Genomic DNA, 72,089 nt, shown 5'->3' on the forward strand with positions numbered 1-72,089 from the left:
AGCACTTTGGATGTGGAGTTATTAAGTAAGATCCAAGAACGAAAAAGCAGACTGTCTGGCTCTAGAGAACCTTAAAAGGAGCAGCACAGGGAGTTTTGGTTAATGAAATACCTTTTGTGCTGATGTAATGTGTTATAAATGAAGATAAGTTCACTGTCTTTTTTTTTTTTTCCTGATCTGTTGGTAGATGTTCTTACTCCAAAATATACTTCCCAGTAGAGAGTCCCACAAAACATGGTGGTTATGTTGATCTGTGGCATCATCAAAGTATTTGCTCTTTGGTGGCCTGGTGATTGATTGTCTTGGAAGAAGCAGGAAAACTCCATGAAGTGGTGCTCCTAGAATTATTAATATGAAATTCATTCTGCCAGGGAATAAAAGCATTCAACATATGTGGTGCTAGGCAGCTTACCTTCAATCCCTATCAGATGACATGACAAATTTCCCTGGATTTAGAAAAAATAATATGAGTTTTGTAAAGAAACTTCCTCTGGATTCCCATAGGAAATGTGGAAAACCATTCTTGGACTGAGATCTCTTGACTGTAGGTGTGTTTCCTTTTTAGGGCAGTGGTGAAGCCATCTGAGTTTAGCGGACGTGGTTTACATGCCCTCTGCCTTTGTGAATAAGCTGTTTGGACTGGATTTCCTCATGCCTTAGCAGTAAGAGAATATTATTTTGAGAGTGGGAACCTAAGGCCTAAATCCAGTGTCAGCATTTTTCATTATTCCTAGATTTCTGCTCATAGGTACTACCGTAAGTAGTAAGTGTGGCGAGGGTGGGTGCTGCAGTGTTGGAATCTCTCCTTTATTTCTTGTGGTGCTGAAGCTAAAGGAACCCAACAAAACAGCTAAATGACATACCCATATGCCACAGGGGCTTGGACTGTGCAGTTGGTCTTCAGTAATAAGAATCAAGAAATCCCCACTTTTTAATTTCCATTTATCATGGAATTTTCTGTCTTGGAATATAAAAATCTCAGATGTCATTTTCTTATATTATAACAGAAATGCCAGAAAAATCATCTCTATGGAAATTCCTTTTTGTTTTTCTCCATGAGGGAAAAACCCACAAAGCATTTCCATTTCTTCCCTCCTGTAAAGATGGTTGAAATTGACTCCCAGGATGACATGTAACAGTGTGGCCCTTTGCCCCTTAATATTCTTTGGAAAGATAGTAAATGTTTAATATTGATTGTAATTTTCATTGGTGTATCTTTGCCTCTGAATAATTTGCTGGAATCATAGAATGGTGCCGTACTGATAATTCAGTTGATAGGAACCCAAATTTAGTATCTTCCATGCACAGTCTGGAGACAAAAAGCCATATAATAACATTTTTGTGACTATTTTTTTTTTAGTGCTGACCATTTATCCTTAACTGTTCTAAACTGCTATGATATTGCATTCACGCCTCAAATGACGATAGGAGTTTTACCATTATTAATTATTATTGCTACTACTATTAACCAGAGATGAGGAAACAGATCTTGTGAGATTGCGTGACTTGCCTGATTCTCACAGCAAATAAATGCTGAAACCAGAATTTCCGAAGCCCTTGATGTGCTTAACCAATATGACACACTGCTCACCAATACAGAAACAGTTGGTAATTTCTCTGTTCAGTGTAAAACACTAAGGAAATGAACATACATCATTTTTCCATTGGTTGGTTTCTTCTTCATTCTACTTGAGGCTTGTTTCTTTTTGTGAGTGACTTGAACAAGAAAAGAGAGTCATTAGCACACATCTCCTTATGGGGATGTGACAAATTAATAACTTTTATATTTACTGGGTCTATTTGCTTTAAAATTTTCAATCTGCCCAAGATAAGCTTGGTCTCATTCTGTTAAAATTAGCTCCAAGCGAGTCCAATAGGGTTTCAATAGTACAATCAGCACATTTTATCAGCGGATAAAGCGGATGTAAGGGAGCATTAAGTGATGGCAGGAGAGCAAGGGACTTAAATCAGGAAAACTAGGTTCCAATCATGACAACCCCTGACAAGTTGTGTGTCAGGGTGTTTCTTAGCCTTCCTACATCTTGATGTCTTCATCTAGAGAGGCACTAAGAGTGATCACTCGGTAGGATTATGAGGAGTGCTAGAGGAGATGCCATGTGGCAAGGTGGCCAGTAGCATGCAACCCAGGCCTACTGCGTGATATTGGAATTGTGCATTGGCACTCCCATCAAGCCATGGGAGATGACTGGTAAACTTTTCTTCCTCAAAGGCCAGTTTGAGTCATTTCATCAAATTTGCTTATTTTAGTACTGAGCTATAGATGAGACGTGAAATAAGAGATAAAAGATGGCCTTGGTGGTTAGTTTTATGAAACCCGCCTTCCAGAAAATAGTTCTCGGTTAGGCACAATGCTTAACAACAAAGCCCAGAATGACAAGTTTTGGCAGCTTGGCAATCTGCTCTCGTGATTTGTGATTGAGCACAGTTTTCTCAGAATAACAAACTGCTTTACCAGGCACCAGCAGCATCTTCTCAAAAATCTGTGGTCAGAGGGAGCTAATTTTGCATGATTTAAGGAGGTGAGGAGGACGGGGATGTGTCTGTGGAATTCTGTTTGCATAGCTTTCCATTTCACCAGATGCCCCGTGAAGGCTTGCTGATGGTGCTAAATAAGTTGTCTCTTTGCATGTGAGAAATCAGGTGGAGAGAGAGGAGCCCCCCGCCCCCCACTTTCAAAGTGCATCATGTGTTGGGATTGGTCAGGCCTGGTCCGTTTCCTTTCATCCCTACAGGTTTTTGTTTTTAACTTGTTTCCTTGAAAATTAAACGGGAAAGTTACACCTTAGGAAATTGAGTTTAGTTCATTCCTGAATAAAAAATTAAAAAAACAAATCTTGTTTTTCATTGATTCAGCAAGAGCTGAGTTCCCCTCACTCAGGGCTTCAGTCTCTTATTTAATCATTGTGAGACCAGTTCATTGTCAGCACGCTCTCATGACCCTTTATTTACAACCCATTTGATCACTGGGGAGTCCACAGACTGAAACCTCAAACTTTTTTAATTAAATAAGATGCACGTGAAAGCACTCGGCATGGTCTTGGGATAGAGCACAGCAAATGAAACGTTAGTCTTCTTCCTTATTTTCATCTTTCCTTCCTTGATGTTAATATGCAACTGATTTCTAAGGTAATTTTTTAAAACAATACTTTGAGCAAACATGAACGCAACAACAAAAGATAGTTTATTTCACTCTACGAGCTATTTTTGTAAACCCACAAGATGCATTGGGTCATTTATGGCTTCCTGGTGAGTTCTTCTTAATTGGATCTCAATGAGGTACCATTTTGTTCAATCAACACCTTAGAGAGAAAATTATTTGTATCAATTTGTGGCCTATTTTTGCTGTTTGTTTTCATCATCATAAGCTATTTACGATTTGAAAATGTATCATTGATTGATGGAGAACATTCATAAAAAGCTAAAATTTAATTATACTACACAGCAAAACATACTTACTTTTATTTCTCTTCTCCTGGAAAGAACATTAAGAAACATTTTTTTCATTCATATCCAGATTTGCAGATATTTTAGAATGATACTGTAAAAAATACTGCCTGAAAATTAAGGTATGTTCAAGTTTGTTCCTCCCTCCTCTCACCTCCCATCTCCCGTTTCCCTTCCCTTCCCTTCCCTTCCTTTCTTTCCCTTTTCTTTTCCTCCTTCTTTCTTTCCTTTCCTCTACCTGGCTTCCTATGTGTTTGGAACCTGGTATAAAAAAGTAAAAATATTTTCATCGATGACCCTCAATATATGGGTAAAGATAAGGCAAGTTTCTGGATAGCAACAACTGAACAATGAATGTATTAAAGGCCATAGTGAAGGGATAGAGGGACTAATTGTTAAAAGATTTAGTGAGTGTCTATTATGTGCCAGACTCATTATCTTGGACATTAAAAACATTAAAAAATAGAATTAATTCTTACAAAAACCCCATAAAATAAACATATTTCCCTACATTTTATGGATAAAAAACCCCTCCTGTACAAAGGTGTTAAAATGCATCCAGCATCACATTATTAGTCAGTGACAGACCGGGGATACAAATTTAGTGTATTTATCCCAAACCTATACACTTTCCACATGGTGATGCCTCTTGTATTAGTTTCTTATGCATCTATAACAAATTACCACTCACTTAATGTCTTAAAACAAAGATTTATTATCTTACAATTTTGGAGGTCAAAAGTCCACAATGGGTCTCACTGGGCTAAAATCAAAGTGTCAGCAAAGATTTGTTCCTTTCTGGAGGCTCAAGGGGAGAATCTGTTTCCTTACCTTTCCAGCCTCCAGAGGCTGCCTACAGTGAGTCCTTGGCTACTGGTCTCCTTCCAGCTTCGAAGCCAGCAATGTCCAGTCCAGTTTTTCTCATATGGCATTGCTCTGACATTGACTTTTCTTCTCCCTCCTTTGCGTGTGTAAAGGCTCTTGTGATTGCATTGGGCCCACCAGATTGTCCAGGATACTGTCCTTTCCTTAAAGTCAGCAGATTAGCAACCATAATTTCATCTGCAAACTTCATTCCCCCTTGCCATGTCATATAATATATTCATAGGTTCTGGGGACTGGAAAAAGGATACTTTTTGAGGGGATCATTATTCTGCCTACCACATCTCTTCAAACGTGAGAAAATATAAGAGTTTAGAGGAAAGAGATGTTTGGGGCTAGGAGTTAGGAGATGGTTCATGCAGAAAATGACATTGAGCTGAATCTTGAAAAACAGATAGAGGTATGAGGATCCCAAAGAGATCATATAGGTAAAGGGAGCCATGTAAACAAATCACCATGCAGGTGGGTACTGCTCTAGGTGGATACCTAGAGCTTAGTAGGGGCAACGTTTTCCCAAAGGAGGAGAGGGACCAGAGCCCTAGAAGGGCCAGATATGGACAGCTTCTGAATGATGTTGAATGCCAGGCTTATTACACAGCGCATATGGACCCTCTGGAGTATTTTTAGTGCAGACCATCATGATCTGATTAATATGGCAGCAAGGTGGAAAAGTCACAGGATTTTGCAATTTGATACAGAAGATTGAGTGAAAGGAGTAAATGACCAGATATTTTTAAGCATTCACTGCTGAATAATAATAAGTACCAACTCTTACTGAGCCCCTTCTATGTAGCAGGTGTGGTATCAGGCAGACTTTATGAATATTCATTTCATTCTCCCAGTGAGCTTATGAGGTATGCAATTTTACTGCAATTCTTACGATAAGGAAACAGACCTAGAGATGAACTGTTTTGCTCATGACCCCACCAACAGAACAGGGTAGATTTGAACCCAGGAAGTATAAGCTGGACTCATGACCACGATGCCACAATTCCACCCACTGTTTTATACTGTTGTCCTGCCATAAGCCTGAGAAATGGATGCAGTTACTATGGGAATTGTGAATAAACCAAAGGCTATATTTTGTATGCTGCAGCTCAGTTGTCTAAATCTGGATAAGCTCATGGGAATGTCCTGCATGTGAAAATGTGTGTCGCAGAGGGAAAACATAAGTGCTGAAACCACGGGCCAGATGACATAAAAATGTGAACAGTGGATATCTTTGAGCAGTAGGGTTTGGGCAATTTTTATTTTATTTTTTCTTTTGTTGACCTGAGTTTTCTAAATACTCTAAATAAATTTCTAAGCCCTTAGTGAATATATATTTATTTTAAATTAGAAAACAATTACAAGAAATAAATGGATAGGAAAGATTAAGAAGAGAATCTATAGAATAAAGTCATGTCTATATAATGAGAAATATTCACAAACCGTAAGATGTGTGATAATTGTAATACTTCAATTTAGGGTCCCCCTTCCCACATGTCAATTAGAATTTTAGGACCACAAAGGCAGTGGCTGAGATAAGCTATAATTCAATATGGAGATAAATGCTTAAGAGTCGAACAAATCCAAAAAATGTTTACTCTTGTCCAGGGGATGGGCTAATTTCCAATTTGAGAATCTGAAAAGCACTCATAAATTAGAGCTCTTTCAGACAGAATCAATCAGAAGGGATATGGGGGGCCACAAACATATCCTTCAGTCAGTGGGGGCCCTGGCCAACAGGGATTACTGCATTCTCAGAGTTTTAGAAAGGAGATTCCCATACCACTCACTTAAATCCTATTTTAACTTTGGCTATCCCCAGCATTGTCTTTATACTATTGTGCAGTAGGTAGGCCCAATTTAGAGAATTCCCACTCTAAGTAATTGGAAAGTAGGTAGTTAAAGCATAATCATTAGTATAGGGTCATCATATCTTTAAATCAAATTCTTTATGCTTTTGGTTGCGGTGTGTTTTCAAGACACATAGGTCCTTTCTCCTTTGTGTTTCTTCCATTGGATACTAACATTGCTTCTCTCCAGTGAAATTCTCCTTCATTTATCCTTTTCATGTTTGATTCTCTTTATTTCTGAACACTCTTCAAATACACAAGGACATTTAATCTTCCAATGCAAAATGCCAGCCACTCTAGATTTGTGTCACCTGGAAAGCTTAAGGTTGTAGTAACTATTCCATCATGCAGATCACTGGCAGAAACATGGAATACCAATATTCTCAAGTCAAAGTCAAGAAGAAATCCACTAGTGATGCTCCCCCCTCTGCTCCTCAGGTTGACACCAATCTATTGATTATCCTTCTGAGTACAGCCTCTCTAATAACACAGTGGATTACTCTTGCTATCTATCAAGCATTGTGGTCTCCCAAGAAGCCACAGATGATGCATTAAAATAGTTTATTGGCATAGAACATCTTTTAGTATCAGAAGAACAAGGCATTTTACACAATAAGTGGGTGGTAAATCACACGTTTTTGAAAATGGAATTATTTTTCAATGCTCTTAGGTAATGTTTAGAGAAGATCTATAATAAAACCTATTGTCAAATTTAAAAATCTCCAAGAAAAGTTAATCATTATCCCCTAATATATTTCTTTGCGATTGGCTATTATACAGCAGATTTTTCTCAGAGATCACCTGTACTCATTTCCCTCCCACAAGCTTTATAAAATTTGTAAGGCCTAATAGCTCTTGGAGCTATATGTGACTTCTCCAAGAATTAATGACTCAACCTCAGTGCTCCTTTGCTGGTGTCCTGAGCTCCCCTCTTAGAACTCACAGCCTCCAATGCCTTGAAGAAAAATGACTCATCTATGCAAACCATCCATTACCAGAGCTGGGGCTTTTCAGTTTGCTTAACTTTCTCATGTTGAGACTTTGTTAAAATAGAGCATGGCTTGAGAAGGTGCTGGTAGCATTAGTTCTAATTCTGTGCTACTGGAAAATGGAAACTGACTGGACATGTTTCAGTGAAGTAGGGTGGAAGCATGATGAATTAGTGGTGTCTCATTTAATACTAATTTAAGGCAGACACCTCTGTGAACATCATTAAATCTGTAGATAGATTATAATAGACTAATGGAATTATATGCAACATTTTATGAGTATGTGTGCCCCACTCAACAATTTTGGTGTTGGGTTCATGAACCCAAGTAACTTGAAGAACTACTACTACAGCGAGTCTTAGCCCCTCACTCCCAAACTCTTTATCTAATAATCCTTTCACAAATAAAATATCTTTTAAAAGTTTAAACTTCATTAGTAATCAAAGAAATGTAAATATATCTGTGAAATACTACATTTTAGTTATCACATTGGTGATTGGTGAAAATTGCAATGAAACTTCTCAGTGTTGACAAAGACATGAAAACACAGACACTCTCAAACTCTGCTGGTGAGAGTTAATACTCAGCAACAATTTGGCAAAAGTCTTGATATATACATACGATTGGATCAGCAATTCTGTTTTGAGGAATTTATCCTAAGGGAAAGAATTGGACAAGTATACAAAGATATTATCTTGGGATATTTATTACAGTCTTGTTTATAATAGTGAGAAGTTTATAACTGTTCAGTAACTGGGGTGCTCTCATAAAATGGATTTCCACAAAATAGGATAGATGTGCATTTATCAGCATGGAAAGACACTTACATTAGGTTAAGCCAAAGGCTGAAGCTTGAATAGGAAACTATATTTCTAATCAAATGTAGTGTTGAATAGAAACTACATTTGTTAGGCACAAATGGGAAAGGAGCCTGAATATGCACTGAAAAGACAGTACCCAAAATAATACTTGGTTTACTTATATCTAATTAGATTGGGGATTTTTTTGTCTATTTTTAAAATGTATATTTTGTCAACCAAGATATATGACATGAATTATAGGCATGTAAGTAACAAAATAATAAAAGTTTATAAAATCCTCAGTGGAAAAAAAATGTTTTGGGAATAGACAAGGACTTTTCTACAATGACCTGAAGGGAAAATTTTTTCCTCTCATAATAGACACTAATCATTTACTTATTTAGCTATTGCTTTGTACAGAGAAGAACATTTCTTTCTAAAGAGACTAATTCATGAGTACATTTTGTGTTTGAGTGTAGAAATGTCATCTGCTATGTGCTCTGTGTAGGATCATCAAATGCTTCGCTATATGTGAGAAGGATGGCATGAGCTTTTTATAGTGTATCCTCTTTTCTTCCTCATAATCCCCAGCACAGGGTCGAGAACATTTCTTAATGAGTTAGTGTATGATTGGCCTCTGCAAATAGTAAGGGTTGAAATTTACTTATTTCATTAAAACTTTTATGTTGCATACTGGACTCCAGCATTATTTTAAAGACTTTGCAAATAGGAACTTTATCGTCTAAGCCACCCTCGATTGAAGAGTTCTTATTATTCCCATTTTATAGATGAAGGAACAGATGACTTACACAGAGTTCAGGTAACTTGTGTGAGATCAAGCACTTGTGAGTGTGCATGAACATTTACTTCCAAGCTGGTAATGACAGTGATATGTATGATTTAAGAAACCAAAATTCTCTGCGTGTCTTACAGTAGGGACTGGTATATACACAATGACAAATCTTCATACTTGGAATATCATGCCACCACCAAAATAATGTTGACACATTTGGGGCGCCTAGGTCCCTCAATCGATTAATCATCTAACTCTTGATTTCAGCTCAGATCTTGATCTCAGAGTTGTGAGATCAAGCCCCATGTCAAGCCCCATGTCAAGCTTGGATTTTCTCTCTCTGTCTCCCTCTGGTCCTCCCCCCGCCCCTTTTTCAGAAAAATTTGTTGATACATTTCTAATAGGGTGGGAAGTGTTTCCAATGGAATAAACATCAAAGAAGTCAGATGTATCATTGAAACATGGTCACAGTTGTGTGCAAAAATGGTTAAATATATAAACTGGGGGGGGGGGGAACCCAGTAAGTAAATATAATTAGATGTTACTGGCAACTACTTCAAGTAGGAGTGAGATTGTCAATGATTTTAGTTTATTTTTAATTGCTTCCTGATTTTCCAAAATGAGTTCAGTGAACAATAATATTTTAAAATAAAAGTTGTGATTTTTTTCTTCAAATTACTACCTAACAAGAAAAATAACACACATAAGGAGAAATGGCACTAAAATGTAAAATCTGGAAACATGATGTCTGATTCAATGGCAGTACAATATGTAGGACCTGGGAAATCTCAGGGACACTGACTGTCAGTGAATTTATGGATGGTCAGTGAGTCCCGCCAAAGTTCCAGCCTCTAGGCAACATGTATTGTTTCTTTCCTCCAGTGCTGGAATCCTATAAGTGCAAAACTTAAAAAGTGCAAAGCAAGAACAAAAAAGGCTGAAATAAACAACAGATGACCAACTAAGTAGAGGGCTTTGAGGTTTGCTGGGAAGATCTCTATGAAAAAAATAGAATGTATGATTCTACTATTAAATATTAATTTGTTTTTTTTTATCAATCCAAAGTTCTGATGCATGCAACAAAACCACAATAATGTTTTAGTGGAAAGGGTAGCACACTTGACATATTCCCAGTGAGGTATTGAATCTACTTTTCTCTAGCCAGAAGCACAATCAGCTGGAAATGGCAAAACTGAGAATGGATATTTTTGTCTGAAAGAAAAATCTCTCATTCTGAGACAAGAATGGAAGTTGACCTGGGGCCTGAGATGCAGGAGACTTGCTCTACTCTAGGACTGAGGGAAGGAGGTTGGGAGAAATATTTTAGGCCTCTAGCCTAGTAGGAAGACCCAGCTGCACATGTGAATGTGTAGGTATAAGCATATGGTTAAAATATAGTGACACTGGAGTACGGGGACCAGGGGAAGAAGAGGACTTTGGCATGGAGTATAACTGCTGGAAAGGGAGATGACTTTTCTGCCCCTGGGTGAAGGGAACACTACTGCAAGACCTCACAGTCCCCCTTGGACTATAAGAATGTCTCTTTTCCAGAAAGGGATGGACCAGCTTGCTGGTTTAACAGGTTTCATTGGCAATGCATAAACATACCCATAATTCATGAGCCTGAGGAGGCCAGTCAGCCACGTTCAATGGCAACACTCTCAGGCACCTATATTTTTGTCTGGCACTTGTCTCTCTTCAATCCTGTTGAAAGCAATTTGTCTTGTCATTCCTTTACTACCAGGCAAACTGGATTCATCTTCATACATTAACCGTTTATATGTATCCCTTTGAAGTTGAAAGATGATTGGATGGCTAGGCAGTTTTGTTATTGGTGGTGAACATTCTCTTCTTAAAACACTACTACCCACAACGGAGACCTTGGATTGAATAGGTATCCTCAAAGTCTTGGAGTTACCATGGAAGGAAGACTCTAGAGAAGCAAGAACAAGGACATTTCTAGGGTTAGCTTGTCATTAGAACTGTTAAAAGAAGGTGGCTTCATGTGTCTTGAAGGTTCTTGAAGGGGCGCCAGCTGCCATGATGGGGGAGTTGTGGGACACCCCTCTACTGCATTCCTCCAGACCTTTCATTTATGCTTGTTGATGCTTTGGGATGATTCTGCTATTGTTTCAAAAATCTCTTTTCTCTTTTCTCTTTTCTTTGGAGAACTCACCCAAAGTTTTAGCCCCTGCTAGGCTTTCCAACCTTGACTTTGGTCCTAAGATTCAATCTTCAATTCTAGTGCCCTGATGAATATTTACTCTTAGATATTCTGCTGACTTCAAATTAATAACGCGCATTACGTAGTCTGACAATACCATTGTATCTTTATCAAGCATTCTTGGCCCCATTCCTGTAGTTCATTTCCAGACACCTGGACATGAAAACTCCGAATTGCTTTTGTCTCCTTCTCTTATTCCTCTAACTAGCCAGTTCCTAAACCTCCTATGCTCTTCCTTTGATCTACTTCTTTGCTGAATTAATGTAACATTTCCTAGATAAAACAAAGGCTAGGGTATTTATATGAGTCCTTGTTTTATTAATTTTCATTTAGAAATAGCAGAATTAAAGAAAAAGAAATAGCAGAATTTAGATATTATGTGCCACTCACATATGCCACGTAATAACATGTCTAATAGCATAATAGTATAGTAGCATTAGATACAGCAGAGGGTTATCATTAAGTGACTCTTGTTTACTCAACTTATTAGTCTAACTGATGTTTTCTATTCCTTCTTGCAAACATATTAAATGACAGAGGGCCTGCTGAATGTTCAGACTTTATCTGTATGTTTACTAAGGGCCAGTTGTTTTCTGGGAATGATCCCTAAGCCATTGTGTTATAATTATGTGGACCAACACAGTGTAAGCCCCCATCAAAAAAATAACTTGGTTTTTGAAAAACTGAGTTGAATGGTATTGAGAGACTTGACAGTAATGAGTTGTTAAAATTGCTTCTTTTTTAACTTAAATGCATAAAATAAATATAGGTATGTATTCCTTTTTTTAATGACTTACTGTTTTAGGTAATTTTTTCGATTAATTGGACAACTACTCAACCTGACCATACAAATCTGAGGGCTTTAGTATGTGACTTCAGGTAGTATAGCACAGCGATTCCTAGCATGGACTCTGGCACCTGTCTGTGTTTAAATCCCATTTCTATTTCTTCCTGGGTGTGAATGATTTTCCTCATCTGTAAAATGAGGATAATACTAATTTCTATCTCATATGAAAATCAAAAACTTAATTCACAAAATGTACTTTAAATAGTGCCTGATATATAGTGTGTTCTTGATAAATACCATTTATAAGTCAAAGTGGGGAATGAGGAAAGTTACGATGGAGAAATGACCTAGAAAGAAATCTAAGCAATGTCTTTGATGTCACTTGATTCACAAGGTAAGGAGCCATTTCAGACCCTTTTCTGAGGAAAGGTGATCAAGAAGATAATTCTAGCCACTGTGGTTAATCATACTGACAATATAAATAATAATAATAGCATTTTCATAGCACGTTAGCAACCCTGGGATGTTTGTGTGACTTTTCTCTTTGCTCTCTTGGAATAAACATAGCAACTAGAATCAGGTTCCCAGTTCTAATCCTGGTTTAGCCACAAACTACTTACGTGACCTCCAGCCATTCACATTCCCCTTCTGGACTAAAGGTTCCTCTTCGGGCTGTCTGGGGTAATAAAATCTTCCGGTCTACTTTATGAAGTGTAAGGCAAGGGTACAGTAAGGTAGGGAGGAGAGACTAGGGAGAGGCTCAGGGCCTGGACTAAGAAAGAATGAAGTCACCATGTGGCGGCTGTAAGAGAGACTGTTCCATCTGGGGGCTTTTTGGGTGGCTGAAATTTAAGATGTATTCATTGTTTTTTTGTAGGCCATATACCTGTTCATGACTAGTTCTGTGTTCTGTGATTCACATTTATTATATGAAAGGGAACAATTTGAAGCTTAAATGACAGGATATGGGGCAGAAAAATATGGGGGGGGGTGTTCAGCATGGAATCTGGACTTATTGGGCATGTCTCTTGGAAAAGTCGATGCAGAGAATAGTTCTTCTGCCATCTTGGGCTGGAATTGCCTTGGATTTAAAGGTGTTGAGAAGCTTGGCTGCCATTGCTCAAATAAGGTATATGTCAGTGATGTCAACACAACGTGTTGAGGAAATGTCACATCTGTCTGCAATTGGCTACCTCTCAATAGGAGAAACACCGCTGGAAGCCTGGAGACCAGATGTTGCTTTCAATCAAATAGAGGTCAAGCAGCTTTAGACGAAGAATGTCTGCACCTCCCCATCCCTGGCCCTAAGAGAAACATGCAAGGCGATTTTAGTGGAATCATAATTGTTTTTAGCTCATGTTCACGTATTTCCTAGTGTATGGCATTGTAGCCACTAGGACAGAGCAACCAAAATTGTACCCCTTGGAGGCTATGAAGAAGCCATCAGGGCAGTGAGATTCCTCTTCCCAGGGTCACGTGACCTTGGTTCCAGCCTGCATTTTGCCATCACAGATGTTGAGGAAGACTGAAAATATCACTTGCTCTCTTTAGACTTCAGTTGTTTTTTTTTTTAATTGAGCAGTGACAGCATAATCCTGGATGGTTTGTGTTATATTTTACAGTTTAACATTCTGCAATTATGCAGATACGAGGGAAGCCTGGCCTTGGCTAAGCCTTGGGACAGCCACCTGGATCTTTCCAAGGTGAAAGCCTCTTCTGGTATTTCCTACGAGTCCATGTGGGGAAAACGGGTTAAAACAGCTGGTCGGAAACATGTCCTGAGCCAGAGTGAGAAATAACTGAGTGTGAACTTAATTTTAAAGGACTTTCTAATTAAACCTCTTAGAGTCAATAAAATACCTCATCCCTTAACTAACCCTGTGAGTTGGAAGGATAGCAGAATTAATGCGCATCTCAGATGGGTTTGCTTTTTTCACATTAATAAAGATTTTCTGTTAGGGTAACAGTAAAACAGAAAAAGGAAAAACACCCAGGTTTCTTTCCAGTCCAGTTTCATGCCAATAACTACATGGATGTTGAGCATCCATTAAAGGAGAAGTTCCTTGCCAGGTGCTGCTAAGGATGAATAGTTGTGAAGGGAGAAATGGTTTGCCTCCACTCATGACTTCTGCTTCCCTGTCCAAGTATATCTCCTGGCTTCTCTCTAGCTCCCCATCAGTGAATGTGGGCATCCCACTGATAAATAAACCTGGAAAGAATAACTGGTGTGATTCTGCTTTCTTCCAAGAAGCCCACCTCCCTCCATGGAGCAACTTCTCTGGGTTGCATTGTCCTGTGTGGATCTTCCAATGCTGGCTGATAGGCAATAGAGGTGTAGCTTTCAGTTAGTAACTTAAAAAGCCTTCAATATTTTTTGCATTGGCCAATAGCATTAAGACATCAAAACAAAATAATGAAATTTGGGAGAGCAAATTATACTTGTGGCAAGGCTTTTGATGGGCCAAGATGTATGACTTTTGGCCATGGACTTAGTGTGTGGGTAGGATCTTTTTGAAATTGGTGATTTGAGATTTACATGAGCCCAGATGAGTTTTATGGTTATGTAATTGGCATTTAGCTACTGGGACCCAGATGAGATTCTAAAACATACATATGGTATTTTGATAGTGTTTTTGGTAAATGATAGTGTTCAGAGGTTTCGTCCTAAAGATACTTTTTTTTTTTTTTTTTTAAATAGATGGAGAGGGGCAGAGGAAAGAGAGTATCTTCAGTAAATTCCATATCCGGTGTAGAGCCTGATGCAGGGCTTGATTTCATGACCCTGAGATCATGACCTGAGTCCAAACCAGGAATCAGAAACTTAGCTGACTGAGCCACCCGGGCACCCTACAAGAGATTCTTTATGGGAACTTGAACGGGTCCTCATGAGTGCCAGAGAACTCATTTCTTGGCCCCTTGTATGATCCGGTTAGTGGGGACAAAGCTGCAATAAATACCCAATTATAGAGAAAAGAGACTCTTTACCAGCTTTTTAGGCATCAACAGGCAGAACAATATTGGCTGCATTTAAAGTACAATGCAGCGGAGTTGCATGAATGCTCTGAAGCACTGAGTCTATTTGAAGTCTAGCTTCAAATTGTTAATGCCAAACACGAGAAGCAGTGTAGATTGGCTATTCCAAGTCCTATTCCACATTCAAGAGCAAGGAGAATGTGGAGAGACTAACTCTGAATTCATGAGAATAGTCCACAGGTTATGAGTGGAAAATTTATTCAAAGAACTCCTGAGAGAGTTTCCAAGTGATTGGGTTTTTGTAGGTGGACACGGATCCTGAAAGATCATGTCAGAGTACATATGGGATTCAAATCAGAGGAAGTAAGTGTTTTAATGAACACATGGAACAAAGGATCAGGACTTCACCGGGCCCCGAGTTCACGTGCATGAAAGTAGCAATAGAACTTTAGTACTAAAGTCAAAGATAGACATAATGTGTCAGAGGTAGGGGTGGTGGTGACAGAAAGAAATAGTAAGAACTATCAGACTTATAAGATTCAATAATCAAGACATACTTTATGGAGCAGTTAGTGTCTGAGATGAGTCTCTACAAAATAGAGAGTTTTAGTCTTCCTTTTCCAGAAGGACCTTGACTAAGTCTAGGACAGAAGAAGGAGACTTGGAGCTCTTAGCACCATCTCTGGTTTCTAGTTTCCTCTTCACACTGTGTGAATTCACATAAATAATGCATTTGTGACAGGTGGGCCATTCAAACAATCTGATTAAGGTTTAATACCAGGCCATAAAAGGTGAAATGGTAGGGTATTTTCCTCCTACCACTCCTTTCCCTAACATCTTACTCTGCATCCCTTAGGAATTTGGAACTTTTTCATGTATAAGTTCCACTAAAACAGAGATAGGATGTCAGGGAATTGAGCTATTATTGGAAAATTTGAGATTCTTGGCTTATTTTTCATCATTATTTGTCAAAAGCATGGCTATGGGTCTAGGATAAACTAAGAAATATCTTTTTCAATGGCCTAACCATTTGGCACACCACAACATTTTTATATCCTGATGTTCTGATGCCAGAGTTGGGAACAGGGGTAAATCCTCTGATGTGTTTATTTAGAATGTCTTTGTTCTTGTCAGATTTATCTGAGAAATCCCCATTACCATTTACTCCTAATACAGACCCTTCAAATTTTGTTACATTCGCTTATAATGAGACTTTGGACATATTGCTTGATATAAAACACCCTGGGTATATTGATATTTCATGGTTAATTTTCACATATGCTGCCTAGGACATGCTTTAATAGGAAATATCTTAGATCTCATGAATAATAACATATGAGTAGAAACCTATCAATAGTAAGGGATAAAAAAAGAAGGTTATATTACCCAGTGACTTAGAGAGGTGTTTTGTTTTTGTTTTTAAAGGAGAGGACAGGGGCGCTCCATATGTAAAGGAAAGTATGTTTGGGAAATAGAAGTCAACACTGACGAAAGAGTTGGCTCTGAGCAGAAAGAAGTGGAGGTAAAACTGAGAACGGGGCAGGAATAGAATTTTCAAGCTGGAAGGGTCGTTGGTGGTCATCTGGTCAGGTCTTAAAGTGGAATCAGGGCACCTGTGTTCAATCCAAATCTATGCAATTAGTAGCTATGTAACTTTATTCAAGCCAACATCATTTGCCTTCAGTTTGCTCATTATTAAAGTGAAGTTTAAATAAAATATATATTGTAATACGGGGAAATGCCCAGTGGAATACAGATACATATTAGGTGTTCAAAGAATAATTCTTAAATATGTTGAAACTTAATCTGTTCCCTCTCTAATTTAATACATGGTGTAACTGGGACTCAAAGAAATTAACTTATTTGGTTAAGCTTCCAGAGTTAATAATGGTGGAGATGAGATTCAAATCTATCTTTCTCTTTTTTCCTTATCCAGCGGGCTTTCTACTGCATCATGTTTAAAGTGATGTGATTTCAGCAACAGCCTTAATGATAACTAGTTAGATTAGAATCACACCAGGGCCCTTGGAAGATAAAGAGAAGAACTGTTCTATCTTTGTCAAATCACTGATGATTTTGGTGCTGAGAGGCAGCATGAATCTGGTGATCTGCAGGACAGATTGGGAAAAGGCAGCTTTTTGGAAAATGTTGATTTCTGTTCCATTACAGGCTTTGAGAATATGGGTGAGCTAGGCTGTTCCATTTCCTATCATATGATCAGCTTTAAGCAGTGGCGTCTGATTTATAGATGTACAACAAATATATGTTGAATAAAAGAAAAGTAGGAAAGAATTAGTGAAACAAATTAAATGAATAAATAAATAGATAAAATATATGCATGAGTGAGTGAAATGCTGTTTTGGTCTTTCACTTCCTTTTCCTAGTTAAACAGTAGAATATTCAAAATAAGGTCTAAAAACTTATAAGGATATGGTCACTGTCTTCTGGATCATTATTGTTAGAAATACACTAATTTGACCAAGATGTGTTCTTTCCTGGGAATAGATAATGAGAATCCAGTCTGGTTAAGGTATTAGATTCAGTGAGACAAAACTGAATTTGAGTCTTGGCTTGGCTCTACCACTTACTAGCTGTACTATTTTTGAGCAAGGACTCGAGGGGAAGAAGCAGAGCAGAAGAGGATAAAAATGGCCAGCATAAGATGATTGACAGGAATTTCTTTAAAAACATACCTTTGTCAACCCATGGGGATTCCCAGGAAATCTTATTGTTAGAATTCTTTTTTTCTGGGCTGAGCTCTACATTAGCTGATGAGACAAGAACCAGTAAAATACAAATTGTTCATAGATGCAGAGTTATCATGATGTGAATGGGACAATACATTTATTTGTCCATGTACACCGGGAAGCAGGAATGTAGTCAGCTCCAAGTTTTTCAATTTGTGGATTATTCATCTACTTTGCTTCACCTTTACATCTTCCATTTATGAAGAGGAAGCAGAAGTGATGTCCAAATAGCACTTTTCTATTTATTATCAAGTTCTAGGAGAAAACTAGAGAGGTCTTCTCTCTTTGTTTGGATTCTCAGAGTATGTTGGAACTCTTATCACGCTGGAACTTCCACCTAGCAGAGCAATTGTTTACTTCTGTTTTGTTGACTTTATTTTAGTCTCAGCCTTCATTCTGTCATACTGCTTAGATTATAATAGGTATTCACATCAGTTCCATCACTGATTTGAAGGAGAGCCTTCAAAAGGCTCATTTTTGTTAACTAACATTGTTTCTATTTACATCCTTTTTATTCGTGATTCTAGATAAGAGTCCATGGTATTTGCTTGGTATACCTAAATGCCTCCTTTCGCTGGAGGATTTGAGCATCTAAATATCTCACTTTGGGTAAGAGCTGACTGGAAGCCTTTGGTAAGTCAAAGCCAAGGTACACCAGGAAGCTGGAGTGCCCCTTTCACTCAGCCTTGGCTGACTACACTGGGGAGTCTATCATGCATGGGAAGGCCTGAACTATGCTTCTGGGTAGTGGGAGGCTTGTCCTCACTTAGTAATGTCCCGAATGATCTTTAGGAAGAGAGTTCCCTAGAACCAGGGGCTATTAACCATAATTTCTATTCAACAAAACTTCTTTCTGAACAGGATGTATGGAGTAGAAAACTTTTTCTCCATCAGAAATCAACCTGTTATCATAATCCTTCCTTAACATCAGAATTTTGTGCTATTTCAACAATGGAAGAAAACCTTGAGTTACCCAAGTAATAGCTACTGTAGGTCAAGCATATTTACTCCAGAAAGGAAGGGCTTCTATGCTTCAGCCCTCCTGTCTATAATGGCAATTAATTAGCTGAACAAAAAGGAAGCAGGGAAGGACTGATCCAAATCCATCTCTTCTCTAAGCCGCAAACATTATGGGATAAGAAAATGGGAAAATTCAAGCATTCCATGCTGCCCAATAGATTTATTCAGAACTCTAGATATATAGACCTCTCATTTTGACTTTTTCCCATAAGACATTTCCTATTGCACCCTAAACACATCAACTACTGATCATTTCCTTAATTCTTTCCATTTTTTCATACACAGTGCCTTGAATGCACATTTCTCCCTATCTGAGATCCCTTTGGGAAAAGTTACTCACCTTGCTGAGCCTGTTGTGTCATCTGTTAGTTGAAGACAATAAAAACATCTACCACATTGGGGCTATTGTAAGAATTAAATAAAATGATTCATGGAAAGGGATTAGCATAATTTCTAGTACCTCTGAGTTTAATGATTGTAACTTGGCATTGTTTTTTTCTCTATTCTACTCATCCCCCAATAACTGTCTCAAATATACTTTTTGCTTTGAAAACTCCCCTGTCTATTCAGTCAAATAATTGCTTTTTCTTCTATGCTTCCATATGATTCTGTGCATATTTACATTATGCTCAACTGGAATTTATTTAGATGTCTGTCTTTCCCAAAGGACTGGGACCTTACTGTGACCTCTGGAAGATGGGGTCTGTGTCTTAGCCATTTTCTTTTCTTTTCTTTTTTTTTTTTTTTTTGGTCTCTAACACAGTTCTCTGACAATAAAACCTTAATATTCATCAAATGAATTATTGAGAGAACAAGTGAGTGAATGAATGAATAAATGATAGAAAGGTTATTAAAAAGAAGTAATATAGTAGAATAAATTGAAGTTCCTGAGAGTGTAATTGAGAGACAATTGGTTTTGGCTAACTAGTTTGTATTCCATTTTGTTGAGAAAAGTTCAAGTTTACACAAGCATTTGCAATGGAGTAAGTTAAGAGGGTTAACTGGGATAAGCTCAGTTTTCTAGATAAAGAATGGAGATGCACCAGGAGATTGTGGAGAAGAGTAGAGCAGAGGAAGCACATGGAGAAAGGGGGACAACAGAGGAGGAGCTACACGAGTTCTGGAAGAGAAGGGATTGAGACATTTGCTGAAAAAAAGATATTTGGGAGATGGTAAGAGAGAATTCATAAAGAATTTTTAGAAAACTTTCAGTCAGTTTTCTTTCCATCTAGCTCAAGGAGCCATCCTTAAACCACATCTCAATGTACCTGCCTCCCCAGATTAACTATCTTTCCCATCCCCTCTGGGCAACATGAATAGCACTGTTGGTGATGAGGCCCCTTTCTGTTATCTCCTCTAAAAACCCCAGATCATAGCATTGGAAGCCCAGTCTTTTCTCATTTGTTTCCTGTTTGCCCTGGATTTGGTCTCTGGAAACCACTTTCAGTCTGCTGCTTGGACTTCACTATGACCAGATTTTCATCTGACCAAGCCGGATGCCTCTACCTACAACTATTGAGAACATGCTCTTCCCAGTTACCTTCAGAGAAGACCCTTTGCTCACTGGTGTGGGTCTGTGTTGAACTTTAGCTCAACTACATGCCCTCTCAATTGGTCCCTCCCAGAGAAGAGAAACTACTTCTTCCACTCTGCATTTTCTAGACTCCATCTGATTGATCTTTACCTCAGTTCAGGCTCACTGATCATGGTGGGTTGTTGGGGACATGGCGCATGTCATTTGGTCTCTACCTTCCTCAAAACATCAAACAGTAACTTCAGTCAGCCTACTATATAAGGCAATAAGGTAAACATCTCTTTACTTCTATTTTTGCTTCATGATATAGGAAGTAAAAAAAAAAAAAAAGAAAAAGTTCTCTCTTTATGTATCATCCTATTATGTTGAAAGTAGGAGAGCTTTGGAGGAAATAACTAAAATGCGATGTACTTGGTTAGAAACTGATTCTGTAAATTGATCATATGGCAGTAAGCACAATAAAATGGGTAATTTTCCCATTAGCGGGAGGAGAATCACGACAGAAATATCAAAGGGCAAACAAAGCCACAGGATTAACTGCCATAAACTCTTTTGAATTTATCAGAGCATGAATTTTTGCAGGGAGCTGGGACAGGATCACTGATTTAGTAGATTACCTGATAAAAACTACAAAAACAGGCTTATATCATGCTGCGATGTTTACAAGCTAGTGTTTACGGGCTAAAAGTGGAATATAGAGGTGAGAATATGAAAATGAATTCATCATATTGTTTCTGTACCATTTCATGTGATTTCCCAAAGGCTGTCTCCACACAAGACCTGCATTTTCACTAGCACTGTATGCTGGAGAAGGAGCAGTTGGCATGCTGGTAGATTTAGCTTGGGCCCAATACCTAGTGGCACAGTAAATGCTCAATCTCCTACCTGGTATGATTCCAGGGACAGTAGGATGATCCTTCCTCTTATGATACCTGAGCCTGCAGTATCAATGGCTCATGTCTTTGGAGTTAATCTCTTTATGTGACCAGTTTGGAAACATCTCTTGAAAGCCATTAATTCCATAGTCTCTGACTTAGTTTATTAAGGGATTTTGTTTCTAATACAAGGGCTTATAGGCTTTATGTGTGTGGTCGTAAAATGAAAAAGGACAGAAAATTGAATAAGTAAATTACAATTTTATCTTAAAATGAAGTTACTTTGGACATTGATTCCTAAAAGTAACATTTGAACTGTCAGCCCTAATCATTTGGGATACGTCTGATGAATTTGATCGCATGAAACTGCTGGAGACAATGTGAAATTAAAGATGCCTTCCAGCTCAAAGAAAATATTGGCCTCGCAATAAGACAGGATTAATGAGTGGGATCCTTCATGGGCTATTTAATACCTTCTTGCCCTTGGGCAAGCCACTTCACTCTAAATGAAACTCTGAACTTTACCTGGAAATTGAAGTTGGGTAGGAGAATGAAGGGGGTGGATTAGATCTTGGGTCATGTAAAGTGACAGCTTATTCCCACGTGACCAGAGCCCAGAGGCCTGACTTTGACACCCAGTTGAAACATCTGCAGAAAATATAAGGAAAACACACCCACATACCACTCAAAAGTAGACCCTTCACATGCGGCTGTTGGAGTCGTTAACCAAAGGGTCAAGGCAAGTCATAGGCCAAAAGTTCATCACAAACATGCAATCGCACATCTGAGGCATGGTTTCATAACAATCCACAATTTGTTTCTGTGTTAAATAATTCCCATAAATAATAAAAATAGTAAGTTACTCTTTCTGGCACTTGAGATTTATAAAGCATTCATTCATCCTTTCTGGGGAGTTAGTTTAGGGGATTACTGTCTCCATTTTGCAGATGGAGACACTAAGGCTTCATGAGACTGAGTTCTTTCTCAAAGTCATGCAGGAGAAGCCAGGCTTATATATAAATTTTCTAAAGACACTAATTTTTAAATTAGCGTGAACCAAATTAAACATTGTCATGGTATGTTGTCTTCTTGAAAATTATTTCCTAGAGGTATCTTCTAATGGTTCTTTTAGAGGAGGTCAAAACTGATTTAACTAACCTAAGTACTATTGAGGTCAGTTTAAAAATAAACCAGACCTGCCCTCTCAATTTGTCAGTTCCACTGTTGGACTGAATGGAGCTGGGGCTTTAATGTCCATCTGGAAGATATCTACTTTACAACATTGCTGTACATCAGCATATGGGTCAGAGAACAAGACTCATCATCTAAATAAATATTGTTGTTAAATTATTTCCCATTGTGAGGGTTTGAGCCTCATTAGATTCAGAGTAGAAAGAACACCATTAGCTCAGTGCTTACAGCTAACTACTGTTTTCCATTTTAGATTTGGTGCGATAAATTTAGCAAACGACACTGAAAACAGCTCTTACTTGCTTGAAAGATGTAATTGAATTGCATGATAGCATTAAAATATTACAACTAGATACAAACTTTATCTGTTACCAATTCCTTTTCATTTTAAAGCTTCTGATTTGGAGGACCCAATGGGAACAACTTGAAAAGGGGGAGGGGAATGAGATCATTAAGCTTGCCATGAGAATAATCTGTTTCTTTCTGTTTTTGTTTGTGCTATTTAAAAGAGTGTTGGAAAGGGTTGAAGAGTTCGAGAAAATTGCAAGTGAATATATGAAGGCAGTTTTAAAAGTACAACCTGTGCCACTTGTAATGTTTTGCTATAACCGGGCACCAAATTTAATACGCTGGAGGCCTACTGATTGCACAAGCAATGGGCCACTTGCATTTGCAATTAACCACTCACACCCTTTTTTTCCTTGCAACCCAAGAGGTTGATTATGTGATTGTAGGTATAATAATTAGCACACATAAAAAGAAAAACCCAGCAGAAGCCTCCTAAGAGTGATCTTTCTTTGAAAGCTTCAAATATGAACTAATTAGGTTAGAAGGTATAGGAGATGGTCCCTAACATGTACTACATCAAAACACTGCCTGTAAGTCTAGTTGTTCTTATTGTATAGTAGAAATTGTTCCTCTCCCAGTCCTATGGGAGGATAGCTCCTTATTCCAATAGAAGGGGAGAAGTGACATATACGGCAGGGGGAGGCTCCCTACACTCAGATACATTCTCCCCTATTTTTATAGGCTGACACTGGAACTTTAAAAATACCTAGACAAAGGAGAATCCAGAGGAATATACAGAAACCTATCATCTTTTAGGATGTCTTTTTTTCTTCCTTCCTTCCTTCCTTCCTTCCTTCCTTCCTTCCTTCCTTCCTTCCTTCCTTCCTTCCTTCCTTCCTCCATCTTTCCAATTACATTCTGCTTCTGAAGTATGGCAAATTTAAAGAAACAAAAAAGTGTTGAAAAAATCTTTTAGTACAACCACTTAGAAAAGTTAGGAAAAAAATTGCAACATATTATAAATATGTAAGTTGAGTGCTCAAGAAGTAAGGGAGATATTTATGTAATTGCCAGCAGTAGTAAATTTTATGTGTAGGAGCCAATTTAGTTGCTTGAGGTTGGTATATAGGCGAAAAGTCAGCAGAGCTACAAGTAGAATTTGACAAATATTTCAATACACATGATTTGAATACATTGGAAAAAATGAAGGACTGGTATGTTTAGTCAGTACCATTTAGGAAAAGCATAGAAATTTTAAACAATGCAATTAACAGGCTTGATGGAATGGGCAATATACATGGGACTTGGTATTCTGCGTTTAAGAATGTACATTCTTCAGAAACACATATGGAAATTGTATGAAAATTGATCACATACCAGATCAAAAATATCAAACAGTCATTTCATAGACCATTTACTCTGATCACACGAAACAAAAACAGTATTAAATAGAGATAGAAAATCAATTCTTTTCCCTATGTTTTTGGAAATAAAAGAAAAACAACACACTTCTAAATAATTTGTGAATGAAAAATAAACTTAGAAATCAGAAAATGTGAAAAGCATGATAGCAAAAATTCAAGACCCAATCCCATTAGGCCCAGATGTTTTTCAGGTGAATTTTTTTTTCTTTAACCAGGAAAAGCAATAATTGCACAAACTCTCAGAAAACAGAGAAAGAGGAAAAACTTCCCAACTTATTTAAGAAGTCATTTTACTTTATTATAAAACCAGTCAAGAACAATATAAGAAAAAATATAGATGGATCTTATTGAGAATATAGTTACAAAAATAATAAATATAATCTGATAAATTTAGCAATGTAAACCAAAAATTAACCATAACAGTAAAGAAGATTTTATCCAATGAATACAAGAAGGTTTTGATTTCAACATAATCTATCATTGCAATACACAATAACAATATAATATACAATATACTATAACACTTTAAAGGAGAAAAACTTTATGATCACTCCAATATATGAATTTAATAGAGCATTTGATAAAAATCTAACCTGAATTTATTAGAAAATACTGTTAGTAAATTGTGAGTAAGAGTGGAACTTCTTAAATTGGTTAAGGGCACCTATCATATATCTATAGCAAATATAATTGTTAACAATGAATTGTTAGTAGTATCTCATTAAAGTCACTATCATTGTTTCTAATGTATGTCAACTGATAGGTTCTAAGCAGCGTGATAAGAAAGGTAAAATAGATAAATGTTGGAAAGGAAGAAGCAGAGTTATTTTTCTTCACTTTTAATATTATTATTTGTATAGGATATCAAGAACAGTTAACAAATGAATAGAGCTGATAAAAGAGTTCAATAAAGTTGCTGGATACATGGTCAATATACAAAAAAAATAATGATATTCTATGTAACAACAACAAATAAGCTGAAAATGTAAATTAAAAAGAAGGTGCCACTAAAAACAGCAAAAACAAAATAATGTGGCTCTGAATAAATCTAAGAAAAGATGGAGAAAATTAGGAACCTGAAGTTTTATATTTGAGAAATATAAAAGAATACTTGAATAAATGGAAAAAATATATAAATCATTTCTTTGGATATGGAATCAATGCTATAAAGACAGCAATTCTTTTCCACTTTAATCTGTAATAACTATGAAACCCCAATCTGATTCACGGTAGAACTTCACACTCCTAAAATGTTTCTTTGAAAGAGTAAATAGCCAAAATAACCATCAGAATCTTAAGAGGAAGATAAGGAAAGAATTTGACTTAACTGACACAAAGCTTACATTGAAACGTAGAAATATAAAAAGTGTGGTAATGACACAGAAATAGACAAGCAGATTAGAGACAGAAGGACAGTATCCAGTAACAGATTTACTCATACATGGGATAAGGTTTATGACACAGGTGGCATGAACAAATCAGTGGAGGTGATATGCTATTCTAAAAAAAAAAGAAAGAAAGAAAGAAAGAAAGAAAGAAAGAAAGAAAGAAAGAAAGAAAGAAAGAGAAAGAAAGAGAGAAGGAAAGAAAGAAAGAAAAAAGATGCCATCTATATTGAAAAAATAAAGTTAGATCCCAGAATTTACAAAAGTAAGTTCCAGATGGATTAAATAGCAAAGAAGAGAAACAATTAAACATTTAGAAAGAGATACAGAAAAGTACTTTTATCCTTTTGTGATAGGGAAGCTTTCTTAATATTAAAAAAAAAATCACTCCATTAAAAATCAGATGACATTTGAACTGATAATTCTAATCAATTACATCACAAACAAGGAACAGAGACCCTGATTTAATAGTGACAATGAGTACCTAGCTGTTATTTAATTTTCTGTATACTTTAAATGTTTGAAAAGACTCAATTGAAAATTAAAAACAATACAGACTAAAGATATTCCAGAGAATATAGAATAAAGAATTGGTCAATAGAACTGAAAATGATAAACTAGTTTTCCAACCTTTTATTCCCTCCCCTCCAGCCAGCTGCAGTAGTATGTACACTAGTTGTAAGTACTTGTGTCCACCCTCTTTCTCGTTCAGTCCAGGACACAACACAACAACCATGTTGAGCGTATTTGGGGCTGACAGTAGACACAATGATGACTAAGAGGTCTCTCTGCTTTAAGCTCCTGGAGGGATCTCCCCTCCACTCCTCCACCCCCGCCATGGTACATCATAAAGTATTTATTGGATCTGTGACAAAGTACCTCCTCTGGGGTAGACAGACACCTCTTCCATGAGATGGCCCACACAGCATGCCAGTTTACTCCTGCATGTTGAAGGTGCCCATTCAGTGGTCACCTTCAGTGGTCACCTAGTCTGTGAATTTACACAAGCAATTCCCAGAACGGCGTGGGTGCAGCTTCCTGGCTGTGTGGCCCTCCCACTGGGCCTCACCCTATTTTGCAGTTGCCCAGACCTGCCAGCCCACACGTCCCATGGATGGCAACTGGGTGAGGGCCTCATTCTACCAATTCATTTTTATTATCTCAGGTCCCTTTGCCTAGAACCCTGGCTTTCCTTGGGGGGTTTGTTCTTTACACAGATTAAATTTGCATATTACTAGGCCACTGGGCTCCTGATGCCACAGGGAAGCTGAGTTTATTGTAACGTGTGAAGAATATTAAAGCAAGCCTGAACTGAGCTGCTCTCTTGTTGTCCATGGAGGAAGGGGCACGGGACTGTATGTCTACTGTTCTGTCTCGGGGAAATGGCCCCAAAGTACAAAGTCAAGTCTAATGCCACATTTAGTTTGGGATATAATTGGACAAATACTGACTTGAGAAATAAAATGAAACCATGTGCAGTTATATGTAAAAAAGAGGAAAGAAATGTTTTTACTTAAGCTATGTAGCTCACGTTGGGTTTTCAGTCAAAGTTGGACATACTCACTAGCTGTTTAAAGTCTATTTTGATAGTTTGATTTGGGGGGCTTTTGGAAGTACAGGTGTTACAAAGCTCTTTCAACTTACAATGCTGATTCCTGAAATCTAAATTCACCCATTAACTCAAGGATTTGATCACTAATAAATGCAATGACTCATCAACTCCACCGGGTACTGTGTGGTGGACATGACCAGGGCTCTGTCCTGTCCTCCTTGGGTCACTTTTACCCTTTCTATGCCTCCCTCCCCTGGCTGTGATGTGTTTTCACTTCCAATAACCTGAACCAGAACCTTTGGGATCCATGTTGCCCCCTTGGGTGTCCAGAGAGCTAGACTGAGCTTTGAGGTCCTGCTCTTGTCCTTCTCCCTGGTGGCCCTCTGCCAATCACAGTGGGACTTTGAAAGGCCAACTCCCAGCTTCAAATAGGATTGGGACGATTCTGAGGAGTAGCTTACTCTCCAGAATTCATCCATGGGATCAGGCTTCTCCCTTGTTCCTGTCCTGGTTTCCCTACACCTTTAGTGGTTTCTTGAGGGGGAGCATTTCCTTAATAGGCCACTTGCGCTGACATCTTTATCTCAGCACTTGCTTCTGGGGATTTGGACAGAATAGGTGGATGATTTATTGGAGATTTGCAGAGATGGGGAAGAGAACCAACGGGTCCTGAGCACTTGAGCTGGCTAAGACTAAATCCAAGAGGGAATGGGGTAGAAAAGGGAGAACTAACTCCTTATTACAGAGCTTGAGTGTCCAAAGGAAGGACTGAGCCATGTTACAGGTTCACCTGTAGACAATCTTTAAGTGGTCGGATGATTCCCTCAGTTCTTTGATTTGTTTCTCTTGTGAAGACAGCCATGGTACTCCTTGCTGGAAACTATGTCCTTCCAGTCCTCTGCCCTACCTCAGAATGATCTTCATATGTGAGTTTAAATAAATACACGTTTTGCTGTTTCCTCCAGAGACAGACTTTACGATCCCTGGCTCAGTAGGCTACTTGGAAACATGTCTCAGAAGTCATCTGGTTTTGGGAAACATCCATGTTTTATATGCATGTAAACTCTCTCCCAGTTAAGAATCTAGTCATCCAAGGAGCACATTATGGGCTTTGGCCCACTTGGAGAATTCTGTCTTTGTTTATAGATACATATATAGTAAAAGTTAAAAGCATGACTGGAAATGATAAACACCAAGTCAAGATGGTGGTTACTTCTTGGGAAGGAGGGAGAGAAATGTGACTGGAGAAGGGTTTATAGAGATTCACATATACATGTATATCAGATGCAGAGATATATATTTATTTCTGTTTCTCATGAGGTCAAAAATATGATTTATTCTTCAATCATCGTTTTCTAAACATTTGTGCTTCTTGTTGCATTTTTGTCGATACACTAAACTACTTATGTAATGGATTGATGACTATCAAAATAACCAAATTGCACCAAAGAACTTAAAAGAAAAAAACTTTCAAAACTATTTTCTTGCTAGATGTTTTCTAAAATTTCACCTAGAAGCCAAAAGATAATATAGTTATGTAGATGTTAATGGTCTGAACATCACGTGATTTAATGTAGAGAAATACTGTACAAGAACACTTGTTTTTCTCTGGGTCCTTCTCTTTCTTTCTTGTTCTTCTTCTTCTTCTTCTTTTTTATTTTTTTAACTATACCACATTTCGTTATATTATTTTCCTAAATTCCATGTGATAGTTTTTGTAGTAATCGGTGCCTTTGGTCCTTTTGGTGTTAATGACCTTCAGAAGCCCATTCAGATTACAGTCTCCTATTCTTATTCAAGGTGTCACCACATATAAATGTTTTTGCTTTGTTTGTCTTAAGCTGTCAGGTTTTTTTTTTTTTTTTTTAAGTATCTGAAACAGAACATATATATTCAATTTAAGCTGGCTATCCCATTTCCTTAAAAAGCATAGTCAGCAGCTGCCCAGGAGGTAAGAGCTCTTCCCCACATTCTGAACACATGGTCTCTGCAATAACACTGTTCGATAGAAATTCTGCATTGATGGACATGTTTTATATCTGTACCATCTGGTATGGTGGCCACTAGCCTCAGGTGACTATAAACTTAACTTAATTAAAATTTTAAAAGATTAGGAGGTTCAGTGCATCCTTCAGTTGTGCTAGCCACATTTCAAGTGTTCAAGAGGTGTTTTGGGCAGCACAGCTCTAGAATGGAGCCTCAAAGGCCAGATTTCACAGAACTGCAGATGGGACAATGGAGTCCCGGGTTTTTATTTTTTATTTTTATTTTTTTTAAGGATAGGGGAATTACATGGTGAAATTCACAGGTTGTGAGGAGATCAAGCTCTAGTTTTCTGATTCCCATGTAAGTGGGAATAAAATTGTTGTTTTATTTCACTGAACATTTATTCACCTAAAAAATTAGGTTCTCTTTTCAGTTTACTATGGTTAAAATGATAATTTTGTAAAATGTACCTTGGTGATTTTTGCCTAGTGAATATCTCTGCTTGAATGAACATCTCTAGTGGGCATCTCAACTCTTATATTTAACACATTCCAACTAAATTCCTGATTTACTCTGCAAACCTACTTCCCGTAGAGTCTTTCCATCTGAGTGAATGGAAACTTCATCAAGTTAAATGCCTCACCTCCCTCCTTTCTCTTGCATCCCACATTCTACTCACTTGGGTCTACCTTCCAGGATATCTTGAGTCCACTCACTTGTCACTAGAGCACTGTGATCCCTGTGATCAATGAGAACATCAGCTCTGTTCCAGATTGTTGCAAAGTCTCCTAAGTGGTCTCCTTTTCATCTAAATTCTTTTTTTTTTCCATTTCCATCTAAATATCTCAGCAGGTGGCATGGTTGGCTTTTATCCTTTCTTAATTTTGTTTAGATAGTTAAGAATTGTTGAAATTTAGAGTCCTGAACTTTAACATTTTTTTAGTGATTATTTCTCTTTAGGGATTATTTTATGGCCATTTCCCCTAAGGTTTTGTGACTTTTATATCTTTTGGTAAGGAAAATGTATTCTCTTATTAGATATTATCTTTCTTTATGGGGAACCCATAGAAAATCAAGTACTGAGCTATAAATTTTTAAAATAGCATTTAATGATCATGTTAATCTGAGAAGGTAGGCATTATATCACCATTTTACTGAGAAATCTCTAAAGAACAGTTCACATTAAAATTCAGGAATTTGTTTAATGATCTTTGGCTTGAGGCATTTTTTTTTTTCTTACCAAAGATGGACAGAAAGTCCTATGTCACCAAGAAATTCTGAACCAAACCTCAGCCATGGTACATTCATCAAACATCCATCCATCTTTATTCACTTTAGGACTATGTGTACAGTGCACTTGGTAAACATTTATTGAGGGCAATTTTTATTCAAGGTGCAGTAATAGGTGCTGAGCTAATTTAGAGAAGAATAACGTTGACCTTGTCCTCAAAACACTTAAGTTCCAGTGGCAGAGGTAGAAATATACACAACTTACTTTAACGTACTGCATAAAGATCTGATGTGTGTGTTTAGGTCGTGTCAGAAGACTAAGCAGCTATTAATGTCCACAGTATGGAAAAATAATTAATGAAATGATTCTAAATCAGAGTTCATTTACACTCTCATTGTGAGAGAGAATCACTTGCCAGTTTAACTAAAATGTTATGATTTGATAACAGGTGTTGAAACAGAAAACTGTTAATAGGATCTGGGTTCCTGCCATAAAATGTAGAGGTTATGGAAATTTAAGCACAGTTTACATTTTCTCCATGGCACTAAAACATTTTTGAAGACAAGAAAATCCTTTCCCTTAAAACAATGAGTCATTTGCCTAAAGAAGTGATGTGCGAACAGAATTCTTATACTAAACTGTTCTTTCCTGTGTGATGAGTGTGGACATTTGTATTTTAAGCTATGACATGTGTATCTCTGGCCTACAGGTCAACATCTCATCTCATCTCTTTATTCTTTCTGTTTTAATATAAGTTCCCCCATTAATCTATGTTTCATTTTTTCTGTTTAAGGAACATTTTGAGCAGAAGCTAATACTTTTAGTTTTATTGGTTTATTTCCCATGTTCTTTCCACGGGCACATTTCAGACAGGTTTTTTCCTCTTCATCTCATTTCAGCCTAAATTTCTCAAGCTTCTGCTGGAGCTCAGGCCTTTCCTGAGATCAATGTGCAGGAAACTTACCTTTGGGATTTGTTGATCCATTCCCACCAAGCCCACTAATAAATGCTGGCTTAAAACGTATTTTCTGCTCTGTATAAAGAGAATGAGTTTAATTAGTTATTTCCAAAGTGGGAGTTGATATCAGTGCATGCATTATTTCATGTTATGAAGATGGCTCATAATAAGTTCTGTGTCTTTGGAGGCCATTCACAGAAATTGTCAATGCTTTCACTAATTTTATGATTTGTCTCTTTCTATACCCAGAGGCTTACTGAATATGTATCTAAAAGGAATTTGAAAAAAGAAATAAATCACAAAAATCCAAGAGAATTATCCAGTAGAAAAATAATCATTTTTTGTGAATTATATGTAAATTTACATTAGTGTGTCTCATAAATTGCAATGGTTTCATAGCAAGTTAAAAACTGGATTTAATAGATATACAATATTTGGTAATGTGTAAAGAGATGACATTGGCTCCCAACACAATATATCCTGTTGAAAGTGATAATTGATTTGGGCTTTTTAGCCCTCTGATCACAGATGAGAGAAAGCACTATGATAGTGACAATAAGGTTCACTAAATATTCAATCGCTCCCTTCTATTTCCTAGCCTCTGTTATAGCTGGTAAGGGGTCATATGGCCAGTGCCGGCCAATGTCCTTGAGTGAAAGTGATCCTTGTCATTGCAGATTTAAGGGACTAAGGGTGAGTTCTCTGTGTTCTCTTCCCCTGATGTGACAACCTTGAACACCATCTGTTGACATGATGACAATATAGGATGGTGAGAGTCACCAATCCAGGGCCCTTGATGAATGAATGTGAAACAAAGCCTCTTGCCACCTATGCTGATGTGTAGTATGAGCAATTGTCTTAGTTTGGGCTGCCGTAACAAATACCATAGACTGGGGTGGCTTAGACAACATGAAAAATTATTTCTCACAGTTCCAAAAAGCCTGGAAATTCAAGATGAAGGTACTGGCAGATCTTGGCCTGGTGAGTGTTCTCTTCCCAGTTTATAGATGGTCATATTCTAACTACATCTGCACTTGGTTGAGAGGGATCATCTTCATGTATCTCATCTTATAAGGGCAGTAATCCTTTTGATGGCAACCCCATCTTCATGACCTAATTGCCTCCTCAGCACCACATACATATTGGGGGTTAAAGCTTCAATGTATATATAGATTTTGGGGGAACACAGGCATTCATATCAACAATATATAAACCTTTACAGCGTGGAGTCACTGAGATTTGGGTGAATTTGTTACCTAGCACTACTTTTCTTAATACAAGTACCTTCTGCAAAGAAATAATGCTCTTTGCCTAATTTTCTTTAAAGATTTTACTTATTTATTTTTTGAGAGAGAGAGAGAGAGAGCATGAGCACACAAGAGTGGCAGAGAGACGGGGGAAAAAGACTCCTCGCTGAGCAGGGAGCCCAATGCAGGAATCAATCCTAACACTCTAAGATCACAACCTGAACTGAAGGCGGATACTTAACTGACTGAGCAACCCAGGCACTTTGTTGATGGACTTCTTTTAGCTACCTATAGTTAAATGTAGGTGTCTACCATTGAATCAGGGGCATGTCCTTTTGCATGGAAAAGGACCATGACATCTGAACTTATAGTAATATCATTTCCAAAGGATTTGTTCTCGTCTTCATAGCTTATAATGGTAACGAAATTAATAAGGAAAAGCCAAAAAAGCGAATGCTCTGAATATAACATATTTTCTATCTGATTTTTCTTCCTTTCTAAATATACTACACAGATGTAAAGGCACCTGGATGTGCTAGAATCAAATTGTGACCGTCTAATGTGGAAATTCAACATATTAACATGTAAAAATGCAATGGGATCCATTTCCCTGCAGCTGTTTCTGATACACAGTTTATTGTCTATCTCAATTAGAAACTCATCTTTTGCAATACCATTTCCTTCCCTGTGGTTGATTTGATCAAACATCCTATTGTTTAAGCCAAAAACATAGCTTTACCAAATCAGCCATAGTATTGTTCAAAACTCCTCATTCGTTACATTATTCTTCATCAATGCTTATAATACTAATATTTGCAAAGAGGAACTGAATCTTAAATGAAGCCTTTTAAATCCACTTGACTAGCAGTCTGTAAACAGAGAGTTTTCTTCCTTTTTAATTTTTTTATAAAGGAAAGCAAAATAATTCGGTCTTATATGGATCATGACAATACCAAACAGATGCAAATAAATATTAAAGTAATATATTTTAGCGTTGGATCATAGCCCAAATTCTTTGCCCCAGAAAATTACATAAATGCTCTAGTGCGCATGTGGTTTATATTTAAGGTGTAATGAGCTGTTCAAATAGAGAAGGGCAGGCAACCATATTAAAAATAAACATCAAATTTTAACAAAGACACTTCCACTTAGTTTGCAAATAGCCCTAATGGTCTAAGTTTATTGCAGCTACTCCGGTATACAACATCTTCGGTTGGAACACAATTTCCAATTTCAGAGTCTGCCAGTGAATCTGGAAAGGTTGCCGTTTATATTTCTTTTATGGAATAATTGTTCAACTGTGATCACATTGTCAGAGTGATGAGAAGGTAAAATAGGAATAAAATAGGGTATCACATGCTATATGAATACTTAAGACTTGTCTCACTAAAGCCACTGAATCAAATGTCAGTCTCAGTCACAATGGTGCCCTAGAGTCCTGTGCTATTGCCCCTCTCTGGGTTTGGATACCGGCATGTTACACAACATTATTTAGAAAGCCTGAGGAGAAACAATAGATAAACTCAGCTCTGATGACTTTAGGTTGAAAACACCTGCAAGACATTTCAAATGCTTATAACATACACCCACACACCCCCTCTCCTTTAGCATTTGCCATCTTCTCTGCTTAAGTGACAAATCTACCCTGCTTTTGCTTCAGTATGTGTGTCTTTATAACCAGGGAAATGATCCCGATTCTTAGCCTGAAGAAATGCTAGGGTGTTGTCTTTGCAAAAGATCTAAAGTGTGATCTATGGTTCCAATAAATTCCTATGTTTTAGTTTGTAGTTTATAAATGTTGACCCTCCTTGTGGTCTTCTGAGTTTCAACCAATAAAATGCTGACCTGTCTTGAAATAAAACAGTTAAACTCAAGACTTTACATTGCGGAGGGTTTAGTTATAGACAACTTCATCTCCCTTTTTGCTTGCTAGGGGCTGGGGGAGCAATGGTATCATTCACTTGGACTGACTGATGAATAAGCTGGAAAAGATGATTTTGAGTGGCAGGTTTCCAAGTTTTCAGGAACACGATGATGAAACTAAATAAAAAACTAGTTAAAATTATTCTGTGTTATCTAACACCAGTCAGTACATTAATTAGATCATCAAATTAGCTGCTGACCCCTATATTTCTATGGTTATTAAGGTAAGCCTGGATTTCCTATAATATCAAAATGATTTCAAATTCCTAATTAGGTTCTTATATTTCTTGTAGACTTTTCTTTCTAAAAAACAGATGCTACTTTTACCCATCTAAGGAGTGAAACTTTTCCCAACTATTTGAAATCTTCTCTGGTTTCCAAAACCTACAACAACAACAACAAAAAACCTCAAAGGAAAAGATTTATCAAAAAAAAAAGTTACTATAGAATAAAGGTTAGTCAGTTATCTAAGATGAATTTAACATCTGGAATTTGCTTGGACCTACTCTCTGCAGGCTAGGTCATGAAAGGGTTTTACAGAAAAATGGACTTGGCCATCCTGGGGTTACTTCATGGCATACCTGACTCTCAGATGTCTTATAAGTGGTTGCATTGTCTTGAGCAGGAAATTCCAGTATTCACCTTCCTCAAAACCCATGACCTTTTGAGATATTTGCATTTTACAAAGAGGTGGAAGCTGTGGGGCCACTAGACAGGTGGTTGGAAAAATATCTGAAAGAGGTCAGTTTAAAGTAGAGGCAGGAAAACATAACAGTAAGAATCTCTAGAAATTTTACAGTGATGTTGGAAAAACTCATTTGTATTGGAGAGAATGGGAGAGAGCTACCTGGTTATTATCTTTTTAGTGCTTGCTAATTTATTAAAACTACCTGGTTGCTTGTGTCAAATTTCCATTTCTTTAAAAAAAAGATTTATTTATTTGAGAGAGAGAGAGAGAGAGAATGAGCATGAGTCGGGGAGACAGAGAAGGGAGGAAGAAGCAAACTCCCTGCTGAGTAGGGTGCCTGACCTGGGGCTGGATCCCAGGATACTGGGATCATGACCTGAGCGGAAGGCAGATGCTTAACTGACTGAACCACTCATTTCCATTTTTTTAATTGCTAAAGTAATATTTACATTGAAACAAATTCCAACAAGACGTAAGTGTATGGAGTCAAAAAATATTGTTCTTTACATTTTTCACTTTTAATATTTACCTCTCATCCTCATTTTAATAACTATCGAAATTAAATAAAGTATATATCCTATAAGCTCAGCAGTGTTGGTATCCTAACAACGTGATAGAAATGCAGAATCTTAGGCCACATCCTGGATGTATTGAATAAGAATCTGTATTTTAGCAACATGATTGACATGCCCATTAAAGTTAAGAAGCATTGTCCCATAACACTGCAATTTCACTTGCTGGGTTTAGTCTACAGAGATACTAACACATATGCATAAATAAATATATATATATGTCTATGTCTATTTGTAATAGATATCCTTATTTTTTTATTTAATAGCAAAAAATTAGAAACAGCAGAAATATCCCCTGGTAAGTAATGGATAAATAAATCATAGTGCGGTCATAAGGTGGAACATGATATAGAACAACATTTTTCTTTTAGTCACCCATTTGTCATCCAGCTGATATTTTGGGGCTTTTCTTTTTATAATCCAAAGGTCCAACAATGTGTTTTGCTAAATGGAAGAAGATCTACAGAGATGTTCTTTGTATCATTTAGGGATAGAAGTGTCCAGAGTCAAGTTTTTCCATCACGCTCTTTGAGATAATGATTATAGACATCATAATTCACAGATTATGTAACATAAAGTAAAATGTTATGCAATGGGCCTAAAAAGGGCTAATGTAGAGGAAATCCAGTATGTCTTTTGGGTTTATCACTCCTTCTCCTCCTCCCTGGTTCAGTTCGTTAGTTGGCCAAGCACCATGAGATTTGCTCAGTTCAAAAGGAGGCTGATCTGTTCCCAGATGCAACCTTGAGAAGAAGCCGGGGTGTATGGTCAGCGCACTAGTAGAATCCTGTCTTTCCTGTCCTTGCTTCAGTCGTCGCTCCGCAGAGTCATTGTTCAATCAGGTAGCTCCTTGCTGTCTAATCTCACTTGCTTATAATTACAGGGACTCCTTGACTAGATCAAAGGCTGTCTGGGCCACACGCATCTTAGCAAGGCATGTGACCCACTCCCATTGTTGCCCACGTAGGTGTGCAGGCTCAGGACTCTCTTCACAGACTCAGCTCTTGTTCCTGAAGAGGATTTACTGTGTCTCAGTGACTGATTAGTAAGAGCTTACCATCCAACCACACAATGTGCCGTGACTGTTTATTTGTAGATCAAACTTCTATAAGAAAGAATAGCAGGAGATGCTTCAACTCCCTGGTCCCCAACACTGAATCACCAGGGGAGCTTCATCTAATGTTGTTACCCAGGCCTGGCCTCTTGAGATCCAAATCTAATTGGGCTATGTATGAAAACATCTCAAGGTAATTTCATTTAATGATTGCAATAACTGGAGAGGGACAGGGATGAAGAACTTAAAAGCCCCTGAGTGAAAACCCAGGTCCCCTCTTAAAGGCCCCTTGCTATATTGTACTATTCCCTTTGTTTTTTTTCTTTTGCAGTGAGGCTTGAAGTTCAAGCAGTAGAACACTGCTGACTTCCACCGCTCTTCCAGTATGGATTTGATCTCCTGCATGTGTCTGTTGTGGAGTGGGGCTCCGAGTGACACACGACCGATCTTATGAGCTGGAAGGGTGTGGGTTCCCCATTCTGAACACAATGTGAGGCCTTCATACACATTGATGGGAAAGAGGAAAGAGACTACAGTGTTTGATATTTTTTCTTAAAATACGAGGCTAATGGAGCAGCCTGACTAATATAATGTATTTATTTTGATCTATAACATACTGTTTGAAATGTTAGAATGAATTTTAAATTAGCTACAGTAAACAGCAAAGAAATGTACCAAGATCGTTCTAGGAAGGGCTTTTCTTTTAATAACTAGAATAATTTTTCAATTTGATATGGAATTCAGATACCAGTAGAAGGAGCTATTGTTGGATGGTTTATATATATGAATAGATGCTTTTGGGACAGGATCTTTGAGCACTGGAAGTGGATTACTAAGCCATTTACAATTCATTACTGCATTGTAGGTATTCATATCCTTTCCATTTTTATCACATCTTGAGGCCAAGAATCTTTTAAAAAGGTCATTTAGCTTTCAGAAAACTATGAATTATGGTGAAAGCATTGTTCTTTCTCTGACTTTAATGTGCTCATTTGGAGAAAAGTTACAGGAAAATACTTTTGCTTAAGCTCTGAATCTGACCCTCCTGCAATCCCTCACATAAAATAACTTGTCATTAATGACTTCTTGTATTCTCTGTGCTTGTTGCTGATTACATAAATATTTTCTTAACCTAAGCTGGCATCCAGAGTAGAAGGATGTTTGTCATTTTTAGAATTATAATCAAATTGTAGAAACTCAGATATTGATTCACCAGAACAATTTAAGATTGCTTTGGAATTCTTGAATCAATCAGGGCAGGGGGGAATTTTACCTGGGAAGTGTCAGGTATATAAAATGGTTTTCGTTCCAACAGGAATGAAGTAAAATATTGACCTGTTGTCTTATTGGTTGACTTTTGAGATATACCTCACCCAGGGTGAGCAGTAACTAATGATCAATATAATAATCATAACACAAGCAAAAACTTGCTGTAAAAAAATGTCAAAGATTTAAGCCGAATGTTTCACTAACTAGTTGTTAAATATTTATTTGCCTTTTCATTTCTACTCCTTAAGGAGGAAGTGAAGGGACTAAGGTGTAACATGAGAGGGGTTTGAGGATGGATAGAGCTGATGTACATTCAACTTTATTTCAACATCTTGAAACAACCTTGTTCTTAGTAGTCATTACAGAATTATTTGGTTGCCATTATGTGTAATTCTAGAATTTGATCATATGAAGATCATAATCATAATCACATTAAAGAGAACATTAATAAAGAGAGGTTGACAGCATAATATTTATTGGAAATTGAGTTCAAACCAGGATTTTTGGTCAAATGATTGCTTAGCCAGGAGTTGTGATCTGTGGTCATCTTGGCTTAAGACTGTTGCATTTCATAAAATGACTATCTAGGAACATTTGTTTATGATGAACATTTACTGGGATATATATTATGGAAATATTTTTTTGCATCATAAATCAGTAGTGAAATTGCTTAATTCCCATTGATCTGTGGCTAAATGGAAAGTGGGCCAGAGCTGGAGACATGCACATGGAAGAAGCTTCCTGTGTTCTGTGGGCTGGCTGTTAACACAGAATGGTTTCTGGGCACTAGTTCTCTCCCTCTCCTGGGGTTCTCCTATCTCTGGAAGTGTGAGACATGCTCAAAAAAAAGCATAAACTTTTATAATTTGTAAAGATCGAAGTTCAATAAAGTCAATAGACTCTCCTGAAGAAGAACAGTAAATCTTAACTGAGTTTCTATTAATTAATAATAAAGAATGATTAATAAACTCTCAGGTGTCAGGTTTGTGAATATTTTCAAATTACATTTATCTTTTTGGAACCTCGGACGGTGAGTAAGAAAGAGTAGTTCCTTTAAATAATCTATTAATGACATAAATGTGAACTAAAAATCAGCAAAGGTAGGTAAATGCAGTGATGGTATAAATTCTTTTAAGAGTTAAGCAAGCTAGGGTTGCCTGGCTGGCCCTGTCAGAAGAGTATGCAACTCTTGATCTCAGGGTCATGAGTTCAAGCCCCACGCTGGGTGTAGAGATCACTAAAAAAATAAAATAAAATAAATGAACTTTAAAAAATTAAGAATAAAGCAAGCTAAATATGCTATGATGTCACAGAATGACTGAACAAAAAGAAGCCATAAAAAGCAGTCCTCATACCTGTTGGCCCTAAAGACTCATTCATTCTCCAGAAGCTACTTTGCAAGGCAAGAGCTTGGCCTGCAGGCAGAGCTGTAGAGGTTTGAATCCTGCCTCTCACAAGTGTCTGCAATGTGATTGTGGGTTAGTCAATACTCTAAGTTTTAGTTTCCGCTCTTAGGTAGTGGGGAGGATAGTAAAATTAAAATAATGTATAGTCAATCCTCACTATTTGTTAATTCTGTATTTGCAAAATCACCTACTTGATAAAAGTTGTTTGTAATCCCCAAATCAATACTCAAGTTGCATGGGAGTGGTCATTTGTGGATGTGGACATGCGCTGAGTGGCAAAAAATGTTGGTCTCCAGATGCACATATTCCCAGTTGATATTGAACAGGATGACCAGATACTCTGTGCTCTTGTTTTGGTCCACATGCTGTAAACCAGTGTCTTTTTAGCAGCATATTGAGTGCCACATTGTTTCATTTTTTTGTATTTTTTTTTGTTGTTGTTGTTGATGATTTTTCTGTTGAAAATAGCCCCAAATGTAGTGCTGAAGGGTTAGCTAAGAGTTCCTCAGCACAAGAAGGCGATGCTGCACTTTATGGAGAGGATATGTCTGCTGTGGAAGCTTTGTTCAGGCATGAGTTAGAGTGCCATTGGCTGAGTTCAAGGTGAGTGAATCAACAATATATATTAAATAAGGTATCTTTATTTACTGAAACACACCCAAAACAAGGTTATATATTGATTGACTGTGGGAAAATGTTGCTACAGAGGCTCACAGGTCCCTAAGCCTGTATTTCCCCTAGGACCAGTGGTCCAGTCCCATTTTATGCATTTTTTCCCCAGACTGGTGAATTCAATGAGGCGTATGATAGAGATCACAAGCCTTGCATCTTTCTTTCTTTCTTTTCTTTAATCGGAATACAATTGATATATAACATTATCTTAGTTTCGAGTGTAAACCACAATGATTCAATACATGGATATATTGCTCAATGAATGTTTGCTATAATCAATCTAGTTAGCATCTATCACCACATAGAATTATACATTTTTTCTTTTAGTGAAAACTTTTTTTAAAGATTTTGTGTATTTATTCATGAGAGACACACACAGAGAGAGGCAGAGACACAGGCAGAGGGAGAAGAAGGCTCCCCGTGGGAAGCCTCATGTGGGAATCAATCCCGGGACCCCAGGATCACGACCCGAGCCAAAGGCAGATGCTCAACCACTGAGCCACACAGGTGCCCCTTGTGGTGAAAAGTTCTAAGATTTACTATCTGTATAACTTTCATTTATGCAATACAGTGTCATTAACTATAGTCACCATGTTGTACATTATATCCAGGATTTATTTATGTTATAACCAAAACTTTGTACCTTTTGACCCCTTTATCTATTTTACCCATACCCACCCCTGCCTCTGGCAACCAACAATCTGCTCTATGTATGAATTTTGTTTGTTTAGATTTCACATATAAGTGAGATCATACAGTGTTTGTCTTTCTCTGGCTGACTTCTTTCACTCAGCATAATGTACTCAAAGTCCACATGGTAAGATCTCCTTCTTTTTCATGGCCAAGTAATATTTCACCACACTGCACATACGCATACACATGCATGTATGTGTGTGTGCATGACATTTTCCTTATCTGTATATCCATCAGTGGACACTATGTTACTTGAGTTGTCTCCATGTCTTGGCTATTGTAAATAATGGGGGTGCTTCTATGAACATGAGGGTGCAGATATCTTTTTGAGTTAGTGTTTTTGTATCTTTTGGATAAATACCCAGAGGTGGAATTGATGAATCATGTAGTGGTTCTAGTTTTAATTTTTTCAAGAACCTCTATGCTATTTTTCATGGTGGCTGTACCAGTTCACATTCTCACCAACAGTGTACAGTGTTTAATTCTTTTCCACATCCTTGCCAGCATTTGTTATCTCTTGTGTTTTTAATAATAGCTAGCCATTCTAACAGGTGTGAGGTGACTTATCATTGTGGTTTTGATTTGCATTTCCCTAATGATGAGTGATGTTGAGCATCTTTTCCTGTACTTTTTGGCCATTTCTATATCTTCTTTGGAACAATGTCTATTCGGACCCTTTGCCCATTTTTTAAACCATATTGCTTGTGTTTTCGTTATTGACTTGTATAAGTTCTTCATATACTTTGGATACTAACCTCTTATCCGCTAAATGATTTGTAAATATTTTCTTGCATCCCATAGGTTGCTTCTTAATTTTGGTAATGGGTTCCTTTGCTATGCAGAAGCTTTTAAGTTTGATGTAGTCACACTTGTTTATATTTGCTTTTGGTGTCGTATTTTAAAAATCATTGATAAGATTGATGCCAAGGAGATTATTGCTTATGCTTTTTTTGTGGGATTTTATAGTTTCAGTTATTACATTCCCACTTTGAGTTGATTTTTTGTATGGTAAAAGGTATGGGTACAATTTCATTCTTTTGCATATGGCTGTCCAGTTTCCCCAGCACCATTTATTGAAGAGACTGTTTTGTCCTCATTGCATATTCTTGGCTTCTTTGCTATAAATTCATTGACCATTTACATGTGGGCTTATTTCTGGGCTTTTTATTCCATGGACCTATATGTCTGTTTTTATGCTGATATCATACTGTTTTGAATACTATAGCCTTGCGATATAGCTTGAAATCAAGTAGCCTGATGCTTCTAGGTTGGTCTTCTTTCTCAAGATTTCTTTGGCTATTTGGGGCCTTTTGTGGTCGCATACAAGTTTTAGGATTACTTGTTTTATTTCTGTAAAAAATATCATTGGAATTTTGATAAGGATTGCATTAGATCTATATACTGCTTTCGGCAATATGGACATTTTAACAACGTTAATTCTTGCAATCTATGAGCATGAGATGTTTTGCCATTTATTTATGTTTCCTTGAATTTCTTTCATTTATGTCTTATAGTTTTTAGTTTTTAGGTCTTTCACCTCCTTGGTTAAATTTATTCCTAGATATTTTATTCTCTTTGATGCAGTTGTAAACAGGGTTGTTTTCTTAATTTCTCTTTCTGATAGTTATTTGTACATAGAAATGCAACTAATTTTTGTATATTGATTTGTATCCTGCAACCTTATTGAATTTGTTTATGAGTTCTAACAGTTTTTTGGTGGTGATTTTATGGTTGTCTATAAATAATATCATGTCATCTGCAAATAGAGACAGTTTTACTTCTTTTCTGATTGGGATGCCTTATATGTTTTTAACATAGGTGTTTATTTCACCAAAAAATATTTTTTAAACTTACCTAAAAGTCTCTATTATATTATTCTGGAGCTTCTCTTGCTTGAGACATTGGTTCTGTATTCCCAGTGACTTTCTAGACTATTACTGTGAACGATCAATAATATATAACGTGTCTGTATGCTGCACATTTAAGCCTATTTTCAAAACTGCAATTCCTTACATCCAACTTGGTGGACCTAGAATGTGATTGTATGAACCTGACTTCATTCCATGTTATCAACCTCTGATGGCCCTAACCCTATCCTGTAGCTTTTCTCACACGGTAGAATGGATCATACTTAAAAAACAAAACAAAACAAAACAAAAAAAACCACATTTGTGAAGTATAAAATATATGCCAAACACTTTGCTAAGAAATAGGTGCTCTAAAGTTGTTTGGAGATTTTCTGGGAAAATAGAGGCATAAATATCAATTCAGCATAGACATGGCTGGTGCTATGATGGATTATAAACAAAATGCAGTGGCAGCACAGGGGCTGGATCAGCTGATTCTCTGTGGAAGAGAAGGTGGGTGGTACAATAGTCAGGGAGGGCTGGACATGGTACGTACTGTTTGGCCTGGGCTTAATGAGGGCGATGATATTCACCCAAGCAAACCAGATATCACCAGAACAAGCAGAGAGAATGTTGTGTCCAAATACACAAAGGTATTCAAGAGCATCCCTATGGTCAGGGAGGCTGAGAGCAGAATCTGAGTTGAAGGAGGGAGGGGAAACCAGAAAGAGGAGGTACGGGGAGTGCTTAGAGATGAGGCTGGCAAGAGAAGCTGGGTCTGTTTTAAGAGGACAGCTCTCTAGAATAATATAATACAGACCTTCAGGCAGGTTTTACAATCATTTTTTTGTAAATGTGAAATAAACACCTATATTAAAAACACATTAAATGTAAATGTATGGCTTACAACATTCTTTGAAGTAAATACAAAACCACCACCTGGTTGAGGAAACAGAAAATTCCCAGCCCCCTAGAAGCCTGTTCTGCATACTTCTTTTTAATTGCTACCCCTTCCTTCCTCATTGAGGTAAACTCTGTTTTGACTTTCATAGTCGTTACTTCCTTGGGTTTCCTTATGATCTCATCACCTATGGTGGTCAGAATAATGCCCCCTCCCCCATTTGGGGCTGTTCATATCCTAATCTTCAGAACCTGTTAAAAAAAAAAAAAAAGGTTCACCTTACATGGCAGAAGGGACTTTGCAGATGTGATTAACATAAGGATCTTGGGGTAGATTGTCTTGGATTATCTGGGTGGGCCCTCTGTGATCCTAAGTGTTCTTAGAAGTGAAAGCAGGTGGGTAGGGCAGTCAGAGAATGAGATGTAAGGACAGAAGTAGAGGTCAGAGCGATCTGATTCCTGGAAGGGGCCATAATCAAAGGAATATAGGTAGTTTCTAAATGCTGGAAAAAGAACAAATTTTCCCTGCATCCAGAGAAAAAAACACAACTCTATTGATACCTTGACCTCGGCTCTGTAAGATCCTTTTTTAAACTTTTGACTCTAGAACTATAAGATAATAAACTTGTGTTGCATTAAGCCTCCGAGTTTCTGATAATTTGTTACAGCAGCAAAAGATAATAATATACCACCTGAGTGTGCATCTAAACACCACGTATTTTTAAACTTTCTGTAAGTGTTCTTTCTTGTCTGGCTGCTTCTTCTGAACTTAGGCCATTTTTAAGGCAGGCAAGCAACATGACTAGACCTGTATTTTAGAGATTGACCTCGACATCAGTGTTCAGCCAGTAGCCCAGGGAGCCCAAAGGCTGGGGTTGGTGAGAACTGGCAAGAGTCAAATACAACAGGCTTGGCAAGAAATAGCCAGGACCTAAAAAACCACAGTGCAAACAGAATGGAGAAGAGGGCTGAGGGTTTGGAACATAGAATTGTTAGGGATTGATGTTCAAATAGATGTAAGGGATGAAAGTGTAGCTGAGAATAATTCCAAGGACTGTAGCTTGGGCAGCTGTCACAGTGGAGGTGGTGAACACAGGAGGAATAGCCAGGACAAGGGTAACATCTTGAGGTTGAGGTATTTGGAACTCACGCTGGGTGTACGTTTCCAGATGTCAGAATGTTTCTCCTGTGCACTGCATTCTCGAGGCTGCGTTGACCTTCTTTTTAGGTCATGTAGATAGAGAGACAGCAACAGAAAACACTGATGAATGAATCCAGCAGCAAAATACAATGGAGATGTCCTACCTTATCTCCAGTAATGGATAATTACTCTGTTGTTCAATGGAAGTTAATTTCTACTCCCCCCTTTTCTGCTCCTATCACATAATAGGCACAATTATATCTCACACTCACGGTGATATAATTAAATATCAGCCTTTGTAGAGGTGCATTACCAGAGAGTCTTCTTAGGCAGCTGATTTAGGCACTTGTCAGGTTTATCACACAACAGATAAATGTTTTCTTCATGTAGCTTAATATAACAGGGTATCTGCCTCTGAATGGCAGTGTTTCTAGATAGTCCGGGCAAACGGTCCGTTTATCGCATCTGACAGCTTTATTGCTTTATCAGTTATTTGCTTAGGGAAGATTTTATTATATGTAAAATACTGACATAAATTATAGGGGAGAGAGTTGATTTTTTTATATAGGTCTGATTCATTTTTCATTGTTTGTATGTGCCAAGTTTGATATTGCACATTTTCTCCTAGTGTATTTATTTAGTTTACAAGTTATTTCCCTGGTTCTACAAATACTGGCATTTAGTCCTCAATTCTTCTATTCTTGTGACTTCTCATGTTCTCAAACCAAGCCACATCTATACTTAATAAGTGAAATACAATATATACATCTGTAAATAAAATATAGAGCTAGTAAAAATAAATGGACTCTAAGAGGGGTTCTTAGGTAACTTGAAGAATTCAGCACTTCAAAATTGAGAGATGTGCTATGGTTTCCCTTGTGCAACTTGAAAGAAGAGCAGGAATAGATCCTGGCTGGGCTAAACCATGTGGATTATCAACGTTTTCAATTTATTTAGGGATTTTCAATTTAGCAGCCTGGGAGCCATTCTCACGGAGACTGGCGTGTTGAGGTCTGGACTGGAAGACCTATCTGGGTCTCAAGCCAAAGGGGGCTAGGAAGAGGTAAAATGTGGTCAGTTGGTTAGAGAAATTCAAATAGGCAGCGAGTGAGTGTGGACACATGGAAAGTAGACAACAGATTGCACAAATTTAGTCATAGAAGGTTGTAGCAGCCACTCCTTTATCAGTTTCATGGACCCATGCTCTGTGCTAAAACCTTCAGAGGATCGCCCTTAGGCTCTTGCTTCACTCCGATGGAGAGCCTAATGTTCTCAGGAGGTACACCTCCCAGGGGCAGTTACATATCCATCTTGCTTGCCCCTTACAAGGAGTATAAAAAGCCCAAAGGCTTTGTCTTGATACTGGACAAAATCTGAGGCAAACCTTATATTTTACAGATCTTTCTGAGATTAGGCTGAAGCTGGACTTTATGTCATTCCTTGACTTCCTTCCCTGTCTTATACTGCTCCCCTCCAACAACAACACCAATTTCTCCTAAGAACAGTCCCTTAATAAATCACTTGCACTGGAATCCTTGGCTCAGAGTCAGCTTCTAGGAAAACCTGCCCTAAGACAGTTAAGAAACCGATAGCAAGACAATAGGGTTAGCAGAGCAAGGATAGTGATTGCGATAACGGTAGCTAAACATGAGTGATCCTCACTGTTTTCCATGTATGGTACTAATTGTTTTACGTACAACTTTTCCTTGAATTTTTTCAAGAGTCACATGGGGTAGGTATTATTATCACTTCCATTTTACAGCTGAAAAAAATTGAGGCTTAGAGATATGAAGCAAATTGTTCAAGATTTTATGGCTAAAAATATGAAGTGGGGCTTTAGAGAGACGTCAGTAGGACCAATATGACATCCTAGGAGTTGAATGTTAAATTTTAAGACTATTCATCTTTATCTCTCTATTCCCAACCCCCATCCCAGTCAGACTATGTCTGACTCAGTCTCTATGTGGAGTGATGTAGATTTATCTGCTGAATAAATGAACAAGTCTTGGGACAGGAAGCAAGGCTCATTTCAGTTATCAGTCTTGCAAATTAATCAACTTTTGGTTGTAAGGAAAGTTTGCGGCAAATCCAATACTATGGTCAGAACAAAATGATGGAAATGTTGCTTGGTTCTAGTAGACAGATGGTAATTGTATTGAATGACTGCATCGAATGTATGTTTAGGTGATTGATACATGTAGTGTGGATAGCAAATGGAGAGTGAGAAAGTGTGTGTGGGTGTGAGGAGCAGTGAATGGATAGAAGCCTTGGATTTCCCAACTGGGACGGCAGCCTAGAAGCCTGGGCACTGGAAAACCCACAGTCTGGAAGTATCACAACCAGGAGCTTGGTCATTATGTAAAAATTTTTGAATTTTTATATCCCTTGTAGAAGAATAATAAGTGTGATTTAAAAACTTAAAAACTGGGGATCCCTGGGTGGCTCAGCGGTTTAGCGCCTGCCTTTGGCCCTGGGCACGATCCTGGAGTCCCGGGATCGAGTCCCACGTCGGGCTCCCTGCATGGAGCCTGCTTCTCCCTCCTCCTGTGTTTCTGCCTCTCTCTCTCTCTCTCGCTCTGTATCATGAATAAACAAATAATTTAAAAAAATTTAAAGTTTAAAAAAAACTTAAAAACTATTATATGGAGAATCTCAGAATGTTTTCTTATCCAAAAGAATGCTATAGGGTCAAAGAATGCCAGAATGAGTCACGATGTTTGGTTTCTCATTGAATTCTACTAACATGTAGATGGTTAACCTCGTGAAAGCCATTTTTTTATTCTGTTCGGGATCTGGATTCCGGGATTCCTTTGTAAAACCAAGTTAATAGGTGACATTTGGAAAAGGTAGACTGTAATCCTCAACCTTCTTTCCTTTATGAGAATGAGATGTGGGCAGCCCGGGTGGCTCAGTGGTTTAGTGCCACCTTCAGCCCAGGGCATGACCCTGGAGACCCGGGATTGACTCCCACCTCCGGCTCCCTGCATGGAGCCTGCTTCTCCCGCTGCCTGTGTCTCCACCTCTCTCTCTGTGTCTCTCATGAATAAATAAATAAAATCTTTAAAAAAAGAAAATGATATGTATTTGGATATCTGATATAGTGCCGTCAATAAAATTTATAATCACTAATTTGTATAAATTTATGTAAATGATTCACCAAAGTATAAAATAATAATGAAAATAGTGTTTATAACTAAAAACCGGGATGCCTGAGTGACTCAGTGGTTGAGCGTCTGCCTTTGGCTCAGGGCGTGATCCCAGGGTCCTGAGATCTAGTCCCACATCGGGCTCCCCACATGAAACTTGCTTCTCCTCCCTCTGCCTGTATCTCTGCCTCTCTCTCTGTCTCTTGTGAATAAACAAATAAATTCCTAAAAATATATATATATATAACTATAAACTATTTTTATTATTTCTTTTGATGAGCATGTATGAGCATTTCTGATGGGTCTATATCTAGGAGGTGAAAGACTCGATCCTAGTACATGTATTCATTTAGCCATGTGCATATGGCCAGGTAGTTTTCCAGACTTTTTATAAGGAGAGTGCAATTTTCTATATAAAAAGAAGGAAAGAAAATCCTTGGGCATGTCAGAACGTCTCTCCTTTGGTGAGCTGGTGGTTATGAACTAGGAGTGATTAGTACCCATTAAATTAAACATCAGGAATGAGAAAAATATGCTTACTAGTAATGGAATTAGTTGTTGTGGGAAAGCAGGGTGGTCTATGAGGCTAATAATAAGAATTATTAAAGGCAATCTCCCACAAATAATCAAGAATGAAGCTACAAATGAGGGAGGCCAGTAAATCGGGTTTGTGTGAGTACCAGGAATCTGGACCTCTGTGTTAGCACTGAATATTCCCCTGAGAAGGAGAATTGGCTAGAACTGGCTGGTGAACATGACAAAAACAAGCCCAAGCAGGGGAAGACAGGTGATTTAGGCCAAGGATTGAACATTAAGAATCTTGGGTTGGCCATAATCCATTTGGTCTGAGAATCAGAGATGTGGTTAAGAAACAATTTGTAAAGAAGAATAGATAAAACCACTGTGGTTGTAATTGTTCAAGAATGTTCCTTATATTTCATTCTCCCTATAATTGCCCTTACTTAATGTTTCTAAACACATGGATAGCTTTTTGTGTGGTTTCTGCAGTATAGAAAGTAGAGTGAGTAATTGCAGACAAAGCCAAGACCGTCAGTGGGGACACACTGGTAACAGTCTTGGTGCCCCTTATTTCAACCCTGCAGATCTAGGACTTTGAAGACAAGAAGAAAAGGGGTGAAGGGCTGGGCAACTTTTAGAGAGAAAATATTAGCAAATAGCGGGAACTGGGCAAAGAGAAGAGTGGAACCTCAGTAACATTTACTATGCTCTTTCTTGCCCATGTCATGTTCAAATGTGTAATTGCCAGAGTATATTATTATGTATTAGTAATGCATTTGTTTCATTCATTCATCTAGTAAATCCATGAATATCAATGATTCTCATTGATCAGTGATGGACATTAGAATTGACAATTACTGTGTGTTTATAAAACCCCTAGAAATAGAACAAAATTTTTTTTTTAAAAAAGGAGGGTTGGGACCCCTGGGTGGCACAGTGGTTTGGCGCCTGCCTTTGGCCCAGGGCACGATCCTGGAGACCCGGGATCGAATCCCACGTCGGGCTCCCGGTGCGTGGGTCTACTTCTCCCTCTGCCTATGTCTCTGCCTCTCTCTCTCTCTCTCTCTCTGTGACTATCATAAATAAATAAAAAGTTAAAAAAAAAGGAGGGTTGCTGTGGGATGAGTGTAATGAGATGGAAAACTATATGATTGTTTTAAGGTCATATTACTGAGAAAGGGGCAGAGGCAGCTGTTCAGGTTATTCCTTGGTCTTAGGCCTGCCTTCAGCCTGGGCAGAAGGTGTTCTTCGGGTTCCCACTACTGGATTCAGAGCTCAAATACAACCCCAATATTGTAAAGAGTCTCCCATTTCCTTAATCTAGTCTTCTGTGCATATAGACCTCTTAGGGTCTTCATGTGGGAGAGAGAGATTGCTGAAGGACTGTGTAATGCTTAATTTTTATGTGTCAGTTTGACAGAAGCATGATTTTTGTGTTAATTCTGAAAGATCTTTGCTGAATCCGAGGTGTTTTTTTTTTTTAAGATTTTATTTATTTATTCATGAGAGACACACAGAGAGAGGCAGAGACATGGGCAGAGGGAGAAGCAGGCTCCCTGCAGGGAGCCCGATGTGGAACTCAATCCCAGGACCCTAGGATCACAACTGGTGCCAAAGGCAGAGGCTCAACCACTGAGCCACCCAGATGTCCCTAAATAGGTTATAAAGGTTTTCTACCTTTTTTTTTTTTCTAGAAGGTTTACTGTTTTAGGATTTATATTCAGTCTAGGACTCATTTTGAGTTTAATTTTGATTTAAGGTGTGAGGTACTGGTTAAAGTTCCTTTTTTGGCACATACCATCCAATTGTTTCCACACCATTTGTTGAAAAATATCCTTTACTCTCTGCATTGCCCTTGTGCTTTCATTGCAAATTAGTTGTTCGTGTACAGGGAGATCTATTTTTGAACTGTCTGTTGTTTCTCTATTTTCTGTGATTTTTTTCTGTCTTTATGCCAATGCCACATTATCTTGATTACTGTAGCATTAAAATAAGTCTTGAAATTGGGAAGTGTTAGCTTTTTAACTTTTCTTATTATTTTCAGACTTTTTGTATTATTATAGTTCTTAGCCTTTCCATTTGGGTTTTAGGGTCAAATTGTCAAGATTTTCAGAATGCTTGCTGTGATAACTGAGATTCCTTTGACTCTACAGATTACATTGAGGAAAATCAATATCTTAACAGTATGGAATCTTTTGAGGCATAAACATGGGATATTTCCCATTTATTTAGATTTTCTTTACCTTAACTCAGCAATGCTTTGTAGTTTTCAGTATATAGATCCTGCACATCTTTTGTCAGATTTGTCCCTGGGGGAATTTCATATTTTTAATGGCATTATAAATGGCACTTATGATTTTTTAATTGGTAGCATGAAGGAGTATTATTGATTTTCTATATTTATTGAATATCTTGTTACCTTGTCAAATTCAATTAGTTTTAATAGTTTTTATTAGTTTTTTACTAATTCTAGTAGCTTTGTGTGTGTGTATATACCATCAGATTTTCTGTATAGATAATCATGTCATCTGTGAATAAAGATCATTTTACTTCTTTCCAATCTGGATGCTGTTCATTTATTTTTCTTACTTGATTGCATTGGCTAAAGCCTCCAGTACAATGTTACTGGAAGTGATAAGAGCAGTTATCCTAGCCTTATTCCTGAATAATAATATTTTCTTGAGAAGAAAATATTCAATATTTCACCATTAAGTATGAATATTGGATTTTTAAATGCTTTTTCTGAAATAGCATACCTTTATTTATTTTTTAGTTTGTTAATGTGGTAAATTACATTAATTGATTTTTAAATGTACCAACCTTTCATTCCTGGAATAAATCATAATGTATTATCCTGTGAATATATCTTTGGTATAAAGTTGCTACAATTTTACTTAGAATTTTTTCACTATGTTTGTTAGGAATATCACCATGTAGTTTTCTTTAATGTGTGTATCTAGTTTTGGTATTAAGGTCATGTTCTAGAATGAGTAGAAAGCATCACCTTCTTTATAATCGTGTAGAAGAGTTTGTGTAGAATTCGTATTATTTCTTCATTAAAGTTTTAGTAGAAGTCACCAATAAAGCATCTGAGCCTGAAGTTTTCTATATAGAAACCAGGTTTTTAACTTTATGTTCAAATTTTAAAATAGATATAGGGCTACTCATGCTGTCTATTTCTCCTTATTTGAGCTTTGGTAATTGTGGGTTTTGTTTTGTTTTGTTTTGTTTTTTGTTTGTTGATTTGTTTGGTTTGCGTGTTTTGCTTTTTTTTTTTTTTAAGAGAGGCAGAGGGAGAGAGAGAATCTTAAGCATGAGGGGCTTCTTGGTCTTTATGCTTTTGTTGCCATATATTTTATTCTTTTATGTTACACTACATTTTTATAATTTTTGGTTAAAAAGTCTCCTTTTTAGGGGGGAAGTGATAAGGGGAAAGGGTGAGAGAGAGAGAGAGAATCTTAAGCAAGCTCCATGCCCAGTGTGGAGCCTAACACAGGCCTTGGTTTTACAAACCTGAGATCATGACCTGAGCCAAAATCAGGAGTTGGCACTTAACTGACTGAGCCACCCAAGCATTAAAAAGTCATTTATCTTCTGAAGAGACTTAAAAAATGAGGAAACGATTCTTACAAATTTATTCATGTCTTTACCATTTCCATTACTCTTTTTTTGTGTAGATCCATATTTCCACCTGGAATATCTTACCTTCTGCCTGAAGGACTTCTTTTAATATTTCTTTTATTGAAATCTGCTACAGATGATTTTTTTCAGCTTCTGTATGTCTGGAAATATTTTTATTTTACCTTGATTTTTGAAAGATGATATTGTTGGATAAAGAATTCTAGGGCAGCCCTGGTGGCTCAGCAGTTTAGTGCTGCCTTCAGCTTGGGCCATGATCCTGGAGACCCGGGATCGAGTCCCCCGTCAGGCTCCCTGCATGGAGCCTGCTTCTCCCTCTGCCTGTGTCTCTGCCTCTCTCTCTGTGTCTCTCATGAATAAATAGATAAAATCTTAAAAAAAAAAAAGAATTCTAGACTGACATTTTCTTTCAGTGCTCTAAAGATGTGTCTTTACTGTCTCCCCGCATTATGCTGTAATGAGAAATCTTGCATCCTCATCCTTGTTCCTTTCCATGTAACATGTCTTTTCTCCCCAAGATGATTTTAAGACTTTTTTCTTTATCACTTGGTTTGCGTAACTTAAATATTATGTGTATTAGTATTATTTTCTTCATATTTTTGTACTTAGAGTTATTGGCTTTCTTGGATCTGTGGGTTTATAGTTTTCATATTTGAGGAAATTTTGGCCATTACTTATTCAAGTATTTTTTGTATCCACATGTCTCTCTCTTTTCTTTCAATGAATCCAGTTAAACATATATTAGATAGCTTGGTTGAAATTGTCCCAAGTTCACGGAATCATTATTTATTTTAAAAATTGTTTTTCTCTCTGATTAAACTTTTTTCCCCTATTGTCTTCCAATTCACTAATCTCTTCCATTAATCTCACCAGCACATTTTTCATCTCAGAAATTTTAATTTTCACCTGTGGAAATTCAGTTTGGGACTTTAAAAAGTATCTCCCTTTTTCTACTTATTTTTTAGAACATGAAATATACTGTTATAATAGCTATTTTAATGTCTGCTAATTTTTTATTAAAGTTCAGTTTTTTATTGAACAGGTTACAAAAGAAGCTTAGTTAAAAAGACCAAAGCCTATGTCATCATCAGCCTTCTCAGATTCTTTTTTCTTTTCTTTCACTTTCTTCTCTTCAACTGGGGTAGCCATGGTAGAGGGAGCAGGACCTCCTACTGATGCAGTACCAGCTACTGAGGTGGGTCCTCCAGGCCCTATATTGCAGAAGAGGCTCTCGATGTTGACACTGTAACGGGGCCTTTGCAAACAAGCCTGGCCACAAAGGTTCAACATTTACATCCACTGCTTTCACAAGGGCATTGATCTTATCATCTGTGACCACCACCCCATTGCCACGCACTATGTAGAGTAGATGCAAGTGAGCTCCTGGACCATCCTGGTTCGGGTGAGTTCTGAGCAGGCCTCACCAAGGATGGTACTAGCTGCCACAGGATGATGAAGTGAAGGCTTTACCCCAACACAGCCCTAGCTTCTTCAGAAGAGCTTGTCTGCTAATCTTAACATCCACATCAATTTTGGCTTTGTTTTGGTTGATTTTTCTCCTATCATGAGTCTTATTTTCTGCTTCTTTGTATGCTTGATGTTTTTTTTTTTTTTTTTTTTTTTTTAGTTATTTGAGAGAGAGGGAGAGAGAGAGCAAGAGAGCGAGTACCAGTGGGGAGAGGGGCGGAGATAGAGGGAGAAGCAAACACCTTGCTGAGCAGGGACCCAAACACGGGGCTCTGGGATCATTACTGGAGGAGAAGGCAGACGTTCAACTGATTGAACCACCCCTGCCTGGTCTTTTTTTTATGGGGTGATAATATTGTGAAATGTGTGCTAAATGCTTTTGTGTATCTATAATTATTTTTGAGCTTTGTTGTGGGACACAGATAAGTGACTTGGTAACAGTCTGAGTCTTGCTTTATGCACATGCTGGTACCAGTGTATTATTCAGTGTAGCACTAATTATTCCCCACTACAGAGACAAAAATATCTTCTGGATGCTCTATCCAATGATCTGTGAATTATAAGGTTTCCAGGCTGACTGGTGAGACCAGACTGTTCCCAGGCCTTTATGAATACAGAGTACTGTTACTTCTGAATATTTCAAGTGGTTCTTTCCCGGGTCCTGAGTAGCTTTTCACATGCATGCACTGATCATCACTTTTCTGAATACTCAAGGAGAATCCTTTGCAGATCTCTAGAGTTCTCCCTCTGTAACTCTCTCTTCTCTAGAATGTAAATTCTGGCTACCTTGGTATCCCTAAACTCTCAGCTCTTTTCCCTCAACTTAAAGAATCTGCTGGTATCTACCCAGGTTCTCCTTCTCTATATCACAGCCTGGAACCTGTCTAAGGCAGTAAGCTAGGGCAACTAGCTTGGGGCTCACTTATTTATATCGTGTTTCTAGGAATCACTATCTTTTGTTGGCAAATGCTCAGTGTCTTGAACAACTTTGCTTCATATATTTTGTCCATTTTCCTTGGTTGTTTCAGGTGGGAAGATAAATTTAACTCCTGTTATTTAATTTTATCCAGAAGCAGAAGTTCTCCATAGATTTTAATTCAAATGTAACCACTATCACTTTAAGTTTTTGACTCTTGAAAAGGTTTGCCAATTGCCTGATACTATGTCAGTGGGCCCTTCTCACTTGTTATTCTGTCCCACTTGCCTTTTGTGAGTTGAACATGTCCTATATATTTTTTTAAAGATTTATTTATTTACTTATTTATGATAGACCTAGAGAGAGAGAGAGAGGCAGAGACACAGGAGGAGGGAGAAGCAGGTTCCATGCCAGGAGCCCAACATGGGACTCGATCCCAGGACTCCAGGATCGTGCCCTGGGCCAATGACAGGCATTAAACCTGCTGAGCCACCCAGGGATCCCTTGAACACATCCTATATTGAAGTGAAAATATAGCAAAAGTTTCTCTATTCCAACCACAGAAGAGGAAAGAGAACATTTCTTAAGGAAGATAAAAACAATGGCCCCCTTGGTCCATCCAACAGCACCTTCCACTCAAAGCAATGTCCCCAGTGTTTGTCCCCCACGTTTCTGAGGAATGCCAGTGTTTGTCCTTGAATTAAGGTTGAAAGGGGCTAGGATAGGAAAGGAAATGTGTGGAAGAAAGCTGAGAATATTCTGACAAGATTCCTCTGGCTTTATTTTTCATCCTTGTGGGAAGAAAGATGTTAGAAATGCTGGCTTCTCCACATGAGAGACTGTCTCAAAAGCCATGGGAAATGGGCATGAATAGATTATCCAGATATACTTGGTGATAGATACATAAAATCGTTCCTTGATATTCTAAGCATGTTTTAGAAAGGGATTTGTACGGCCAAAAAAATTATAAAATAGATGTCCTAAATATGTCATGAGCATAGTATTGAAAAAGCATTTTTTTTTCCCACAGAACACAGTTCTTATCTCTGTAGTCAATATTTGATGCATGCTCATTGCTATTTCCTCATATTCAGTCAAGGAGGGAAAAGGTGGATTCATCTTTAAGTGATTGATCATCACAGCTTTACTCTGCAGCAGTAGAAGAAAGATGAATTATGGGAGCATGTACACTTTAAATAGCAATTCTGATTATTAAGAGGTCTCCCGATGAAGTCAGAAGGATGGGAGTTGAGTTTTCAGAAGCACTGATGTTTTTTGGGGAGTGTTGAGGGTAATTGGTATACCTTGCAAAAAATAAAAATACTGCTAGTTACTCTTAAAATCTAAACAGGGGGTTAAAAGTAGACTACTATTTGCCTTTCTTGAAAGAATCCCGATTAAAAAAGTCCATTTTAGCTTTGTGGTATGTGTGTGTGTGTTTATCGACTGAATTGGAAATTTTATACGGTATTCAATAAGTGGAAAGATTAGAATGAAAACGTATAGACTGTGATTAATGGCAAATAAGAAAAACCAAGTGCCTTGGCAGAAAAAAGACTTGGAGGAGGTATTTACCAAAGCCACAGCAGTTTCTCCTAAGAAGCATTTGCCAGGGTAAGCATTAACATATCCTTTGCTGCGTATGATGGTGCTGAGCTAGGAGGTAACTAAAGAAACACGAGACCTTGCTGTCAAAAGACTCCAATCTAATTGGAGATACTGGACACAGCCTGAAAGAGATGAGGAGTCTCAAGGATGAGCCTGTAGAACTCTGGGAAGGTGTAAATAAAGAGCTCATTCTGTAAGAAGGAATGGTGCTAGTGTTCTTACTATTGCTCAGAATGTTGAGTATTAACTGGACCTGCCAACAACTATTTATGGAGCTACCACTGTGTGTAAAGTCATGTGCTGGTAGCTGATAACACAACGACTAGGAAAACCGTGACCTCAAAACTAAACAAACCAAAACAAAAACAGTGACCTGCTCTCATGAAATCTAATGCCAGAGGATTTAATTGAACAGCTAGAACCTGATATCCTAAAGGCGGAATCAAGCAGGAGAAATTTTGAAACCAGAGTAGGACAAAATATACCTCTTCCAAAAAAATGCCACTTCAAAAAATACTCTTTCTCATGAATAAAAGATCAATACAGCACCTTGGTCACAGTTGACATCTATATACAAGAGACTTTGTGTACATCATGTCCCTTCCTCCCACTTGGAACTGCGAAAATAGAGGTTCACATTATGCTGTTTAGCCAAGGCGAGGAAGGCTTTGAATCACATCCAAATCTGTTTGCTGCCGATGCCTGTGTTCTTCTCAGGACACTGGGCCGCCTCTGTCATTGGAATCTTACATTATTGGGTCACTTCCCGTGGGTGTTTCAGCCGGTTCACCTTCAGTTCCGCCCACTGTCCTTGTAAGAGTCCCCTTTCTCAGGCTCCTTTGAAAAGACATCACAGACCCTAAAAGTTGCAGTCTCCCTGCACTGTGGGCCAAGGACTGTAGGACAAGAGACGAAGGAAAAACAGGAGAAAGATAACCGGAACACATCCCCAAATCATCTGCAGAACAAGGCCCTCGCTTCCTCTTCCACGATGTGACTGATTGCAGGCCCAGAGCGCTGAGAGAATTTGGCCTTGGCTCATTTGGCCTGGAAAGCCCTCCAGGGTCGGTTTGGATGATTCATCAGGAAATGAAGCTCCCTCCTTGCCAGTGGTTTGTGGAGCAGCAGGGGATGATTGGACTCTTGCCGATCACTCCCAGAATGGGAGAAGTTACTTTGCTCACATTAAAAACTCAAATGTAGGGCACGGGCCGAGGAATATTTGAAGCTTGCTGTCTATCCAGAGTGCCTATGATACTGACTTGATTGAATTGCCCTCATGCCTGCTTGGGGTATATTTAAGCATGCATGGGACTTTCACGAGGTTGGGTTGATGTCTTTGCGAAAGTGGCCGACTAGACGGTGGGGCTCTGGGAGGAGGGGAGGAGGGGTCCCTATGGTGGGATGCTGGGTGTCCTGTCATTGGGAACTGTCCCTTTCCCGTATCCTTACTCCATCCTGGGGGCCCGGGGGCAGCGTTCAAGAAGCCAGGAGGCTTCAGAGCACCCACCAGGCTCCTCAGACTGGTCCCATGACCAGTAAGAATCTCTTTAAGAAACTGTAAATGTGTGACCTTGAGGAAGAGGTGTACTTTCATGAGGAGAGAAAAGCCCCCATGGTCGCTGGTGGAATATTGAAGCCAGAAGAGCCAGACCATGGCATCAAGCTGCGCTGCAAATCCCAGACATTCACAAGTCCTGGGCTGTAGAATCTCTCCCAAGTTTTGCTTTGTTTCCTATCAATGGTGTTAACAGCTCTGCCAATGTTCAGCAATTGTGCGAGGAGGACAATACTCAGAGAGCAAAATCAGTACAGTATTGTTTTATTTTTATGCCATATCCAGACAGAAAGATCTCCTCTATTCATTGTAATACATTTGTCATTTTTGTCTGAATAAATGCGAGGCTATGAGAAAATGCTGATACCAGTTGTCAAGAGAAAACTATTTACAATTGTCCCTCCCTTCTTTCTTTGGGCATTTTCATTATAATCTTTTCAGCTTCACAGAGAGATGCACCGGGTGTAAAGCGGATGGCTGCACCGCGTTGATTTTGACCTTCACTTTTAAGGTGAACAGTGGGGAGAAAAAAAAAAAAACAAACCGTGGACTTGAGGAGTTTGGTTACTGTTTTCTGGAAGAGGAGGTACTCTTTTTCTTCTCATTATATTTCACTGGATTGGGTCCTACATGAAGACCCAATGCATTTGTTCATTCATTCACTCCTTCCAGACGCCTGAATGCCAGCTAAGGGAAGATGTGAAGTCCCTGGATACAGTGGTTAACACAACCTCTGAGGTCTTAGAGGCTGAGGAACCTAGGGAGGGAGATGGCTCCATAAGGAAAGAGAAAATCCTGCAACCAAATCACCCAAAAAAAGGAATATTAGCCCATAATGGTGATGGATGGATGGATGGATGGATGGATGGATGGATGGATTTATGAGGCAGTATGAGCGTGAGTAGGAGAGGAGCTGAGGGAGAGGAAGAAGCAGACTTCCTGCTGAGCTGGATCCCAGGACCCTAAGATCAGGACCCGAGCCTACAGCAGACGCTTAACTGACTGAGCCACCCAGGTGCCCCATGGTGAGTGATGCTAAAGAACTATTTGCGTAGGTAGTCGAACCCTTTCTACTCCAAATTATCCAACTGTCTGGGAGCAGGTCAAATTTATCAGAACTACACTGAGGTTATGAATGTCTCCTCATTGAAAATTTAAGAATAAAGTCATTGCAAATGTAAAAAAAATAAAAGAAGAAAGAAGAAGAAGAAGAAGAAGAAGAAGAAGAAGAAGAAGAAGAAGAAGAAGAAGAAGAAGAAGAAGAAGAACTACTTGCCACCTGAGACTCTTAGATAAAAGAAAAACTAACTCCCCAAATCAGTGTCTTTCAAAGCAGGCTCCTGTCCTAACAGAGAGGCTCACACAGCCCTTCATAAAGCATCCAGTGAGGGGAAAATGCATCTCTGACTTATGACCTATCTCCAGTCAAAATTCACTTATTTTTATAAGTTTTAGGGTGAGTCATTTTGAATGGAATGTATGAGAGGCAAGGAATCAAACGCTGTTAATTTCTTTTTACTAAATCTTGCTGAACACCTTTTGTTCTTTCTTTTTTTCCTTAGAATGAAGAAAACCAATGTCTTTAATAAACAACAGATCTCAGACACTCTAAAAATAGCTCTTGAAACATCAGGTGACTTTCCCTTATAAGCTTAATACTGATTTTATTTCCATATTTTTCTCTGATATCTTTGTCATCACACTTGGGACGTACTTAAGTCCTTTCTGTGGTTTTTGACACAAATCCCTGCTACGCCAGTGTTTGCCAAACTTTAGTCCTTTGTGTAAAACCTTCACAATTTTTTCCACATACTCACATTATGTCTTTTCTTCAATTATTTTGTTATATATGGGTATCATGTCTACTACTACCTACATATTTTATTTAAAGTGACTCTTTCTTTCTTTCTTCTTTCTTTCTTTCTTTCTTTCTTTCTTTCTTTCTTTCTTTCTTTCTTTCTTTCTTTCCTTCCTTCCTTCCTTCCTTCCTTCCTTCCTTCCTTCCTTCCTTCCTCCCCCCCCTCTTCTCTTAAACTAGTTTATTTTAAAAGGAAACATCAATGACTACCATAAATGAAATAAGTTTTGCTTATAATAAATAGAAGGTAATGACAAAAACAAATAAAATGTAAACAATATTCCTAAATTCGATCCAGATACTGTCAGAAGATTCAGAGTCTCTTCTGTCTGTTAAAAAGGAAGATTAGCCCATGACGGGTGATGTGAAAGAAATACTTAAACCACCTGAGACTTACTCTTGGATAAAAGGAGAAAGACTAAAAAAACCATAATGCGCTTCTCACTATGTGATTCAGGGTATTTAATGCCACGTTTGGGTATCTCTTAAGGTCATCTCCTGAACCTGTTGGAACAATATGGCCACACTCCAGGCTCTGCTGGGCCTTCTCCATCTGTAAGGGGGTTCTGTTGTAAATAGGAGCAGTGCTTATTTCAAACAACTGTTTCTGTCCCTCAAGACCTATAATAACTGATTTCATTCAACTATTCAGAGATATGAGATAATTTAAGGAATTCATGTATCTTCTCAACAGACGTTAACACCTGCAGCCTATGACATCTGTCACCACCTTTCCATGCATGCTTCTTATCTTCATTATTCGTCTCTTTAATTAACAGTTTAATTCTTAAAAATAAACTTTGGAGTATGTGCTTATGAGTGATTGTTTCCAGTCAGCACCACAGAAGGCAATAACACTAGATCATGGCCGAGCTCTCTCCAATCATATGCTGTCCAGTAATGATGACAACAGGAAGTCATTCGTCAGGCCTAGGTTTCTCCTATTTCATCTAGAAGTATAAATATCTTATTTTTAATAGAGAGAAGGATGAGCTGAGAAGATGATGATGGATCTGAGGTGACACCGTGGGCCAGCCAAAGCTTTTAAATGTGACATTTTTCAAATCATGGGAGAAGAGAAGAGCTGAGGAAGGAAGAGGAGAGAATATCAAACTACATTTAAAAACATCAGGCCAGGCTGTAGTGCTTGCACCTTACATTCTTCCCTGAATCCAAGAGCAAATCTGACGTTTCTCCAGGTCTAGCCATCCCGTGATATTGTCACACTGCAGAGAAATTGACTTTGAATCAGAAATGATTGTTTGTTGACAGTGAAAGGAAATAGTCCATTCGTTCCTTACTACAAATTCATCATGTGGTATCTTTACAGAGGGATTTTCTGTTTCAGGAAAATAATAAGGGCAGAGAAGGAAATTGCTAAGGATGACCTGGGTCAAGAAAGAGAAAGACTATCTAGGTATGTGCTAGTAAAATAAGGGGACAGGTTCTACGAGGAATATTCTCAGCTTTAATAGATGATGGAGTGCAGGTGATTTTTGGTCAAGTGTGCTCATGACATTAAACTGGGAGTTTGGATCATAGCTTAAAAAAAATAGAATCGCTTGATAAAAAGTATTCTCCTAAAGAAAGAATTCTTTGAGAAATGTAAATGAGGAAGAAAGAAGGATGGAGTTGGGCTAATGTTTGCAGTAATCTTTTTTTTTTTTTTTTCCTCACAGAATAAATATTCCTGTGGATACAGCGCTATCCTTCTCAGTGTCTCAGTTGTCTTTTTCCTGTTCCAGGATTCTTGTACTAAAACATAAAAAACAAACAAGCAAACAAAAGATGAAAAATTGCTATGGGAGCTCCTGAGAATAATCAAAGGAGCACATTTTAGGAATTGATCTCATCCAACCATTTGCCATTATTGTATCTGTTCCTAATTTGCAAATAACCAAACCACTGTGGGAGCTGATTCTTAACAGTTCTACATGGTGGGCAGACTAACCAAGCTGGAGAAAACTGAGGAAGATGGATAACCAGTTATAGGAAAACCTTCATTTGTAGGAAGGGGTGGGGGCTGCTGTTAAATTGTCCACTGATTTTTTTTTTTTTTAAGATGCTATGCAAAGCTTTTGGTCAGAAAAACAGCCTCTAGCAAGCAATGCATTTTACATAAAAGAAACCTTCCCAGGAAGGATGGCTATGAATTTAATTATAAGCTCTTCTCTTTGCATAAATTTGGTTCAGCCTAAATAAGACTTGAAACATGGAACAATGTCCATGGAATACAATTCACCAATTGTTACTTTTAATTATGTTCACATGCATAATTCATAAATACACTGCATGGACAAGAGGAAAGAAAAGATAAGAAGGAACAAAAGAGATGAATTTTCCATCAAACAATTACTATATAAATAGACAACATATTTAATACATTAGTTAGCAAAGTGATTCTTTGTTCTTGTCAGTCTGGGGCTTAAAAATGTTAAAAGCATCCCTAAACATAACATTGTTACATTTTGCTAATGTCTCTCTTAAGTGAAAGAACTAGGGATTATTATTAATTTTAAAAAAAACCTGTCCCCCCAAGTATGCAATACAGGTATGGTTGACATAGCATAATATTATAATACATACTATTATAATAGATTCTAGTGTGACTTCTTAATGCGGAAACATGTAAGAATGACATTATTTCCTCATTAAGGGGGAGTCTTTTCTTGTGCTAGGTGTGTCATTTCATGTTGCCATGAAGTATTTGTTTGGTAGAATCATCCTAGTAGCATATGCGTCCTACTGGAAAAGAAAGAACTGTACCAACAGGTGTGGATGCATTCATTGCTAGAGAGTCCAAACTATTTCCTCAACAATATGACTTGTTTGAAAGCTTTTGATGTGATCAATTCAATGATAGTCCTATTCCTGGACTGCAAGGATTAAATCAAATATTGCTTTGCAGTATTATATACTCAATACAGAATTAAAACTTTGTACTTACGTACCAATTTGCATTAAGAATGCAATTCTTATGTAGGAATTTGCATTCTTAATGCAAATTCTCTTTCATGTAGCAACATTTTTTGGTTCATGGCTCAGTTTTCAGAAAGCACCACTCTGCCATGACCAGTCAGAACCATTGAAAGCTAGACAAGGAGTCAGGCACATAGTGACCAAAATGTCAGCTGCACATCCAGAAGAGCTGCTGGAATCTTGGTTCGAATATGTGGCAACACAGTGCTGCTTCATACTGAACTTCAAAATTAGGCAGCTCCAACTGCAGCTCAGCAACTGGGTCTGCTCTGCTAAACGGAGGGCTGACAAGCTGAGCAAAATGCACACAGTTTGCAGACACAGTGTTATGAAAAGGAAGAGGAAGGTGCCAAGCCACACATGCTCGGATCCTTCTCTTAAATCTTTCAGTTAGATGCATCGCTCTTCCTACTCTGGGGGCAGGGGTGGTGGTGACGGATAAGACAGGGTGATGACCCAATAGAATCTCCTTCAACAGAGCCGATAGTCAAGTATCTATGGTTAAAGGCAGATATTCCTGCCTTCTGGGTGCTTAAAAATTTTAAGTATCTTCCCTGCTTTCATGGGGAAGGACATGAGAGGTGTGTGGCATAATCTTTAAGTAAAGAAAGAGATATTTAAACCCACTTATCTTATAGAAATCTGAATTTAAAATAAAAATCAGTCTACCTGTCACAGTCATGAAAGGAAACTTTCTGCATAGGAATTTGGTTTGGTTTGGTTTTTTTTTTTTTTAAAGACTTTATTTATTCATGAGAGACACAGAGAGACAGAGAGAGAGAGAGAGAGAGGCAGAGACACAGGCAGAGAGAGAAGCAGGCTCCTTGCAGGGAGCCCAAGCTGGGACTCGATCCCAGGACTCCAGGATCACGCCCCGGGCTGAAGGCAGGCACTAAACCATTGAGCCACCCAGGGATCTCCGTTGGTTTGTTTTTTTATGATCAGAATTTGGTGCCTAATTTTATTCTACTATAAAATGATGATAATAACTGTATGCATCTCACAAGATTGTGTCAAGTGTTAAATGGAGGTACACAAATTAGTGCTTTGAAGTGTGTCTGGCGTATCAAAAGTACTCAAGAAATGTTAGCGGCTATTGTCATTACTGTCATTATCGTCACCACCACCACCACCACCAGCAGTGTTCTCATCCTTATCATTATCATCATCACCATCATCATTTTTCACTTTAGGTGAAAACCTGTGAATAAGTGACAAGGACTTGATGACAGGTCCATTGGAAGAGCTGCTTCTTTTCATTATTTGGCCAAGGAACAATTAAGGACCCACAGCATGCCTAGGATGGTTGTGAGCAGGAAGTGCAAGGTATGACATCTGTCTGTTCAAAGCTTATAGTCTACATGATCGTGTAATTTAGCCAGCACTCAACATGGTTTGGGAAACAGAATCTTACATGGGTCCAAGGATCTGGGACATTTTCACAGAAGCAGGCTTTCCATCTGACCTTGAACATGAAGTAAGTTTTGTCCTAGGAGGACTTGGGTGAGCAAAGGCAAGAGTTTAGGAAGGAACACGGGAACCTGGGGGCTAATGAGGGGATCGGATTGATTGGACAATGTTGGCCTTAACTCCTGCAGAGAATTCCAAAACCAGAGCTCACCCTGGAGGATTCCAGGGGGAAGACATTTGCTGCATCTTTTCACTCCCATCATCCTAAAGGAACATTGAGGTTCCTTTAGCTCAGCCCCCCTGCGTCTCCACGGTGTCCTAAGCGTGGTTGTGTCCCGCTCTCCAAGTCGGAGCTCGTGCTCTTCCCCTGGCCCACTCTCTTCCCTTCCATGCTGCTCTTTGAAATTTGACCTCTTCTTCAAGGACTGATTTTGTCGTTTATTTGCTTGCCATTTTTAAAAAAAATGTATGTGTCTGTAAAACTTTTTGAGCATACTGTGTTATATAGACGTCTCTCTCTCTCCTAAACTCATCTACTTATCTTTTATATTATTTGACAGTCCGTCCTGTGAGGCAGTGTGGTATACTGGTAGGAACATAAGATCTGAGTTCTCAGCCAGACTACTTGGCCATTTATGTGGCCCCAGGTAAGATGCTTGGTTTCTCTGGGCCTCAGTGCCCACAACTGCACAACAAGCATTTCAGATGGATTGATTGCTAGTGGCTTCCCACGTTGTTAATTTTTGTCCCAGGACTTTTCTGTTGGCTGTTCCGTGTGATCTTATTCAGTTTTACAATAAATCCCTCTTATTTTCTCCTTGGGATTTTAAGCCCTGATAAGGCCCTATTACTTAACCCGATGACTCGTGATTAACTAAATATTTGGTGAAATTCACTGCTTCATATTCATTCCTACCTGTCTGCTCCTGTGAACCTCATCTCCCTGCCCCTGCCACTGCGCCCCCAATTGTCTTCAATCTCTGGTCTCTACATCATCCAGAAGTGTCTCATATTGCCTCTCAGTGGGCATTGGTGTTGGTGTTTCTTAAGTGAGGACAATGAGTCAGCGATAGCAAAGGCGACCATTAGGAAGAGGGCCTGCCGAGATGAGTCTATCATTTGCCCTCATTCAGCGAGTGTGACAACTCTGTGGAGCAGTGCAAGGAAAGAAATTCTCCTCTGGTCTAAATAAGACCTCAAAAGGCCACCTATCACAGCTGATGTATTTATTTCCATGGTGTTTGCACTTGGGGCACTGCCTTACCCAAAGGGCACCAAACACTGTCAGAGTTTCAGAGTTTTGTTTTTAATGCCATATCCCTTTTATGCCAATTAGAGATAATCTCCTCGGGCTCTTAAGTAATTTGTCTGTGTAATCTCAGGCACACTGAAAAGAGTCACAAATCCTTTGTTGATTGGAAGACATAGTGGAAACTCCTCAGGCACAGTCAGAAATTAGTCAAAACTTTTAAGTCACTGTGATGCCTTTTCCCCCTCTTCTTTTATCAAATAAAGAAATCTTCCTGCACAGATTAATGCACAAATTAATTTGAAACAGGTTCATGGGGACTTTTCTTTGAGTTTGCAAAACACACACACACACGTTCACATGCATGCACGCATATGTTTTGCCCACGATTGCCACAAGCTTAATGAACCTGAGAATTAGGAATTTTTCCCAAGGAAACAAAATGCTTTAGTTGAATTTGAGAGGTTTTCACCTTCTTATGGTATTTAGAAGGATTAACAGCCAAGAGTTTATTCAGAACTTCACTTCCTTGGGCTGCAAACTTCTGTAGAACGAGCAGCCCAAAGTGGCTTAATTAATTTCTGATGGCTTATAATAGTGATATCTTTTCAATCCATGTTTATTTATTATTTTAAAGTACCCCAGAATGCTCGTATTGCCATTTACGGGTAACCCTCACATAGAGGAATGTAATTTTATGTCAACGAATTATTAGTTTTAACCATCTTTAAAAGGTCAGTTGGATTAACCTTACCCATAGGAGAAGGGGAGTGTGCTCCGATCCAAGTGGTGCCCGCTGCCTCTCGGTGCTTCTGGGGCCACGTCAAAGAGCTTTACCCTGTTTCCTAGTAACCTCTTGTCCCAGAACACACATTTTTGGCAGATTTGTTTGAGTTGAAGTTCTTGATTCAAAATGCGAATTTAACTTACCTTTGAGACCTGAATTGATGTATATCACCACTGAAGATCCCAATTCTGTCAGCACCAAATAGAATCCATGGATTTATGCCCCACTTTGATCAATCTGGCATTCCTTTGGCATATTCCCCTCCATCACTCTTTGTACACATAGAACACTGGTGCTTTTATGAATACAAGAAGGATATTACTTCTTACTTATTCCAATTCTGCTTTATAATTTGTGTTTATTCCTTTAACAAACATTAATTGAGAACTTATTATCTGGCATTGCACTAGCAATAGCAACTAGGCATCCAAAAACACGCCAAAGGAGAAGGTCAAAGATATCATTCAGCTTTTTCTTTTCTCTACACACACACGCACACACACATGCGCACATCCCAAGGAGGCTGTCCAACCATATCCAATGTTTTCTTTTCTTCTGTTTTCTCTTGCATTTTTAATTTTTTTTTTTTTTTTTGGTATTCAAGTATCCATGCTCGTTCTCATCTTGTAAAATTGTGGACTTGACTGAGGAGCTATTAGGACTAATTATAGTTTAGTCAGAAATTAATAGATAAAACATAATAACTTTCCAACACACCAGCCATAACTAGTTCAGAAAATGGAAAGACCAAATTCCATTCACAAGAGCAAAAATATAACAATACTTAGAAAAATATTTTGAAAAGAAGAGTATGGGAACTTTTAGATTTTAGTAAGAGAATGATAGAATTTCACGGAGGGACTTAAAAAAGCACAGAGACATATTTCTATGTGGAAAGACTGAATATTTTAAGTGTGCAAAATGCATCCAAATGTAATTGTAGAATGGTCACAATTTCAGCTCATTGCGTGGGGTTGTGTTTGATTGGTGTAGAAACCTGATGACATGATCTGTTTATCCATCTCTTTTAGAAAAAGAAGACTGGAAACACACCAATATCTTTACAATGACACTCCACCAATACTTTTAAGTTCTCAAATTTCCTGATGTAAACATGTTTGCCTGCAATTTTATGTTTTTCTGATGACAAAAGCATGGTTTGGGCAGCAATGGAATGTAATAATCTGCATAGCTATTCAGATTTTAAATTTCTGTAACTGTGGTGGAATATAATGAAGGGCCAAACTATCTTGGTTAGCATTAGGGATGGGGTACCGGACACGAGGCCTTCTGAACAATGTGCAGAATGACTTGGAGGCAATGAAGACAGGAAACAAGTATTTTCAGATCAACATAAGAGGGAATGAAAATTAGCAAAGGACAAGAGAAGTCAATAAGGGCAGAGGAGGGACATAAATCATAAAACACTTCTCTAGGAGCTAGGCAGTGACATTCATAAGGAGGTGGAATTTGTTGCTCTTTTCCCAGACTAATTTATGTAGGCTCGTCTCTGGACAGTCCTGGTGAAGTAAGTGCCAAATATCAGAAGGGATCGCAGATCATCTTCCACACTGTTATGCTGTTACTTCTTGCAGAAGGGAGGACATGTAGGTGGAGGGTGGGTGGGTTGAATTGTGTAGGGACTGTGTGTGTAGGCAGGCAGTGTGCAAGGAGAGGTGAGCATTTGTCTATCTTTATCTGGAGGACTTTTTTTTTTGGAGGACTTTTTTTTATAAAGATTTTATCTGATTTATTTATTTCACACACACACACACACACACACACACACACACAGAGCACAAGCAGGGGGAGCAACTGGCAGAGGGAGAGGGAGAAGCAAGCTCTCCAATGAGCAGGGAGCCTGACTCGGGGCTTGATCCCAGGACCCTGGGATTTTGACCTGGGCTGAAAGCAGACACTTTCCCGACTTAGCCACCCAGGTGCCCCTAGCTAGAGGACTTTTAATCATGAGAGGATCTTCAGGCAGGACTATTTTAGATGCAACTGTTTGTTCCATATACAGACAGTGCTTTGATTCTTTTTGATCTCAAATGTCATTAAAAAAAAAAAAAGAAGAATGTATCTAGGTAATAAAAAATTCAGCAGCAATTAATTATAGGGAGAAAAATGGTCTGTTCTGGGATGTTCCACTCCAGAGAGCGTATCACTAATATTATTTTGAAAGACAAAAAAAAGGAATCAATTTTTCTTTCCAAACTAAACAAAAACAATTTCACTCATGAGCTGAGATGCTAACTGCCGGCTCCTGTGTAAAGGTAAGCTATATCAACAATGATGTCACTTCTGAGAAGCGAAACTCAAAATAAAAACACTCCCAGAACTTCAAATGTCTCCATTCCGAGTGATGTCTTCTAATAGTTCATGTATGAATTTGCAGGCCAGCTGAAAGAATAAGAAATCCTGTTCCTTTCTTTCTCTTTGGGCTCCCAGAAGACCACTCACTTTTATGTAATGCAAGAACACTGCCGTTTGGGGTGGGAAGTCTTCACAGCTCAAACAGGCTGGCTCTTTGGGATTTGTAGCACTGTTTTAGATTTCGGCTTCCTGCTTCACATTTCTGCTTTGGTTTCCTGATGTTTCACCATCACACCAAATGGCTTTTCAGAACAGAGTTCTGTTTAAGCACTTTCTTTTATTAAATGTGGTGCGTTGAGCATGGCTGGATTCCATTACATAAAACTATGTTGGCAAATTAATTACCAAGCATCATCTTGTCATGGCAAACTTATATGTGCACACATACAAATGTAATAAATCATTGGTGTGGAGTAAATGAGTTGCTATAAAATGTGTATTTCTACAGTTATAGGAGTTGTAATTACTTTGTCATCATAGAATTCCTAGGTCTACCCAATAAGCACCACAGCTGTCTGGACAGCCAAAAAAGCAGGCAATCAAACAGTTGTGTTGATATACACAAAACAAAAAATCAGATTGAATTATTCTCTACCCATTATCTCAAACCTATTCAGTCCTTTGTACTGTATAGGACTAACAAAGGGCTGAGGTCAGACTCTCTTTGCTTTAAGCTTTCCTGGAGGCGTGTATCATTTTTTAAAATGTTTATTTGTTTATTTTAGAGAAGAGGGGGTGGAGAGAGAATCCCAAGCAGACTTCAAACTGAGCCGGAAGCCTGATGTGGGGCTGGATCTCATGAGATCATGACCTGAACTGAAATCAAAAGTTGGATGCTTAACTGACTGCGTCACCTAAGTGCTCCTCCTTTTTTTTTTTAAGATAATAATTTTTTGAATTTCTAATCACCTCCCAAATAGGGTTATGGTTTTAATACTTATTTTATAATAGCTTTGTTTCTCATGATTTCCAGAAACTAAAGATAATCATACATATTTTGGACCTTACACATTAATAATAATTACTTATTAATATGTTTATTACAGAAATTTAAACGGTACTAATTTGTAAGTAACATAGATGGGCTAAAGTCACTTAACAAAGTTAATAAGTCAGTATTAATTCTTATTCATGTTTACCCTATCCAAACTTCCAATAGCCCATCTGTCAATAGAATTTTTCAGATGAGAAAACTGAGCTGCAAGGAGATTAAGTAAGTTACCTGGGCCATATAGCTACTGAATGATGGGACCAAAGTTGAGTCTTAGAGAGTCTGACCACAGAGCCTCGCTTGTGGCCCTGTGTTGAGCGGTTATCTATCTGGTCTCTTGGACCCTAACACTGTTCACACTGCCCTCGTTGCTCAGCTGACTTGACACTAGATTGCCAGCTCTGCAGGCAAGAGCTTGTCCTCCCCAGCCCTGTAAATCCAGTGCATGGAACTGGGATGAGCAGATAGTGGATTCTTAATAAGTGTCAAATGAACAAACAAATGAATAAGGAAAGCCTTGTGTCTCTAGTTCAAAATATCTTTAGTCTCTTCCTTGCTGCACAGCTGTGCTTGAGCCCTGCAGGGTGAGACATATGAAAAAAGCAGAAGGAACATGAGACCTGGGGAGCAGGAGAAAGGGGGGTTGCTCCTTAGAAATTCTTGATGTAACTGTAGGTGATTCCAAGGTAGAGAAGTCAGAAGGTACATGCAGCCTCTTGGATACTGTGATTATTATGGTCCCTATGCTACTAGTGACTCTTGTACCAGAGGGACTCAGGACCACCATACTGGCACCAGAAGCAAGGGCAACAGTATATCCCCTCAGGACCGTTACTAGACCGTTGGATTAAATCCCAGTGTTGCTATACAAATAATGTCAAGACTTCACCAGTGCAGGTGACGTGGTACCAAGGCATGGCTTATATGGTACCATGATCCCTGGAGTAAGGAGGCACTCTTTTTTCTTCTTCTTTTCTTTTTTAAAGATTTATTTATTTATTTGAGAGAGAGAGAGAGAGCACGAGCAGAAGGAGCAGAGGGAGAGGGAGAGAGAATCTCAAGCAGACTCTGTGCTGACCCTGGAGCCTGATGTGGGGCTTGATCTTGTGACCTTGAGATCAAGACCTGAACCAAAACCAAGAGCCAGACACTTAACCACTGTGCCACCCAGGGGTCCCATAAGGAGGCACTTTAACTGTACTTTATGGGCCCGGAGACATTGTTGGTGGCCATTAGGGCAGGAAGATGGAATTGGAGGAGGAAAAGGATAGATTCTAGGTTCTAGCAAATTGGACTGTGTTTGGATTACACAAAGTATATCTTCCAAGGATTCCCAGAAGTTTGGAGAGATGAAGACACTGAGAGCATCCTGTTTTAATAGGTCAATAGGTCAAAGCAGAGTTAGGTAAATATTTTTATCACTTTTACACCTAGGCTGGTGCTGCCTGAAGATATAAAGGATCACTTGATTATATGTAAAGACAAATAGCCTGGGGACAATAAACCAATTCACCAATTTACAGGGTTGTGTAGGGTGTGTGTTTGGAGGTGGCAAAGACACAAAATAAAAAATTTAAAAAAAATTGTCCTTACCACGAAGCCCAGAGAACCTTGGGTTTTGGATGCATGTGTTTGTGTTTCTGGTCCGTGTGTGCTGGGATGGAAACATGCGGCAGTGTAAGGGATACCTCGGTCATGTGACTTACTGGCTACCAAAATACATAGCCTGCAATGAAGGAGAAGTTAATTGACCCAACTACAGTTCTGGGAAATACATCAAGTTTATCTTAATAAAAGTTGAGAAATTGCTTTCCCTCAATTAAAGTGAGTGAAAGGGTGCATAGGAAATGAAACAGAAGTGTCAGATCATGGGGTCAGAGTGTGAGTTCTAGAGCCTGTGAGAATTGCACTTTCCCTGGGGTTCTCACTTGGTGTTCTTTAAAAACAAGCACATCTTGCTTGGTAGACCAGGGCCGTTTGGATGGTCCTTTTTTTTTTGTTTTTTTGTTTTTTTTTTGGCAAAAGTTTTCCTCTGGTTGGATTCTGACTGGGAGTCAAGATTTTTATCTGACTAGATAACTGTGTTTGTGGAAAGCAGCAATTTTTTTGTTCTATGCACAAGGGGATAGAATCAAGAAAGAAGATAGAGATTTCAAAGGTATCATACTTCACTGGGAAAAAAAGGTATGTATGAGGGACTCCTGAGCCTCAAGTAGTAGAAGAGAGGTTGATCTTCCCAACTTTCTTGCTCCAGCCTCTCTGATGTGACTTTCTAAACAATTACCATCTACATTCAGAAGCTGGACTAGCTGCTGGTGAAAGCCTCCTTCATTAGGTAGTTGCACAAACCCCCTTTCTTCTCCGCTACTACTGCTTTGTCTGTTGTGTTTGATTTCCTATTGTTGACACCTGGAGGGCTGCCTATACCCCTGGTCTTGACCCTCATTCTCCACTTCTTCCCCATGTGGTCCACAAGGATCTGGAAGTGTCATGTGGTAGAACTGGTTAGGGGTAAGGAGTTAAAGAAGGGGGACCCCATGTCCCCCCTTCCCCTTGCTATCACTACTCCATCCCTAAGCTAGGTATTCTCAGCAGCTTTTGCCAGTCCCATCCATCAATTTATCCCTTCTGCTCCTACGTGAAGACCCCTATCCATGCCCATCCTAGCACTTGGCCTTGACATCTATGATTACATATTGGCAAACTAGGTCTAAGACTGCATTTTTCTTATAAAGTGAGAAAAAAAATTCTTACTCTGTTTATATATCCTACCTAGGGTGTCTGTGGGTGAAAAAGAAACTTCCAATTCTTTTCCTTTGAAGTCCCAGCATTACCACGTTTGAAAATTGCAAAGATTGCTATTATGCTGGGAATGAGTGAAAAAGAGAGAAGCTGGGAAAATATGTCTTGTCTCCCCCTGGCCCCTGGAGGAGGGGAGCCTGTGCTAGCAGTAGTAGATGACAAGAGGGGAAAGAGACAGACTACATTCTGGGACTTCCTTAGGGAAGAAAAGGACACTTGGGGAGTGGGCTTGGACTGAGGATATCCTGAGGGAGGTATAGAAAGTTCTCACCCTCTTACCCTTTACTGCACTTTTTTTCCTTCCCTTCATCTGAGGTTACTGCTGCCCTGCTCTTGAGGCTGGAGTGTTGCCATCACCTTCTTTGCAGGGAACATGAGGGCTGGTTGGTCTCTGGGGACCTGGAAGCCCCATAACCCATCAGAAACATTC

This window comes from Canis lupus, chromosome 37, assembly GCF_011100685.1.
Source record: "Canis lupus familiaris isolate Mischka breed German Shepherd chromosome 37, alternate assembly UU_Cfam_GSD_1.0, whole genome shotgun sequence".
Classification (NCBI taxonomy): Eukaryota; Metazoa; Chordata; class Mammalia; order Carnivora; family Canidae; genus Canis; species Canis lupus.